This window comes from Polistes fuscatus, unplaced genomic scaffold (genome assembly GCF_010416935.1).
Source record: "Polistes fuscatus isolate 324 unplaced genomic scaffold, CU_Pfus_HIC Scaffold19, whole genome shotgun sequence".
Classification (NCBI taxonomy): domain Eukaryota; kingdom Metazoa; phylum Arthropoda; class Insecta; order Hymenoptera; family Vespidae; genus Polistes; species Polistes fuscatus.
In genome coordinates, this window is record NW_025113095.1 from 2,878,168 (window position 1) to 2,950,256 (window position 72,089).

General features: G+C 34.9%; 6 protein-coding genes and 1 long non-coding RNA gene across 13 annotated transcripts in view; 3 read left to right on the forward strand and 4 right to left on the reverse strand.

Annotated features, from left to right (window-relative positions):
- Positions 1-13,990: 13,990 nt before the first annotated feature.
- Positions 13,991-18,273, reverse strand: LOC122515796 (limbic system-associated membrane protein-like). The gene is made up of 10 exons (XM_043633253.1): positions 18,067-18,273; positions 17,844-17,945; positions 17,314-17,529; positions 16,333-16,454; positions 16,129-16,270; positions 15,268-15,365; positions 14,837-15,136; positions 14,454-14,676; positions 14,287-14,349; positions 13,991-14,179 (listed from the first exon to the last, which is right to left on the reverse strand). The coding sequence occupies exons 1-10, from the start codon at positions 18,104-18,106 to the stop codon at positions 14,049-14,051; spliced, it is 1,437 nt and encodes a 478-aa protein (XP_043489188.1). The 5' UTR covers positions 18,107-18,273; the 3' UTR covers positions 13,991-14,048.
- Positions 18,274-19,393: 1,120 nt separating this feature from the next.
- LOC122515662 lies at positions 19,394-21,402 on the reverse strand. The gene is made up of 7 exons (XM_043633058.1): positions 21,101-21,402; positions 20,679-20,957; positions 20,534-20,590; positions 20,175-20,384; positions 19,979-20,109; positions 19,701-19,908; positions 19,394-19,559 (listed from the first exon to the last, which is right to left on the reverse strand). The coding sequence occupies exons 1-7, from the start codon at positions 21,206-21,208 to the stop codon at positions 19,410-19,412; spliced, it is 1,143 nt and encodes a 380-aa protein (XP_043488993.1). The 5' UTR covers positions 21,209-21,402; the 3' UTR covers positions 19,394-19,409.
- A 454-nt stretch (positions 21,403-21,856) lies between these two features.
- On the forward strand, positions 21,857-23,475 carry LOC122515735 (CCR4-NOT transcription complex subunit 11). The gene has a single exon (XM_043633148.1). The coding sequence runs from the start codon at positions 21,939-21,941 to the stop codon at positions 23,304-23,306; it is 1,368 nt and encodes a 455-aa protein (XP_043489083.1). The 5' UTR covers positions 21,857-21,938; the 3' UTR covers positions 23,307-23,475.
- Positions 23,476-26,344: 2,869 nt separating this feature from the next.
- LOC122515674 (transcription initiation factor TFIID subunit 3) lies at positions 26,345-34,415 on the reverse strand. 4 transcript variants are annotated; one of them, XM_043633083.1, is made up of 11 exons: positions 34,000-34,413; positions 33,584-33,757; positions 33,071-33,313; positions 31,745-32,910; positions 31,067-31,657; positions 30,757-30,936; positions 30,540-30,640; positions 30,348-30,460; positions 27,748-27,842; positions 26,805-26,905; positions 26,345-26,695 (listed from the first exon to the last, which is right to left on the reverse strand). In XM_043633083.1, the coding sequence occupies exons 2-11, from the start codon at positions 33,747-33,749 to the stop codon at positions 26,560-26,562; spliced, it is 2,892 nt and encodes a 963-aa protein (XP_043489018.1). In that variant the 5' UTR covers positions 33,750-33,757; positions 34,000-34,413; the 3' UTR covers positions 26,345-26,559. The 4 variants fall into 4 exon arrangements, with proteins under 4 accessions (XP_043489018.1, XP_043489019.1, XP_043489017.1 ...); XM_043633084.1 differs by lacking the exon at positions 27,748-27,842 and having other exon boundaries at positions 30,121-30,460; positions 31,250-31,657; positions 34,000-34,415; XM_043633082.1 differs by lacking the exon at positions 27,748-27,842 and having other exon boundaries at positions 30,121-30,460; positions 31,082-31,657.
- Positions 34,416-34,862: 447 nt separating this feature from the next.
- LOC122515711 (E3 ubiquitin-protein ligase UBR2) lies at positions 34,863-42,734 on the forward strand. 2 transcript variants are annotated; one of them, XM_043633126.1, is made up of 2 exons: positions 34,863-35,177; positions 36,153-42,734. In XM_043633126.1, the coding sequence occupies exon 2, from the start codon at positions 36,186-36,188 to the stop codon at positions 41,610-41,612; it is 5,427 nt and encodes a 1,808-aa protein (XP_043489061.1). In that variant the 5' UTR covers positions 34,863-35,177; positions 36,153-36,185; the 3' UTR covers positions 41,613-42,734. The 2 variants fall into 2 exon arrangements, with proteins under 2 accessions (XP_043489061.1, XP_043489063.1); XM_043633128.1 differs by lacking the exon at positions 34,863-35,177 and adding an exon at positions 35,199-35,388.
- Positions 42,735-48,387: 5,653 nt separating this feature from the next.
- LOC122515722 lies at positions 48,388-71,373 on the reverse strand. The gene is made up of 2 exons (XR_006303356.1): positions 71,230-71,373; positions 48,388-48,433 (listed from the first exon to the last, which is right to left on the reverse strand). It is a non-coding gene; the product is annotated as an uncharacterized LOC122515722 (long non-coding RNA).
- LOC122515716 (rhombotin-1-like) overlaps positions 68,826-72,089 on the forward strand; it is a 77,339-nt gene continuing 74,075 nt past the window's right edge. The window contains exons 1-2 of one of the 3 annotated variants that reach the window (XM_043633134.1): positions 68,826-69,021; positions 69,268-69,407. The gene's annotated coding sequence lies outside the window, so the exon portion shown is untranslated. Of the gene's footprint in view, positions 69,022-69,054; positions 69,408-72,089 lie in introns of those variants that run through there. The other 2 variants (XM_043633135.1, XM_043633136.1) reach the window with 2 other exon arrangements.

A 72,089-nucleotide genomic window follows, 5' to 3' on the forward strand; every position in this document is an offset into this window, starting at 1 on the left:
TAGCTCGTGGACAATCAACGAACTTAAAAGTTCATCGACTGTGCACATATTACACGAGCACATTTAATCGAATGTCCGAGCAGTTAATTATGCTAATCGATGACCTAATAACACTTCGCACTTTTACTATCGAGTAATATAATCGAATTGAAATAAAAATAATACTAAAAATGCAATGCATTTCTTTGCAATATTTTTATTTAAATTATTCTTTATATTAAATTATATGAAACATTTCAAAGACTAAATCGCGATAGTGCGAAGTGCTAGTTATAATACTTAAAACTAAGTATCAATTCATCAAAGGTTTTGCGGATTTGATTTCGACTCTATCTCGTTCGAGATACAATCGAAATAGAAATGAATTTCTTAAATGGTTGCAAATCCCTTTGAATCATGATACATAATATATTACAGAATTGTCACAAAAAAGATTTACAAGTCAAGCAAGATAGAATAAAAAGATATAATTTTGTGACAATTCCGTATAAAACCCGGAGGTGGGGACTCGCACTGAAAAGTGCAAGTATGCCACGTGCCATTCCGGGGTCCTACCTACTTATAATTAAAGTTTCACATTCGCTCAAAAAAATACACATGCATACCCACCCACACACTCCACGGTTCTCACACATACCACCAGGGTGCAAAAGCCTAAACTAGAGAGCATGCCCCGGGGCACCTCCGACACCCTAGTTCAAACGCGTTTTCTAAATTTATGGGAGTACGTACCAATTGCTGTAATCGTCTGTCAAGGCTAGTGATTATTGCATAAATGACTAATGCAAAAATACAAGTATAAACTAGTATATATGCATACTAGTTTTATACGAGTATATCATAGTTTCCACAAATAAATGCGGTAACTCTACTATGCAAAACGATTGTTAAAAAAGAAAATTTCGTATCGTACGCGTGACTCTACAAGTTATTTTTATTCAATAACTTTAAAAAATAATAAGCGCGGTATTACGTATCGCGAAACGATGTACAATGCACATTCCTAACCGCACACACATGTGCAATGTACACCGTGCAATCACTAGCACAATGACAGACGCCAAATGGGGGGGAAAAACTTAAAACTAAAAACCTATACTAACCGTTTCTCACCCATACGTGTAACACCTGGGCACACGCATAAATGAGAACGCAGAAAGTATAGGGGGGAGAAACGGGGATTAGTATATTAGTTGCTGAAAATCCTAATCTAAATTGATTAATATAAAAAATGTTCTCTATAATCTAAGCGGGCTATGACTCTACAAGTCATTTTAATGACTTTCAAAAGATTTTAAGAATTTAAAAAAATAAAAAAAAATCTCGGACGACTCTTTCGTTAAATGGCTGTTCTAATTAAAGAACTGGGCTTTGAGCCACCACTTAAGCCAGAGTCTATCCGTCGCGAATGGGTTTGTCTTCTTGCTCATTTTTTGATTATATCGAAAAATAAAATCGCGATTAAATAAACTAAGTACGAAGCAATGCATGTAAGACATTTATTACATGCTTTATTGGACGAAATCGAGTAAATTAATACTCGATTTCACCACTACTAAACGCGAACGAAACACGTAATAAAAAAGAAAAGTGCATTAATTAATTGCACTGTTAATTAAATGAATTTAACCGATGAGACAAGAAGACCTATCCTGAACTAATAATATAACATACAATAAAATATACAATTTTCATGAGCAATTTCAAAAAAGGACTAATCCTTTTTTGGAATCACTCATGTGCTCGTCAATAATTTTTTGGAATAATTACAACCAGTAACTCGTGCCGATTGGGACCTTTCATCCTCGGCATGATTGAGCACCGGAGGGACTTTAAATTTTACTCACGACCTGCTAAATGTTATATTACATATATATGGCATTTTAAAATAAAATGACACATGTATGCAATATGAACAATAGCATTAGAAGTTCTGCGGTGGCTCCAAAACACTCCTACTTCGTAGCAAATGGTCCAGCTGCATCCCTCGTCCATCAGACCCATGGGAATTCCTCGATGCACTTTTCCCCGCACTCCCGTGACTCTAATATCGCGGTAAACGAATATAAGAAACTATAAAAGAGTTTCTTATCGCGAAACCGAAATTTTTCTTAAACGGCGAACAACACTGAATCTACATACGCGATACGATTTAATTTAATTTACGCCCGGTCACTGACTCTACTTCGCGATTAAAATGTTACTTTAATTATTCGTACAAACACTGATTCTACAATCTAATTCAAAGACTGCATTGCACGCAGTCAATGCAAACACAAAAATTCACTCCCGATAGGCGGTCACTTCACTGATGCACTTCACTGACTCTACTTCGCGAACAGTCTGTACGACTGTTTTAAAATTAAAAAACTATAATTTTATACGAACAAACTCTAATGCAATTAACTGCATTGCTCGCAGTTAATTTAATATATATCTCAAAAATAACGCGAACGCGAACGCGAACACGAACGCGAAACGCGACCGAATTTATTATTAACGAGCGAACGTGCTTCTAATCCGTGAATTTAATTATATTAAAACGATCAAACACTCCCGTTACATTGCTTCGCGCACGAATTGCAATGACGTTCTGAAACAGAAAATGAAAAAGAACGATTAATATCGTCGTCGTAATTAAAAACTATTAAAAATTTATCATAGAAAATGTTTCATAGAAAAATATACTTACTTCTAATCTTCATTGATGAATGCACGATGGGTCTCCTACCCTTAGGGTGACGATGACCGAATGCACTGACTCTACTCCGCGATCAAAATTTTATTTTAATTATTCGAACAAACATGACTCTACTTCGCGATAAAAATTGTATTTTAATTATCGTACGTACATGACTCTACTTCGCGATAAAAATTGTAATTTTAATTATTCGTACAAACACTGACTCTACTTCGCGATAAAAATTTTATTTTAATTATTCGTACGAACACTGAATCTACTTCGCGATAAAAATTTTATTTTTTAATTATTCGTACAAACACTGACTCTAATTTTTACAACTGCATTGCGCGCAGTTCAAAAATCAAACACCAACACTTGCTTACCTTTCTGAAAAAAAAGAAAAGAACAAAACTATTAGTATCATTGTTACAATTTAAAAATTACAAGTAATTATTAAAGAAATGTTTAATAGAAAAATGAATTTACCTTCTATCTTGATTGATGAATGCCCGATGGGTCTCCTACCCTTAAGATGACGATGTCGTAGACGGTTCCAACGAAAATCAGAAACTTACGTGTTTCTTATCGCGGCCACGACACTGATTCTAATTTTTACAACTGCATTGCACGCAGTTCAAATATCAAACACTAGCACTAACACTTAGCCTTCTGAAAAGAGAGAAAAGAACAAAACGATTAGAATCATTGTTATAGTTTAAAAATTATAAGTAATTATTAAGGAAATATTTAATAGAAAAATTAATTTACCTTTTATCTTCAGTGATGAATGCCAGATGGGTCTCCTACCCTTAGGATGACGATGCACACGTATAAACCGAATAAAAGAAACTTTCGGAGTTTCTTTACCCGAAAAATTTCCGATTTTTGTTTAACGATGCAAACACTCGAGTACCTCATTGCCTACGCGCTCGATTGCAATGATGTTCTGTAACAGAAAATGAAAAAGAACGATTAATATCTTCGTCGTAATCGAAAACTATTGAAAATTTATCATAGAAAATGTTTCATAGAAAAATTATACTTACTTTTAATCTTCAGTGATGAATGCCCGATGGGTCTCCTACCCTTAGGATGACGATGGGTGGACGGTAACGAAAATAAAAAACTATAAAAAGGTTTTTATCGCGAACGCGAACGCGAACACGACCGAGACGTGCTTTACCGACCGCACTGCACATCAAAAACGTCTGAAAGAATGTACAAGATTAGTGTTCCTAGAAAATAAATCGAGTATTTTAATGTGGGATATAATATGAAGGTAGTATTAAAGGGAAAACAATGTAATGAATTGTGATATGATATTAATTAGGAAAATGAAAGAAACTAATTATCATTATAATGTTAATAGTAAGCGGTCTTTAGCTGGGTTTTACTTGCAATGGAATGTATAACATATAAAATATGTTAAACATTATACTGAAAGTAAAACACCATTGCCCGGGTCTAACCACGAGGAGGTAACCGCTTCCGAAGACCCAAATTTCAATAAATATTCAATAAATTTAATTTGCCAGTAATATGAATCGATTTTAACTCGTCGAAGTCTAACAGAAAACTAATTAGAAAACAATAAAAGTAAAGGGAAAAAATTATGTTTACGAAAGAAAGTAAGTAAAGACAGTGATGGAGAAAAATCATAAATTTATAACGTATCAAAATTGTTTTCTATTTGAAGTACTTTAATAGGTATGGAATGTTTAAAACAATGTATATGCGTTGAAACTAATCTTAGATATAAGTAGAGTGTATTAGAATATTAAAATAATTATTAATTAATCGATAGAAATGTATATTGTAATCTAAAAATGGGGATGTATCTTCTTCCGTACCTTCCTTTACGAAATCTGCTGTAAGACTGACACGTTATTATATAAAAAAGTTTTTTTCATTGAATGTTGTTTACATGGCTTTGAGAAAGTTTCTTATGTATGTAACGAGAAAATTAATTATAATAAATAGAAATTAAAATTATAACGTTCTCATTTTAATATTCTTTTAATTTTTATGTAATTGTTTAAACTAATGTACATTTTTTTTAAACGTTTCCGTGCTGTGGTGACTTTGGAGGGGGAAATTTTTATCTAAAAGAATATTAAATTAAAATTGATTAATATTCAAAAATATGTTAATAAGTATGTAATACCTATACTAGTACATATATGTGTCTAAATAATCTAAAATATAAAGAGAGTGTATTAGTGCATTAAAATAATTGTTAATTAATCGATAAAAATGTCTATTGTTGCTTAAAAACTCGGGGTATATGTTCTGTGATCCCTCCTCCTCGAAATCCACCGTTAATCTGAGTAATTACCCTCTGTTAAAGTTCTTTTGGTGAAAGTTGTTTACAGGATCTTCCGAATGTTGAACATGTGTATAAAAAGATTTATAAACCTTTATAATAAAATTTAAGATTAAAACGTTATGATTTTCGTATTTTTATCTATTTCATGTAATTATTTTAGTGCTCCTGCGCAGTGAGGACCTCGAGGGTAAAATTCTGCTGTAACTTAAAGAGAGTGCATTAGTGCATTATAATAATTGTTAATTAATCGATGCAAGCGTCTATTGTTGTGTAAAAGATCGGAATATATGATCTATGTACCGTCCCCTTCGAAATCCACCGTTGAAATGAGACGTTGTCCTCTATGAAAGTACTTTTATTAAATGTTGTTTATAAGACCTTCCAAACGATGAGCATGTGTATAAAGGGTGTCATACTTCTAATACATAATCTTTAAGATTAAAACGTTATGATTTTCGTATTTTTATCTATTTCATGTAATTATTTTAGTGCTCCTGCGCAGTGAGGACCTCGAGGGTAAAATTCTGCTGTAACTTAAAGAGAGTGCATTAGTGCATTATAATAATTGTTAATTAATCGATGCAAGCGTCTATTGTTGTGTAAAAGATCGGAATATATGATCTATGTACCGTCCCCTTCGAAATCCACCGTTGAAATGAGACGTTGTCCTCTATGAAAGTACTTTTATTAAATGTTGTTTATAAGACCTTCCAAACGATGAGCATGTGTATAAAGGGTGTCATACTTCTAATACATAATCTTTAAGATTAAAACGTTATGATTTTCGTATTTTTATCTATTTCATGTAATTATTTTAGTGCTCCTGCGCAGTGAGGACCTCGAGGGTAAAATTCTGCTGTAACTTAAAGAGAGTGCATTAGTGCATTATAATAATTGTTAATTAATCGATGCAAGCGTCTATTGTTGTGTAAAAGATCGGAATATATGATCTATGTACCGTCCCCTTCGAAATCCACCGTTGAAATGAGACGTTGTCCTCTATGAAAGTACTTTTATTAAATGTTGTTTATAAGACCTTTCAAACGATGAGCATGTGTATAAAGGGTGTCATACTTCTAATACATAATCTTTAAGATTAAAACGTTATGATTTTCGTATTTTTATCTATTTTGTGTAATTATTTTAATGCTCCTGCGCAGTAAGGACTTCGAGGGTAAAATTTAGCTGCAATATAAGAAAAGTGCATTAGTGCATTAAAATAATTGTTAATTAATACGTAATGTACACGTATATGTAAATGAAAAAAGAAAAAAAATAATAACAAATAATAATAATAATATTTTTACATTTTAAAATATTGTAAGTTCTTCTCTTATGTATGTACTTGATACATAAAACAATGAGAAATCCTAACTGATGCTGTGGAATTCCAAATCTTCAAATACTTGCACATCTGCAAATCGTAAGATTATATTAGTAAAGTATCAAGCAAACTGAAGGAATCTATATATGTATATTTATGATATTTGTATAAGACGTCATTTTCTCTCTCTTTCCCCTTCTCATACTTTTTATATTACTCTTCTTTATGTTATAAAAGAAAAGAAATAAACTTACCAGAACTGATATCAATATAAAAAAGTAAACACTATTATTATTTAGATAGAAAAGTAAACACAATTAGACTGACAATGATTAGATATATTCATGCTGTATTCTACCAATGTTTGGAAACATAAAAAAAGTATAAAGTAACATAGCATTGGTATAATATAAAGAAAATTATATATATATGAATGTTTTGTATACTTGTAAAACGTTTGTTGTTAATATTTAAAAAATAACGTATAGAATAAAGACAATATACACTAAAAACATTGTCACATTGCACAGAAAAACACAATTGTATAGAAAAGAAACCACGTTGTAGATATTTTTAAAACAATTGACATCACATTGCACAGAAAAACACAATTGTATAGAAAAGAAACCACGTTATAGAAATCTTTAAAACAATTGACATACAGCACTGTAACCACCCTTAAAGAATTTAAATAACAAGAATTTTTCCATATTGATACAGAATATGGGAATTTATACTTTCCTAGTTGGCATGAGAGATGTCAATTGTTTTGTTTCAATTTATTTTAATTCTTTAAGGATGGCTGCAGTGCTGTATGTCAATTGTTTTAAAAATATCTGCAACGAGGTTTCTTTTCTATACGAGTGTGTTTTTCTGTGCGGTTTTTAGTATATACTTTCTTTCTTTTATTCCTTATTTTTTAAATATTATCAAGGAACGTGTACACCTAATAGGAAAATAAAATTGATTTTTGATTTATTAGATAAATAAATTATGTGTGTTTTTTTGTACGGTGTGATAAGGTTTATAGTGCATATTGTCTTTATTCATTTCGTTATTTTTTAAATATTAACAAGATACGTGTACCTTAAATAGTAAAATAGAATAAATTTTTTATTTATTTAATAAATAAATTATCATATCAAGCTTGACTAGAGTGGTCATGAATAAAGGCGAGTTACGTACGTGTGCGTAAAATACATTTCTATATGGTAATTGGGAATTTCTGATTGGTCATCTTTTTCTTTTGCAATAATTATCAGCCAATCAGGGCTCTTTGCTGATCATTTTTCTTTCTTTTCGCGGCGTCGGTGCTGGAGATCGGATGGATTATACGTCGTCCCGTTAATCTCAGGTAATTAAAAAATATTTTCTAACGTAAATAATTTGCCTATATACTAATCGATTATTCTAATAAGTAACTTTCAAATGATATAATCGAAAGATTACGATAATGTCGAGGATAAAAAATATTTTCGTAGAAAAAAATTCCATGTACATTTGTATGCATTTTTCTACGCAATCATATATATATCTTGTTTTACAGCATATCGACATACAGCAGGATATCGACTTATAATGTTCAATTTTTATTGTTTGGATTAATAAAGTATACATTTCAACAATTGTTATGTTCCTATATCCTATTTTTAACTATTCGATATTTTTCTATAATAGATGTAAAAAATGCAAAATCTCAAGTAGCCATTGGTCAACGGATTTCGCTACTTTTTTTTGAAAGTGGACTACAGCGCATACTACCGCGCGCAGCAGATGCGCAGCAGAGGCAACGCAGTGGCATCGCAAGGGGAAACGCAGGGGAAAGGTAGAGGAAACGCCATTTTCTGTCAGCTGTACATGTTCCAGCGTATTGCATCATCCCGTTTAACTCAGGTAATGGAAAAGTATTTTACACCTTTCTATTATATATCAAACGATAGCTATAAGCAAGATTTCCATACGTGAGTATTTTCAAAACGAAATATTGAAAAGTTCGATAGATATCTGTGAGAATATAACATCGATATATCTCGATATCCCGCCAAATCTCACCAATGTTACTTAACAATATTTCTTCTAATTTCCAGTTTTTTTCATGGTATCGATAATTACTACCATCTCTAATGATGCTCTAATTAATTATTTTTCATAATTATGTATTCAAAGATCGTATTTCGTATTAAATTCGATTCCTGTAACATACACACACATACAAGCATATATTCACAAGTATAGGTAGCTCGTACACATACACTCATATTTTTGATTTTCTTTATGTTATACTAATGTAATCTTTTTTTTTCCTTTTTTAGGTACCGAGCATTAGGAGAGAGTCCAGCAGGAATACATATACTCAGTCTAACAATTGTGTTTACTCTTTTTTATCTTCATATTCATCGAGGTAAGCGTTATTCTTTTTTTTAAACCATACAGAAATGTATACAAAGAGTGAGAACGAAAGTGAGAGAGAGAGAGAAAAAGAGAGAGAGAGAGAGAAAATAAGAAAACAAAATATTCTATCTACGGGCAATAACGAATGTGTACGTATATTCCAGGAATTTCTGGAAGTGAGAACAGAAGAAACGAAGACAGCCGAAAACAAAACGAAGACAGCCGAACGTTCGACATGAAGGACGCGGTTACGTGTTCATTCCTGATCAGTCCTTCAACGAGCTAAGATCTAACTAACGTGACGTTTAAACTATTATATATATATAACGTTATCGATTTTTATTAACAATTTTTACTGATATTACATACTTTATATGTAATTTTATACAAGTAGTGAGATAAAGGCAATTAATATTGCTTGAATTTATATTGATTCTTTATGATAAAATATCTTTAAAAGTGTGCAATGCCTTCAGGAATGATTCACAGGATATATTGTTCTATAATCTTTTTAGTATGTTTCAGCTTTTCAGAGTTTTATTTAATTTTATTTTATTCATCGTCATCCTAAGGGTAGGATACCCATCCTGCAGTCATCAATGAAGACTAAAAGTAAGTATATTTTTCTATCAAAAATTTCTATTATAACTTCAATGGTTTTTTATTACGACGATGACATTAATTGTTCTTTTTATTTTTCTGTTTCAGAACATCATTGCAATCGAGCGCGTAGGCAATGAGGTACTCGTGTGTTGCATCGTAAAAATAAAATACAAAAGAATCGGAAAGTAAAGTCAGTGTTGATCGTCGCATGTTAAAGTTTCGTTTGCTCGGTTAAGAAACTCCGTAAGTTTCTTTTATTCGGTTTAAACGTGTGCTCATCGTCATCCTAAGGGTAGGATACCCATCGTGCATTCATCAATGAAGAATAAACGTAAGTCAATTTTTATTTTAAACACTTTCTCAATAATTATAATAATTTTTTTACTTACAACAATGATATTTATAATTTTGTTTTTATTTCTGTTTCAGATCATCATGGGAATATATCAGTGTTGGAAGTGTTTGTGAATTGTGTTTGTGAAGTGTTGCAAGTGTTCGTGCATTGCATCGTGCGCGAAGCAATATACGGGAGTGTTGTATCGTTAAATATAATTAAAATCACGGATTAGAAGCACGTTCGTTCGTTAATTTCAATTCCGTCGCGTTCGCGAACAATTTTTGAAATATATATATTAAATTAACTGCGACCAAGGCAGTAATTGCATTAGAGTTTGTTCGAGTAAAGTTGTATTTTTATCTTTAAACAGTCGCACAGACTGTTCGCGTATTAGAATCAGTGCATCAATGAAGATTTTTCTACTTGCATTGACTGTGTGCAAAGCAGTCTTTGAATTAGTTGTTTAGAATCAGTGATCGGGCGTAAAACAAATTAAAATCAAACGCGAATTAGAATCAGTGTTGTTCGTCGTATAATAAAATTTCGGTTTCGCGATAAGAAACTCATCTATAGTTTCTTATTTTCGTTTATACCGCGTTTTTAGATTCACGCGAGGTGCATCGCCATGGTGCAATTGAATTGCATCCCATTGGAATGCATTGTAAGTATCTATTTTTATTAACATTTTATTCGTTTTTGTTTGCTATAATTTTGGATCATATTACATATAACTTATCGTTTTGTTCTATTTTATTTTACAGATATGACGACGGACTTTCTACCTTATCAAAGATGTGGGATGAATTCTTCGATGGATCATCGATGGATCATCGATGGATCTTCGATGGATCTTCGATGGATCTTCGATGGATCTTCAATCAGCAGACTACAATACTTGCTGTAACGTAGGAGTGTTTTGGAGCCATCGTAGAACTTCTTATGTCGTGAGTTAAAATTTAAAGTCCCTCCGGTGCTCAATCATGTCGAGGATGAAAGGTCCTAATCGGCACGAGTTACTGGTTGTAATTATTCCAATAAATTAGTGACGAGCACATGAGTAATTCCTTTCTAGGAGTTACTCATGAAAATTGTATATTGTATTGTATATTGTATTGTATATTTTATATTAGTTCAGGATAGGTTTTCTTGTCTCACCGGTTAAATTCATTTAATTAATAATGCAATTAATAAATACACTTTCTTTTTTATTACGTGTTTTGTTCGTGGTTAGTAGTGGTGAAATCGAGCATTTATTTACTCGTTTTTGTCCAGAAAAGCATGTAATAAATGTCTTACATGCATTGCTTCGTACTTAGTTTATCTAATCGCGATTAATTTTGATATATCGATACTTTGATATTACAAATAAATGAGCAAGAAAACAAACTCATTCGCGACGGATAGATTCTAGCAGTTAAGTGGTGGCTCAAAGCCCAGTTCTTTTATTAGAACAGCCAACTTAATGAAAGGAGTCGTCCGAGGTTTTGAAATATATTAAAAGATATTAAAAGATATTAAAAGATATTAAAAGTTAATATTTATCAAATAAATTGTAGAGTCCTTAGCCTCGCTTAGATGAATTTATATAAAAATGTATATTTATGTGTTATGTATTTATGTGTATTTAATCATATTTTTTAGATCAGGCTTTTCAGCTTCTAATATACTAATCTCCCGTTTCTCCCCCCCATACTTTCTGCGTTCTCATTTATACGTGTGCCCAGGTGTTACACGTATGGGTGAGAAACAGTTAGTGTGGGTTTAGTTTTAAGTTTTTCCCCTATTGGCGGCTGTTATTGTGTTAGTGGTTGCACGATGTACTTTACACCTGTGTGTGCGTATTAGGTAGTGTGTTCTGTACATCGTTTCGCGATATTTTTTAGATAATACATCATTTAATACTGAGAGCACTACTTCTACATATCACGTGTGATATGAAAAATACACGCGTGTGTGTTTCTTTATTTTTATATTTCTATTAAATATTTCTAATTTTCTTTTTTGATAATCGTTTTGCATAGTAGAGTTACTGCATTTATTTGCAGAAACTTTGATATACTCGTATATTACTGGTATGCATATATACTAGTATGTACCAGTATTTGTGCTTTAGTCATTATTGCAATAACCACTAGCCTTGGCAGTCGATTACAGCATTGGTACGTACTCCCATAAGTTTAGAAAACACGTGTTTGAACTAGGGTGTCGGAGGTGCCCCGGGGCATGCTCTCTAGTTTAGGCTTTTGCACCCTGGTGGTATGTGAGAGAATCGTGGAGTGAGAGGGTGGGTACGCATGTATGTTTGCACTTTTTAAATACGGGTAATTGGCAGGCAGGTAGCATATTTCTTTGAGCGAATGTGAAAACTTTAATTTTAAGTAGGTAGGATCCAGGAAAGGCACGAGGTTTGCTTCCACTCCGGAGTGGAAATTTCGCCTCCTGGTTTATACAGAACTGTTACAAAAATTTTTTTTTTGTATTTATTCTAATATGTTTGCTTTGTAAATTTATTTTGTGACTCTTCTGTAATCTTCATTATGTATCATGATTCAAAGGGATTTGCAACGATTTGTAAGATTCATTTCTATTTCGATTCTATCTCGAACGAGATAGAGTCGAACAAATTCGCAAATTCTTTGATGAATTTGATACTTAGTTTTAAGTTTTGTAACTAACACTTTGCACAATCGCGATTTTCTCTTATAATTAAAAATATTTAATATATAATTCAATGTAAAGAATGAATGAAATGAAAATATTGCAAAAAAATGCCTTACATTTATTGCATTATTTATTTCAATTTCATTTTATTGCTTGACATGAAAAGTGCGACGTGTTTTTAGGTCATCGACTATAATTATCTGCTTGGACATTTAATTAATTGTGCTCGTGTATACGTGTATGGTCAATGAACTCTAAATTCATTGATGGTTTACGAGTTTTAGTATAATTAACGGAAAATGTAAATTAATTTTTTATTAATTGAGAATTTGAGTATTAACGAAATATGAGTTTATTTGCAAAAAAAGAATAAGAGGTCTTATCTTGCTTGTACGTGGAAAATGTCCAATTGCAGTTTTCAGGAGTGAAGAAAGAAGAGGCTAAATGCCGAAGAGGCTAATTGCCGAAGAGGCCCCCACTTAATTGTGGCTGAAGAGGGCAACTACTATTGAGGCTACTGAGTTATTTTCAAAAGTTCAACAGCAAGTTCGAACTTTTCGAAAATAGCTCTTTAGTTATTTTTTATATTTTATTGTATTACTTTCTTGCTCGTCATTAATTTCTAGTTGTAATTGGAGATGATGGACCATTCCATCTCCTTGGCACATCAAATCTGTGTGCCATATCGTCCAAAAGATGCATATGTGTTTATTTAGAGTCAGAAATATTAAGATTTCTGTATTATTAAATTTTGAAGCTTAAATAACGTTTGGTAAATATTATAGTAATTTTTCTTTTCTTGTTTCGTCTTTAAAATTTTTCATTTTGATCGTATTTTATTAAATTTGCAATTTTTTTTTTTCTAATAATAATGCAGTTTAAAAGTATTTCATAATAATTAATAGATATTATTTTTTTTTAGTAATTTAGTATTCTAATTTTTCCTATATTTCTTTATTTTTATTTATTTTATATAAATGTAAAATCACGCGTTTAAATTTAATTTTATTGCAACGGTAATTAGAGATTTGATAAAAAATAAATAAGGAATTCAAATGAAAAGTGCATCTGTGAATTGGACCACTTATATGTTAGGCTATTGTATCACTTGACTGTATGACTAATATAGTTTGCTTTTTGTTACAGGTGATCATCGTTGGATTTAACAACAAACCTTCTGGATTCTTTTTTATTTGAGTGTCTTAAATTGCTTCATTTTAAAATATATATATATAAATGCATTTCTGAAGGCACACACATGTTAATATATTAAAAATTAAATATAATTATTTAAAATTCTATTACAATGTAACTATATTATATATATTATCAAAGAATACTGTATTCTTTTGTGTACCTCTGTATTCTTTCGTGGAACTTATTCCATGATAATTTACCAATATCACACGAGTATGTGGTCGTAACACAGTTTTCTTTATAAATTTGATTTATTATTTAAATAATAAAATCTTTTATTTTTAATTCCAAAGAAATAATAATAATACATTTTTATGTAAGTTTGTAGATATAAAATAATATTAATTTATTTTTATTTATAAAAGTGATTGTTATCTATCCTAATATAGGATGAAGATGGTTATGGTTCTTTTTTTAATTATCGCTTCGTACTATTAGTGTCAACTTTTTTCTTCGTCTCTTTTCTCATTTTTGTAGAAATAATAGGAAGATAAGTCTCAGTAGTTGTCCATCGAAAGAGGACAGCCTATAATAACCTTATAATAGAACAAAACATGGAGAAAGATACGACAAGAGCAATGTTTTTCTTCATCATAGAAGTACATCCATTTTTGTTATCCACGCTGGATTTTTGAGAGATCGAGGCCATTTGTATGACTACGGTGGAACAAAAGAAAGATCAATTATTTTCCAATTTGGTGTGATAAAAAAACGAATAATTTTTAATATCTTTTTTCAAATAATGTTAGTAATAAACGGTATACCAGTGTTGATCTTTTCTTCTGGGACTTCTTTGGTAGTTTTGTAATAGTCTTCAGCATCAGGAGCTGCAGAAAAACAACATACGTAGAAAGGAAAGATCCAAAAGATGAGAATTCTCCATTTTGAGATTTGTATTTCTAAGGAATTATATCATTTCTTTTTAACTTACGAGCACCTTCCGTAGCAAATTTGATGATTTTAGATGCCCTACTCAAACCGTAACGATTTCTTGAAACCACGAAAGCTTCGTAGTGAGTGGCTTCATCCAATCCTGTTAGATTAAAGGATCGAGCATGTACAGGACCAATAGCGTTGCTTCCGCTCGGTATGTAAAGTCTGTGCCACTTGTATGTCGTAATCGTATGAGAATCTTCATCTTCGCGTATGTATTTCTATATATTCATAAAGTGTATATCAATTAGATAAATTGGATAGATAGTGGTTGGTTGCAGACGATTATAGCAAATGATAAAAGCTTCCTATTATCTAATAAAACTACATTTCTCTCTTCAGTGTGTTCGGAGACACACCCTGTATATAAATAATACTTACTCTGTATCGTCGAAATGAGAATCGATACTCAACGATAGGAGTATAACAATCGACTTCCCAAATAAAATTGTATGCAGTTTTTGATATACTCTTAACTTCTTTGAAAACCGCAGGATTCGCGGCTCCCGACAATTGGATAACTGCCTCAGTTATTCCCAAGGAATTCCATGCTCTGCATAAGTAAAATCCGTAATCTTTCGTTATCACGTTCCTTATCACTAAACTGTGATTATGTCCTGTACTATGCTTCAGTATTCTCGTTGAATAGGGTACCGTTGTGTTCGTGAAGAACCATTCAACCTGTAAAATTATTTCAATTGTATATGTTATTGTCATTCTGATTAATTTCACATGTACTTTGATATTTCAACGACAGAAAAAAGAAAAAAGAAAGGATAAATCTTAGGAAGAAAAATGATTTTCCAACTTACTTCAGGATCGGGCCAAGCAATAACATTGCAATCCAATTGGGTACGAATTCCAGGGGACGCATGAACCCATGGCTTCTGTACAATAATTTCAGGCTTATCTGCAAATACGCATACAGTTCTCCATATTGGTTACGTATATAATAATATACGCGCGCCGTATCGTTTGATTAGAATGAAATATTTATGATTAAATAATAAGATTAGGTCGATAAAGTTGGGATCTTCTTTTGATCAGGACATGTAAATAATTATTCACATTTGCATAACGATATTAAATGTTATCCGTCATGAGAGCAATTGGTTTGTACTTAATGTATAAATGTACGTACGCTTGTATATACGATTGGAATACTAAGAAGGATAAACGCGCTCACTCAGCAATTTGCTAATTTAATTATAATCGTTTTACGACGCACTCGTAATCGTCGAATACAATTTGACACGATTGCATCTGAATACGAGTTAGAATATTTCATTATAAAGTAGCCTCGAATCTTCTTAAGGATAAATACCTAAAGGGATATAAAAGGTGGAGTTAGGGAATAGAAATTAGTAAAATTAGATAAAAAACTAGAAAAGGAAATAGATAATAGAGAAATGCATGCACAATATCGCTCCGTACATCTCGTAATATCCTTTATTCTTTCCTCTACCCTACCTACCATACCGTAATTTTTCTTTTTCCCTTTTTTTAAGGACAAAATAGTGCGGCCAGGGGCTTTTGAAATGATTGTAATTTGATTGACTGTATTCTTCTAGAGATCCAAAATGTTTAGTTATAACTTAATTCATTGGGTTTTGCAATTATTTGGATTCTCGTTTGATTGATTATTTGTTTTTAATTTTGTTCGGAAGACTCACATTTTACGCGAAGATCAATCGTTGCCGAGGCTGGATCACCGATACCATTGTTGGCGATGCAGGTGTATTGCCCTGAACGATTACGATGATCCACGTAAAATCTTAATTGTGGTCTGTTGGTTAACAATGGTATCTCACCGTCCTGTAAATAATTGCAAAGTTGTCGAGAAAAGGAATTTTTTCTATTTGTTTTTCTATTATTACCTTGGCCCACCAAGAGATGACTGGCGTGGGGACACCGTTTGGGACACACTCCATGTTGACTTCCTCTTTTAAATTGACTTCCAGTACACCGGATTCCGGTATTGTGCGAATACTCGCTGGATCTGGAAGTATATACGAAAGGAACTGGTTAGGGAATATAAGCAGTGCCAGGCACCCGAAGTTTCTAGAGCGTGACAAAGATACATATGTTATCTATTCTCATATCGTATTTGCCTACTCGTTGAAATCGAAAAATGTATGTATTCATATATGTATATGAATATTTTGTTTAATATAAAAAACGAGGTGTGTAAGACTTAGGATTGTTCCATGTTCTTCTCTAATATTTGATTACGAATATCAAGCATTTATTTGATATATCGACTCATTGTCAGACATAGAAGAAAAAGAATTTCTCTAGAGGATGGACCTTTTTGTTATCTTTCCTTCCTATACGGGATCATTCTTGGAAGTATCAATAAAACGTTTCAAACCGAATCATTGAATTATTTCATATATATTTAATTCATTTCTCAATAGGGGTAGTCTCAAGGGTTTACGAGGTGAGACAATAATTAATTGGTTAAGTAAAATTAAATAAAAAAAAACTAGTGTGTGTACTTATGTACGCACATAAGAAGTTATCAAAAATTCTCCTAATCTAAACGCTGTGGTTTTTATTGTAAAATCAAATTTTCTATAGAAAAAAAAATGTTCTTTTACTTAAATCGATCGTTTCGCCTGCGTTTCTATTACCGAATGATATAAGAAAAAACAAATATTCTAATAAAATGCTGTTTGTTTAAATATATGAATGGAATAAATTTGATTATAAGTAGGTAAATTTAGCAAGTGTATAAATGATGAGAATCAAATTGATATTGAAAATAATTTAGGAGTAAGCTTATATAATGTAAGATTATTTGAAAGGATAGGTAGGAAGGTATATTTATTTATGACAGTATTATGGTTGGTACTCACACATAACTTGGATATCGTAGACGCGCGTAACATATCCCCAAGGAGTTGGTCGAGACGCCTGGCACACGTATTCTCCCATATCTCCTGGTTGAACGTTAGAAATCTCTAAGCTTTTGTTAGACCATAGTCGAATTTTTTCGGGTGTTATCAGATGGGGATCATCGCTGTCAGCCAAGGGAATCCCATTTCCCCACCATTTTACTCTGGTTGGCACCCCTTCAATATTTTTACGTTTGTTTTTATAATTAATATGCTATTGAATTTGCAATTATCTTCTAATATTATTCAAAAATAATATTAACGTATATGGTAATTTAAATATTTATTTTCTAACAAGAGAAGAGAGTATATATCATTTGTTGTTTTTTTAATTATTTCTCTAATTGTAAGTTTAGTATAAATGAACAATTCTTTGGTGTATTTTTGGTATTATTTGCAAGTTTATGAATAAAATCAATTGAGTAGTTTTCTACGCGGATATGCGGGCTTGTGTTAGAATTACAACGAGCAATTTCACGCTTATTACTTACCAAGATCTTGCACATAGCAGGGTAGCAAAACCGTGTGGTTTCTGAAGACCTTTACAACCGTCGGGTGGTTCGCGAGACCTTGATTCATTGCCGCGTTAACTCCTAATAATAAAACACCAGATTAAACGAATGGTATTAATAATGAACAATCATTTATATATATATACATAATAACGCACCCTTATTTTATTAAAAAACAAATAATTTTATCTTTTAAACTCACCTATAGCAAGAAAGCAAATAATCCAAGAAACTGGTATCATTCTCGATCGAAATGATATCGAAAATGAATGAAGAATAATAATAATAATAATAATAATAATAATAATAATAATAATAATAATAATAATAAAAGAAGAACCAAATTGCACTTGTATAATAATCGATGTTATCTTGCATGCGATCTCTTAGACTTTTCAATACAAACTGGATCTTCCTTTCATGATGAAGAGATGAGATCCCTTCTCATTCGTTCTTAATTCACCCGCACCCTCACATGCGTGCACGCACACGTACACGCACAAATAAATACATGAATACATCGAAGAATGCACGCGAGAAGTTGTTAAAGAGACTACGTTGCTCTTGTAATTATGACCACTTGGTCATTGTGCGATTTAGAGACGCCCATATTACACGCCGTTGAGAACATAACATCTTTCTTTCTTTTTTTCTATATTCTTTATTTCTCTCATTACTTATTATCCATTATAATATAAAAATATTAATATACTAGATAAATCGATATTAATTTTAAATATAATCGTATAAAAATATTACATTGTGTAGCGGCAAGTCTATTTGACAAGAATACGATTTTTTTAAATACATACTACACAGTTAACTTACTGTACAATTAAAAACTATAAGCAAGTTTTTTATCGCGACCGTGACTACTTTATCGTGACTAACTGAAAGAATGTTTATCTTTAGAGTTTTCAAAAAAGTATATCGAGTATTATAATATGAAATATAATATGAAGGGAATATTTAGGGAAAAACAATGAAAGGAATGAGAATATGATATTAATTAGGAAAATAAAAGAAACTAATTACCATTATAATATTTATGGTAAGCGGTCTTTAGCTGGATTTTACTTGCAATGGAATGTATAGCATATAAAATATGATAAACATTACATTGAAAGTAAAATACCATTGCCCGGGTCTAATCACGAGGGATGTGCATCCTAAAGATGTCCACATTCGAACAAAATTATACATTACAATATATTTAGCAAAAATTTATTATTATTATTATTATTATTATTATTATTATTATTATTGTTAATAGTAGTAGGAAATACTGTAGAAATGAACTCAGATGTTTGTATATATCGTGATTTTATTTTAAATATTGTAGAGTATATAAATAAATATTCATTATAATTATTATTTTACATAAATAATTTATACATATTTTACATAATCGTTAAATTATTGACAAAATTCTTCTTTCTTTTTATCGCTATTTTTTATACTAATTATTATGTATTTTCGGTAATATTAATTCTTATTCACATGACAGATTTATCTTCATTTGTATCTTCTTTGTTTGCAATTGTTTCATTTAGTCGCAGCAAAGCATGCTCTGATGGTTTCTTGTTGAATTGGCGGTAGAGCAAGTATTTCTTTCTGTATAACAGTTTCGCAGTTTCGTTTAGCATCAGCACATTTTTTTCTTTTTTCTTTAATGATTTGTTTCAGAGTTTCATTCTAAACAATCAATCAGTAGCATATACTCAATGATAGTAAATATTGTTGTAATATTGTAATTCAAACATTAAAGTTATTTAACAAAACGAAATTATTGGATTCACGATAACAGTTAGTTTTATACATTAGAGATAAACGTACCTTATTACTAAGGCGAATACACTTTTTCTTCACAGCATTAAGTTTAAGTTTTAATCTTCTATTATGTTCATCAACATCCATTTTTGGTAGGTATAATTGATTGTGTAATTTGTTTCTCAGTCGTCTACATGCTTTGCATCTATATTTTGCTGCTTGTATTTTATACTTTTCATCAGCTTTCAAAAAAACTGTGCATGTTTCTGAAGACCTATTAAAATATGAGTACTATAATTGAAATATAAAGCGCAACAAGAAAAACTTAATTTTGCAATAAATACTTTGGACAGTCAAATCCACTACCACTACACATTTGAGATCTCTCTAATTCTTTTAGAAATTCCCACAATTTATTCATACTAGAAATAACAAATTCACTTTTTACTGATTTACTAATTTTTACGTTTGTTACCTAAAAAATTATACTGTTAACGTACATCTGTAGAAAATAAAAAAAAAATAGAAGAAAGCACTTACAATTACATTTAGAACCTTATCGATTTTTACACGTAATTTGACATCATATGATTCATAATCCAAATGACACAGAATCACTGCGGGTGCATCGAGGTGATCATCAACCCAACCCCATTTCTTTGGTAATTTATGCGTTTCTAAATTCTTAATGAGGTCATCTATCGAAAAATCTGTATGTGACTCTGATAATTCTGCATTTATGCACTCCACCTATTAAAGATACAAATACAATTTTGATTAAAAGCTTTAGCTGTTATTAGGAGATAACTTATAGAAATAAATATTTTGAAGTGCATAAATAATTTTGTTACAATATCAAATTTACAGAATTGACTAGAAAAGAAAATTTTGAATCATACTTCTTCAATAATATTTGGTTCAATAATGCCATCTTCTCTCATTAAATCAACTGGCTCCTACAGAAAAATATAATTATTAACTTTTATTAATAAAGTTATTAATTTTTTTTTTATCACAGATTATTATTTGGTTTAAAAAACAAACCTCCTTAACTACAAATTCCTCACTTGCAGCAACTACCATACTTTCACATATATTTTCACTCGCTGAAGTTTTTTTATCTAATGTTGGAATAGCATCTCGCTTTAAGATAATTTTTTGTCTTTCAGATACAAAAGGTTGTTCACCAGGTATTGTTATTATATCTTTTCTAATTATGTATTTTTCATCAAAATGTTCATCACAGATAAATTGGCGACATTTTGGATCGAAGTCTAAATTTTGCCTCAATATTTCACTCCATTGCCTTATAATTTGAGTTTCCTGCAATCAAAATGTTTATTTTTTACGATTTAATCCAAAATAAATCTGCAGTAAAAATATTGGTATTAATTGTAAATATGTTAAAATATTATTTAACTGTTTCTTTTTTGTTAAGTAAACTAAAGTTTTGAAGTTACACTTACTTTGGGTACGGTAAAAAAAGAATTTTTCTGTAGTTTCAACTTATTTTTTTTTGTTTTCTTTTCTTTATTGTTGATGCAATCCACCACAACACAATATTTCACCATCATAAACAGAAAATTCAATTAAAATTCACATTTGTAAACAAATTAAGGCTTCGTGATTAAAACAAAAACATCAAAAAGAACTATTTGTTCCATTTGTTTATTTATAAAATCACACGTATTTAAATCTAAATTCCTGAACACCACCGCCGCCCTTGTGGAGAATTATCGTACCCGGTATTTCCTTATTTTCATATATATAGCTTCGTTATTATTTCCATGAAAGTAAATGTTAACGTTGTAACCACGAAGCCTATATATAAGGAGAATGAACGCGATACGCGTTCTCGTAGAATTTGTGTTGTTAAAAATGAGGAAACACGATAATTCTCCACGAGGGCGGCGGTGGTGTTCGGGAGTTCAGATTTTAGTACGTGTATGTGTGTTGTTTTTTGTGTTGGTACAACTATATATATTTGAAAAATCTGACCCATCGAATCGACGCGCTCTCTAGTGGTAATAAAAATCATCTTTTCATACTGCATATACGTAGACACATTTATAACACTGCGTTTGTTCTCCTTGTATATAGTTTCGTGATTGTAACTTTGAATTGAAAAAGTGTGTTTTAAAAATGGAGATTGAGAAATTTATTTTTATAACTGATACGAAAATATAAATATATATATAATTCGATGTATATTTAAAATTTTGGAGAAATCACTGGTCAAATGTATATTATTGAAGAATATTAATCATTATTATTATTATAATTTATCATATAAAAAAGTTCACAATGGCACTGGCACCAAAGGACCTAACCAAACTATTAGATATTCTTGATGAAGATAATATTGACACTAACCTGGAAAATCTTTGCAATCAGCTTCATCAAATATTCTCCAAGGAAGATCGCTTTAAAGTTGGAATGACATTACTTCTTTTACTGCAGCACGTTGATTTGTTATCAAAACATGGTCAACGAATAATGGCCTTAACAATGTTGTTCGATCTGTACAAAGGAGAGCCATTAGCTTCGACACCCTTTGCTACAGTTTTTGTTCAAATGCTGAAATCTCAAGAAGATAGTAATAATGGTGTTTTGTTAAATAACTTCTCAGGACACATACCAGTACTTTCTGAATGCGAGAAAAATTTACTTATTAATTTGCTAGGATATAATCAGAAAGAAGTGATGAAGAAAACACCACGTCAATTAGTTGTTGACGATCTCTATTTTGCATCGACACCTTCTATAGATTTAACCAACTTACAGTTGCAACTTGCTGAATATCATTCTGAACTTCCTTCCATAAGCAAATGTGGCAATCCAATAATATTGCCAGATATGGATCATTCTAAGATAACTGGATCTGATAAAAAAATGTTGAGAAATGTAGCAGAAAATCTTATTGTCGGAGACCCACCATTATGTGCTCAAAGTTATAGTCCTGAATTTTTAAGGTTGGCTCCACCTATATTTCATTCTATTAATGAATTAACATGGTATAATATGACCGATCCTTCTGAATTCACTATTGAATACGATAACAGTATGTGCGTTTCTTATTGTGCTGGAGCAGAGGCACGTAGATTAATGGGCAAAGCTTTTAAAAGCGTCTTGACACTTCAACAACAACAACATTTAGTTAACGAATTAGATAGGGATCCTAAATTGGTTTATCATATAGGTCTTACACCTGGAAAGTTGCCAGATTTAGTTGAAAATAATCCATTAATTGCTATCGAAGTTTTATTAAAACTTATGCAATCTAGCCAAATAACGGAATATTTTAGCGTCTTGGTAAACATGGAAATGTCCCTTCATTCTATGGAAGTTGTAAATAGGTTGACAACCACCGTGGATTTGCCAACCGAATTTGTTCATTTATATATTAGCAATTGTATATCCACCTGCGAGACTATAAAAGATCGTTACATGCAAAATCGCCTAGTACGTTTAGTTTGTGTATTTCTCCAATCTTTAATTAGGAATAAAATCATTAATGTTCAAGAGTTATTCATCGAGGTGCAAGCATTTTGTATTGAATTTAGTCGCATTAGAGAAGCAGCTGCATTATTCCGTCTTTTGAAACAACTTGAATCGGGCGATATCGGTGGATTAAATGCACCTCCTACAAAGAGCAAAATAGATATGTGTTAAGATGATGCCCTTCCATTAATAATATATTTTTGCTCCCTTAGTTAACTTGATATGATTTTTATTTTTTTTTTTTCTTATTTTTATTATATCAAAGAATTATATATAAATCATGTTTTTGAGAGATATGTTTAAAAGTAGCATACTCACAGAATTTTTGAATTTATAGAGAGAGAAAGAGAATTTGTATACTATTAATGCACAAATCTATATAATTATTTATTATACTTCTTCCAAGCGACGAAATATCATTTTTACTTAGATACCTTATCGTATTGTGATTAAATTCTATATATTTAAAAAAAATATTTTTATTTAATCATGTGAAAAAATGTGAATAAGTATGGTACAGTTGATTGTCGTTAAAAAAATTACTTCTAAATATTAAATAAAGAAAAAGGAGGGAATACCTCTCTATTTTATACTGGCAGCATATCAGTTAGATTTTTATTTGATATATTATTCTATCACTCAAAAATGAATAATGTACAAAATACATATGTGCCATTACGTAACAATGATGTTCAATGAGAACAAAGTGTACACTCTTCTTAGAGACAAATAGTAATTATATTACTGTTTGTATATTTAGAATATTTTTAACTCGACTATTACAAGTCTCAGTTGTATATTATTAAATAGATGTCTTTATATATTACTTGCGCGTATGTGTGTGTGTGTATGTGATGTGGTGTGTGTATCTTACAATACAATTTAAATTGTTTGTATATCATAAATTGTTCTTTTAGACAATTTTTTTTAAATACATAAAATGTACAATGATATTTTGAACATACTGAGAAATTTATGCTTTTACACTGAGGATGTACATACTTATGATAATATAAATTTTCAGAAAAACACCTATTATGTTTTTTAAAATTCGAACCATGAAAAGTATACAATTTTAAATGAAAATTACACCATTAGAGGTCTTTTTTTTTTTTAAAAGATCAATTCAATATAAGGTCAATAATTTTATATATATGGAATATAATACAATATTAGAATAGATCTCAACAAAATGGGGAGAATCGCGAATAGAGAAGAAACATTTTGTGCAGAGACGGGAACATTGGTGGGATTTAATATTTGCAACAATAAGCTTCGAGTTCCTAACGCTAGCTAATAATAATAAGATATAATAATATTTATCATGTATATAGATAAATAACTATCATAAACTTATAGGTAATCAGATTGATTATTTTGTTAAAAATGCATATAGTATACAGTTACGTATTATTTCTTACATGTAGGGGAAATAAAAGAGGAATCAAAAAATGAATAACAGTAGCATTAATTCTTTGACTATGGATAGCTTAGAAACAAAACGTGGCAATAGTAATTTGTCCGTTACAGACATTTTGCATTGGGAGTTATAGGTGCTGTTCACAGTCAAATGGTTAAATAAGTGTTACAGAGGTAATTACATTTTGCACCGAGCTCATTTTTATAAATCTTATTTATTTGTATTATATACACATTAGCATAATTGTCTTCTTTTTGTTTCTTTTTTTATCAATGTTCTATTATTTTTCCTCACATTAGACTTATGTTAGTATTATAAAAGTTGACTGAGTGAGTGAAATGGCATTACATTGAATATATGTAATATTTATTTTTCTTTTTTTATTTTGTTTTTTTTTTCATAAATTAATGTGAATTGAAAAAAGCTGCAGATCCATTATTGTAATGTAAGTAAAAAGAGATATATGTGTATACCTTTGTTATTTATCTTCTCAGTCATATAAAATTACAAACAAATATCAACATATACTATTTCTTTTGTATGAAGTGTTAATAACTTGAATATTTAATTAAATACTCCTTCATTAATGATATCAATTCTTTTTTTTTTTCTTTTTTCTTTCAAAATATGTGAAATGTTCATACAAAAAATATCGCTATTCACATCAAATAATTTTATAACTTGCTTCATAATGTTATTTTTTCATTATTTCTCATAAATCATAAAATTAGCTAGAATATCGAAACATTTCACATATTATAATCCCTATATATATATATGTCAATATATATAATTTCTTCAATCGATATTTATACTCTGTTGATTTATTCTATTTATATAACAATTTTTCCTATATCCACTCTTGGACTCTTATTTTACACGTGTTCAAATTTTATGTTACATATGTTACCCCTATATTAATTAACCAGTCTGAAATGGAATTTAATAAATTCCACTCCTTGTAAGTGTCTATTTAAACAATTGTGGTATCATGAAAACTCTTCGTACTTTGTACAAAATATTTGATATATATATATGTATATATGTATATATATATATGTTATCATGAAAGACTGAAATTGGAGAATGTTCACATGGTCGCTTGGTATATGTCTGAAATATTAATGTATAAGAATAAACCCAAATATTCGGTCTTTCATAGACGTATTTGGTATGTGTTGACATTTCACCGTGCAAATTTTGAAATTCTCCAACTTTGGTCTTTCACTGTAACATATATATGTTTGCGTGTAGATTATAACAAAAAGCTAATAATATAAAATAAGTTATCTAAGCTTTATGTTCAGATTTTATATATATGCACACACTTCTTTTCTTATTAGAAATACATTAACAAACAATTTTATAAATGAGAAGTAACAATACAGTATATATTACTTTGCAAAGATTTCTATCCTATAATGTAAATACAATGAAGATAGATAAATCATAAAAAATATTATATGTTACATGATAATCGTAAATTTAATGGAATTTATACAAATATTTAGTTTAATTTTTTTAAACAAACACTACTGTTGGTGTGCGAAAAGTATCTTACATTATAACAACGATTTGAGAAGATTCTCAATTTTAATTTTAATTTTTATCTTTAAAATAAATATATTATAAGAAAAGTACTTACGAAGAGTTATTATGAAAATGAAATTTAAAAGAAAACTATTAAATTTATCTCTAATAAATACATCATTTTTTAACTATTATTTTTGAAAAATTTCAGTTTCATTATTTTCAATTTAATTGAATTGCACCATCTTTTGTTTTTTTATTTTTCTTCTTAACAGCCTTGGCTTTAATTAAAGTTTTAGTTCCTTTTCCTTTAGCCGTTATAGGCTTACCTTTAAGAGATTTCATTTGCATTTTTACATCTGTTTTAGACACTTTTTTACTTTTTAAACCTTTCAGTTTGTTCTCTTTCAATTTAACTTTGGTACTAGTTGCAACAGTCATACCGGACCTCATAGAAGATCCGGTTAGCTTGTACTAGGCTGCCGTTTTTACTTTTTTCTTCCTTTTCTTCTTTTTCTTATCATGATAAAGCTCCTGTTTTTTGGTAATGCAAGATCTACAATACCAATTTTCATTCGCAGCTGGTTCCACTTGTAGTCCCACACATACCCTAAAATTTTTATTATAAATAGTAAATTTATGTTGCGTATAAATATAAATTTATAAAAAAGCGATATTCATTTTTAAATATAAATATGTATATATACGATTATACTTACCAATGATACCATGCATCACAGTCATCACAACCAATCATGGGTGATCCATCATCTTGCTGTTTACAACCAGGACAAATCCATACTTGACGACCTCCTTGATCCTGTAAAACTCATTGCATGACAGTGACGAAACTTGAGATAAACACAAGATAACCCAACCCATCTCTTGGAGATGTAATTATAAATTTTGAATATAAAAATAATGGAAACATTTAATAATCAGTTAAAAGTTTTTAGATATTCATTCTCTTATGGAGTAGAATTTGTGTCGTGTTCATTGTGTACTGTTTTTATTATTCAATATTATCTTTCTATCTAAAGAATCAATTGTTTTTGAATAAAACAATAATCCTATAAGGAATTTTTATGAGTATTAGGTTCTATTTTTTAGAAGTACTTCTAGATTTGTTAGTTAAAATGCTTGAAATACGATAACAGTTGATTTACATAAAGGATGAAATGATAGATGATGATATGTAATAAGGTTTTTCACTTGTCTCTTCTTTTCGATTAATAATAACTAAATAATATGAGAAATCAGAGGTAATATAATTACTTAACAACAGTTAGATTGTTTGCTAACTTCAAATGCACTTTTTATCCTCGTTAGAATTATGGAAAAAAAAAAGAAAAAAAAATAGAAAGTAATTATATTATCAATGACTATTCATTTTGTTCATTTAAATGTAATTTCTCTTCATAAAAAATTCTTTCCCCAAAAATTTTTTTCTCTCTCTCTTTATTCTACTTAAATTATATTATTGTTATAATAATATTTCTTTAATATTATACGTGTTCCTTGTCTTATTTTAAATATATCAGTGTATCATAAAATGTATGATATATATATATATTATTTATATAAAATTATCGAGCACATCATACTTCTAGTGCATAACAAACATTGCAAGAGCTGTTTTAAAATGTGAGTGAATATACTCACCACTGTGGTGGTTGCTATTGTAGCCAACAAGAGACTGCCATTTTCTTTGTCTTCTTTAGCATCATCCTTATTAGAAACTGCATCTGCTTTCGCCTCTGTGTTGTTAAAACCGTCGGTTATATTCCTAACTGTCTTTCATGCTAATTTTTATAATATCGTACAAGCCGCATGCAACAACTGGCTAGCCGTATTTAATTTAAAATCTTTTTAGAGCGATATCCACATTTGTGTGTGCACGTGTATATTGTCATATATTCAAGAAAATATAAATATTTTCTTGTATATCCTATTACATTGTAATATTTTTGCTAGTGTAAATTTGTTCTCATAGTTTTATAAATTTTGTTTTCTTCATACTGTATTAAATCTATATTTAATACATGCTATATATTATTTTTAAATTAAATGTGAAATTTAAAACACTCGTAAGCTTTCAATTTGCTCTTCTTTCTCAAACATAAATAATTTGCTACACGATGCATTAAGGCAGCCCTTTCTTCAGTAAAGAAAGAGAGAGTTATAACAATCATGCACATTGTATTACAAAAGATACTATTATACTGCATATAAAGTATTGTGTGAAAGCATTCAGTGTGATTTGCAGAAACTATTGATCAAACTAAGTTAGAAATTTGAAAGACATACTCATACCATCCCTAAATAGAATATAAAAGGTATGAACAAGTATGTAAAGTGCTAGATTAGAATATAAATAAGTTTGCACCCATATATATAATTGGCTATAAAAGTGCATTTGTATATAAATAAGAAGAATTTAAATTATTATAAAAATGCATTTATACATAGATGCAGAGTGTCCGAGATTTTTCCAGCCACTATACCGTGAAAAAATCTCAGACACCCTGTATACATATATATATAAATACACATAATTTTGTTACAATATAACTATTAATCCTATTAGAAAGAAAGAAAAAACAAGGAATTAGTTTAGTCCAAGTAACAAGTAAACTTACATATTCGTGTGATTGAAAATATGATACAAACGCGATAAAAAAATTGTCAACACTAATAAGACGAAGGAACTGTAAATATCTCTTATTATCTTTTTTTTAATATGAATTATACAATTGCATTAAATATTTTGTCTTTGATTAATAGAAGAAGAGACAAGTATAGACTGCTAAATGTTCGATATCAAATTGCAGATACAATGAAATATATGATGATGTATAGATGGGAGGATATTGAATGTTGAATAATGATTCAAAATAGCTTTGTAAACCTTCCATTTAGGTGAATGTTTGACTTATTTCCTAAAATTCTGTCTATTCTGTTAATAAATAATTGATTCTATTAGATAGAAATGAGTTAAGATGAATAATATAGCAATCAATTGTACACAAGACACACTTAACATTAAATTTACTAGGAAAAAAAAAATAAAATAAAAAAAATAATTAAGAAATACAATTATACTACTTTTGTTGTAATCTACTATAAAAGAAAGAAGATAAGACAAAAAAAGAAAATAGATCAATAGAGAAATTCAAAATCTTTAAAGAAAGTTTTTTCAAAATAAAATTATATGTAGAAGTATAAAAATTTATTGAAATAAGTAAATAAAAAAATAAAAAATAAATTTTAAAGGAAATCACATAAAATAGCAACATACATACAAAATACGTAATGAGAATCTATAGAGAGAAAAGACTATAATATTCTACGTTTATATTTTGAAACAATGTCATAGTGTGACAAAAGCATGACCAAATGAGAAATTATACCTTCACCACAAGTCATAAATGCATAGAAAAGGAGAAAGAGAAAGAGAGTGAGATAGAAAGTAAGAGAGGAATAGGAAATTTGGAATTTATTTTAAGATTGAGATAATACTGATGGGTTGGGTTAATTTTTCCACGTAAATAAAAAATTTCGTAATGATTTAACTTATTATTAGTATGGAGACATGGAATAACTTTTTTTTAATTAATAAAATTATAAAATATTTTTAAAGAAAAAAAAAAATAAAGAAAAATTACTATTAATGTGTATATATTCCTTATAACAGTAATTTAATAATAAGAATATATCAATATAAATTATTTTATACGAAAAATAAAAAATATAAATTAATAAATAATAATAAAATATAAATTAAAATAAAATATAAATTATTTAAAGAAAACATTCTTTTAAATAATATTCAATGTAATTTTTTACAAAAATAATACAAATAAAACTTATTTTTGCATTAGATTTAATCATAATTTTGAAGAAAATCTTAATTTCTGTTTATGTTTAATTAATTAATAAACTCTTTGTTTTTATCATGTCTCCGATACTACATATTGTATATATATATATTCTTTTATATTTTTTTTTATTTTATATCATAATAAGCGTACTTACGTAGTAAAACGGCGGTGATTGTTGTTGCGTAATTAAAGGACTTGGAAGTTTAGGAGTTGGATCAAAGTGAGGCGGAGGTGTTGGCTCTCTTTGGGGTAAGTTTTTAAACAGAGATTTCTTTGCTCGAGGAACTGTTGCAAGTGGCACAGTAGCAAAATTGAGAGAGAAAGAAGAATCTGTAGGAAGAGCAGGACTGCCATCTAATGTTCCCTCCTCTATTTTCTTACTTGCTGACTTTTGCTTCGGTGGTCTTGTTACCAATGCTGATATTTTGGCCAATTCTGGACTAGGTTCTCTTTTCGTATCCTCATCTGGTTTTTTCAATAATGGCTTAATCGTTCTATAATTAAATAATTCAAACATATTACATGTATTATTGTAAATATATGCGTAGAAAATTGAATATTATTTTAACTTACATCTTCTTCATTAGCATACTGTCTGGCGTTGGTGGTCTTGGAGATGCAGGTCCTAACTTTAATGTAATTTTTGGTACAGCTTCTGCATTTTTATCTTCTTTCTGTGTAGAATAATAAAATTTATATTATAATAAGATAATTTTAATGTATTGCATTAATCTATATGAAGTATAATTCTCGGATTTTCTTTTAATAATATTAAATGCATTTCTCTTACTTCCTTCTCTTTTCGCTTCTCTTTTTTCTCCTTCTTTTCTTTGATTTTTTCTACTTTTTCCTTTTTATCAGCTTTATCTTTTTTCTCTTTAACTTTTTCTCCTTTTTCTTTATGTTTTTCTTTTTTATCTTTCTTTTTCTTTAATTTCTCTTTCTTTTCTTTTTTATGCTCTTTTGATTTCTGCAAAATTAATAATATGTATAATTTCGTAAATACGATTATAAGATAAAATAAATTGTTTAAAAAAAAAAATAATTTATAGGAATTGTAGAATTAAATTCTACAATTTCTATACTATTTCAATACACACCAATATAATTGTTACCTTATCAACTTTATCTGCTTTATCAATTTTAGATTTCTTTGAAGGTAACAATGGCACAACAGGTACTGGTGCAATGGATACAATTGGTGCAACAGGTGCAGAAACAATGGGCGGTGCAATTATATTTCCAGAGATATGTGTGATTATTTCTTTATCTTGTTTAACCACCTTAATTTTATCTGCTTTTTCCTTTTCTATCGTATCATATTTCATAATAGGTACGATAGGAGGTATTAATTCCCTAGGTGATTTTTCACATTCCATGGGTTTTATTTTTGATAATGAAAAATCTTCTGGCTTTATAGCTGGATTAAGAAAACGAGGTGGTAAAGGTAAATTCGGCATTGCTGGGTGTGGGCCTGGTCCAGCTCTTCCCAAAGGTAATGGAAACCTTGGAAATATTGGATGTGTTATTGGATGAGGTATTAAACCAGGAGCAGATGGAAATGCTGGGAAAAATGGAAACGGTAATGTTGGCGGAAGAGCTGGTTCTCTATGCACCGGTGGTTCAGGTGCTTGAGGAGTTTTTGGTCTATCCATTACATCTACCTCCACTGTATCATTAGAAATCTTTGTCTGAAATATAATAATGGCACTCATTATTTTTTGAATTATTCTCTTGTACATGCATACAAAAATATTTATAGATATATTTAAAATTACCTTTTTAGGACTAACACAACGCTTAGGACTCCTTATTTTAGATTCTTTCTTTTTATTACTCTTTTCCTTCTTTTTCTTTTTCTGATCGATAGAAGTAGGGACATTGAGTTCTGGAGTTTTAGGTGTACTAGGAGTCCCAGGAGGTGACATATCATCAAACATATATACATCCGAAGATGGACTCTGTATATCAATCAAGTCACCCTCTGGGTGAACATGAACGTCTGGTGTATGTGGCGTTTTCTTCTCTTCTTTTTTAATTTCGCTATCATTTTTATGAGCATGTTTTTCAAGATTTTCATCTATGATTAAACCAGGTGAACTTTCTCGCGAATCAAGCTCTTTATGTTTGTGTTGTTCTGGTATTTCCTTTTCTTTGTCTTCTCTAGGTTTAGATATCTTTTTGAATATATTTAATTTTTGCTTATCGGGTTCCGATGGTAGCTTATCAATGTTATCATCTTTTCTTTCTGGTAATGGTGGACTGCTTGTTAAATCTATTACTTTTTCCGGTTTAGCCTTAACTTGGATAGGTTTAGGCAATTTAGGACTACTAGTAGATTTAGTTGGTACTAATTTTGGAGTAGGCGGTCTACTCGAAGGACCTGCTAAGTTAGTTTGCGATTTACCACCGCCTGGCTTTAACGGCTTTAATTTAGCCAATTCTTTCATACCAGCTAACTTTTTAATTTTAGTGTCATCGATTTTATCTGGCTTAAACAATTCCTTAGCTTTATTTTTCTTTTTATTTTCTTTGTCAAGTTTACGATCCTCCGGTATCTTCTTTATGATCTTCTTTGGCTTTTTATCACATTTCAACTCAGGTGGAACCATAGGATAAGAACTTGGTTGAGGGGAATCTGCGCACGTTTGATGCGGTGTTCTCGCTTCTGGAAGTTTCCCTTCTCGTGCGGGTGATAAAAAACCAGACGTGGTCATCATTACACTGTGTATCTCACGTAATGGTCTACCTTCCTCTAATATCTTAGCACGTTTTACTATAGGACTTTCAAAAGAAACAGGATCTCCTGGTCGTTTAAAAACTACTTGTGGAGACATCCTATGAGGAGAAACATCAACTGAACTCGGTGTTGATGTTCCATTTGAAGATGATACATCCTGTACACCATTTGTTAAACTTTCAGGCTTATCTGTTATGTACTCTTCTGTAATTAGAATTTCTTATTCAAAACACTTTTTGTTATTAATAATCCAGAGAAAAAAATATACATTTCATATATATATATTCATATATACCATGTATATGTATATATTTTTTTAAATACAATATATTAGTTCAAGGCAAATAGAAAGAATTGTAATTACCTTCTGTATCTGGATACATAGCTGGTAAATGTTCATGAATATGTACAGGTCTAGTAACTACTTCACGACTACCTGGCTTTAAGAAATTTAAATGATTCTCACGTTTGACAGGAAATTTTGGTACATTGATAGCGCATGGAACTGAATCTACATTTTTAGCATATTCTGCTAATTCTTGTATATCAATATTCATATGTTTAAAAGCTAATCCTAAATCATCAAGATTAGGTTCCGTTCTTCCCACTGAAAATATGTAAACATTGAAGAGAATGTAAAAACCACAAATAAGAGAATTGTGTAAACTAATTTGAATACCTATAATATTTTATACTTATATGCAACAAATGTCAACCGTTCGAGTCCCAAGCAGTACCATTGCGGTGTTCAAATTTTTTATCGAAAAGTGCCATATTAATGAAATGCATTTTTTTAAAGACTCCTGGGACTCAAACTGTCAAGTTTTAAACTCTAATTCTACTAAAAAGACTTCATTTGAGATTAAAAATTACTTACAAACTTCTGCATACTGGTGTGTAACTTTTGATATACGCAAGATATATTCTTCCATAAGATCTACCATAAATTCTAATGGTGTTGAATTAATTGAATGCCATCCGATGGTTTGGCAAATTTGAGCTACAACCATCCTTAAAACAGATCTACTGTATTCAGTAGACATTTTCACAGCTGAAAATATAAAGAAAAGGAAAGAAAACAAATAAATAAATAATATTTTAACAATACTTTCATTTAAAAGCAAACTATAAAGAGATCAAATTAAGAAATATTGGGAGATTAAAATTGTTATCCGTATATAGGTTATACGAATGGAAAGTAACAAAAAAAAAAAAATTATCTAAGATATTTATCTAGAATATGAAAATTTATTTAAATTACATGTTATCTCGGCTATAATAATGATAACTTACCCTTGTTCGAAACAGAAATACGTTGAAAAATTTGCTTATTCTTGTTGATATTTTAGAACCAATTTGAAATAATCACATTTCTAACGATAGCGTCTTAATCGCAAATAAAACAAATAAGGAGAATGATTTAAATGAAATTAATCATTATTCCTCGTTAAAACGCACACGACACTTCCTAAAAACGTAACACCATAAACAGTACGGAGACTGCAAGGCGTCCTCGCCATTTTTTCCCCCTTCTTCCTTGTCCATGCTCAAGACATTCCACAGCGGGTGAACAGGAACCACTGGTAATGGAAATTCATCAAAGTCAATTTAAAGGAAATCAAAGTACTATTCGTGCGATTAAATTTTGAAAGAATTTCATCTTTCCTTCGTAAATCTATCATATTATTTAACACTAACATTCTTTTCCTCTCGTTTGACGCATTGTGAGGGAATATCAATTGAATTAAAAAAAAGAAAAAGAAGATATAAAAAGAGGAAAAAAAAAAGAGAACAAAATTTCGATTCCTCGTCAGTCACTCGAATATCTCTACGTTCCCATTGGTCGAGAATGAAAAATAATTCCAATCACGTAGGCGGCCATTTTGAATTTCAAGAGAAAACAAAAAAAAGAAATAATTGAAATAAAATATTATTTGTTATTGTTTCTTTTGTAAATATTTATAATTCGAAAAATTAATAAATCTTTTGTAATGGATCTTTCGGTAACGAGTATTAACCTTACTTTTGACGTTACAGGGTATGTATAAGAGTTCATTTTGAAATTGATTTAGAAATTGTCTCTCTTTATAATTCGTAGTTCATGACTTAAGAAAATATAATATATATGTATACATATTAAATAAAAAGAGAGAAAGAAAGATTAGTCGAAAACGTATCTTATATAGAAGTGATCTCAGTCTTTAAAGTTCGCAAGCCATTTTGTACGTTGTTAAAGCCAGCTGTGCAAAAATATATAACTTAATCATATTTCAGTGAAATGTCAAAGCGTGATAATCTATAAATTAGGGCGAAGAGGAAGATGTGCGCCAAATGCGTGTGCGTTAATAAAAAAGGGATCAAATTGTAATGCCATAACATCGAAAGGATTCGCGAAAATCGAAATTATTTCGCGAAACAAAGAACACTACTCTTCGATATCTTTTATTAACCTTGGCCTGGACGTCATAATAGTGAGTATTGTCGAAGAATAAAGTTATAAATAGTTCGGTGTAGCGAAAATCCCGTGATACTACGGACGATGGTGAAATATACTCAGATATATGTTTGCAATGTTTTTCATCTATCTATTGAACAATTCGTAAATGCCTATTTCGATATAGTTTGACATCTTCTAATATCTAACTTAAACAATTACGCTTCTACTTTTAAAGTAACGCGTAGGTATGTATGTATATATGTATGCATATTTCCCTTGAATTATTTTTATTTCCTTTTTTTTTCTCTCTTTCTTTCACTCCATTTTTACCATCTCATTATTTCTCATTTATTATGTGTACGTCAAACTGACCATACCATTGGCCTAATTTATAAATAACCTTTTAATCTAAGAACAAATAGAAAATAAGTGTTACGAGAAATATGTAGTGTCCATTGAAGAAAGAAAAAACAAAGAAAATAATCAATGCACTTGAGATAACTTTCTTTTTACCAGCTGGTAATTACGATTTCGTGTATAGGAAGTTTTTGTTGAAATTTATGAATGTTTCATTGATGTAACTAATTGAATGATTATAGCTATTTATACACGTTGATTGATGTGTGATATATGTATATATATTTTAATTTATTTTCTTTTTTCTTTTTTTTCTTTCGATAATCCTAACAAATATATGTTTACGACGATAGAGAGTATATTTTCTTTTCGTGCCATTTTGATTAATCATAGCGTAATCAATCATTTGATCACACTGATACATATAAGATGTCTTTGTGTTGTAAAATTTATTATTTAGAATATTATTTTTTTGGGGAGTTTCTAATCAATAAGTTTTAATACGCAAAATATTATTCTTCGTCGTTACAATAAAGTATTTGTATTTAAAACGTGCATGCAGAAGATATATATTAGGCGTATTACATAATTTTTAAACTTACGCCAAGATTATATTTGGCTAAATAAAATAATGAATATTTAAATGTTTCAGTATTCTTCCTCTTGGTAACATAAAGTATGCAAGATGAGTGGGGATAATATTCAAAGTCATTCCGATCAGAATATGGAAACGATAGAGTTATCAGAGTTGCCTGTCTTTCCCAAAATGGTTAAATCGTGCGTCAAAGTATGGATGGAGAAAATGAATAAAGGTGTACTTTCACTAACTCACTTTAAAGAACATTGGAGAATTTGGGTTCCTAAGATTTACAGTCCTGAACCTAATGGCAATTGTTTGGATTGGAGTTTTGATGAGGAGAAAGCACAAAAAGTACTTTACAATACATTAGAAGAATTCATTTGCAACGATGATCCGCAAGTTGTATTGAAACAGCTTAGTCAAATGGATAACCCTCCGTCCATATGTGGTAAAGTATTTAAAATAGGTGAACCAACATACAGTTGCAGAGAATGTGGTATGGATTCAACGTGTGTTTTGTGCGTTGACTGTTTCAAGCAGTCTGCTCATCGTAATCATAAATATAAAATGGGAACTTCGAATGGTGGAGGTTGCTGTGATTGTGGTGATACGGAAGCATGGAAAAATGAACCATTTTGTAAGATACACTTAGTGGGAACTCAATCGAAAGAAGCTTGTGGGAATAAACTGCCCGGCGATATCGCAGAAAGAGCAGTCATTACTTTTGAATCCGTACTGAAATATTGCTATGAATTATTGTCGTTAGAACATACACCAGGATTACCATCAGATTTATGCTTTAAAGAAACCGACGAAGATCCTATATTCTTATTAGCCACTACAGATACTTATTGCACAGTCCTTTTCAATGATGAGACACATACTTTTGAACAAGTTATAAATACATTAACACGTGTCTTGAAGTGTTCTCAAAGGGATGCCGTCGAATATGTGACGAATGTCGATAGAGAAGGTAGATCAGTTGTAAAGTGTTCAAGATTTCAACATTGCAAGGAGCTGAAAGTTGAAATAGAAAGATTTACATCAAGAAACAGCACTCGGGCATTAAAAGTTCTTGTTGTTCATGCTCACGTTATTGCTCATCAAACCTTTGCTATGAAATTGTTGAATTGGTTACAACAATTTATAAGTGTATGTGAAGGTTTTAGAATACTTTTTAGCAATGTCGCACTTAACACAAAATTACCAGAGATATCAATTGTCGAAGGTATACTAATGAGAGATTCGCAATTATGGAAATCTGCTAGAACAGCTTGGCACAGATTGTTTATATCTGGAATGCTTATGGAGTATGAAAGTAAAAAATCTTTGGCTATTGTATTCACTTATAATTATGGTTCAGTCATGAAAGATTTTATTAGAGATGATCACGATCATTCGTTTTCAATAGTTTCTTTGTCCGTACAATTATTCACGGTTCCCACTTTAGCTCATCATCTTATAGCGCATAACGATGTATTATTTATTTTGTTGAACACATTTATTTCGGAAAGTTCGCGTAGGTGCAATTCGGCGGGTAAATTAGAATTTGAAAGGAACACACCCAATACAACATTTAAAAGAGCTCAATATATACTTTACGATTTAAGATATTTACTCAGCGCCAAACCGGACGTTTGGACCGACGAATTAAGACGAGGATTTTTGCAAGGAATTTCGTTATTGTTAAAATTATTTTGCAGTATGCAATGTATGGATGCAGTATTAAGACAAGTTGGACAACATATGGAATACGAGCCCGAATGGGAATCTGCATTTAATTTGCATATTAAACTTGCACCAGTTATTAGTTTAGCTCTTGAATGGTGTGGTTCTGATAAAATTGTTTTAATTAAAGCTTTTAGAGCAACATTAAAAAAGCTGTCTGAACAACCAAGAATTGAATCTGCAATAACTCAAGTTAGAGAGCTGGCAGATCACAGTGCTACATGTTTGCAATACGATGTTTCTTCTGAACCAGTATCTATACATCTTCCATTGTCAAGATTTTTAGCAGGATTGTTTCTTTATCTCGAAGAGCACAATTTACATTTTCAATCTCCTGAATTTATAAATGAACCAAGACCAACACCTGAACAAATTATTGAACCTGTATTAACAGCACAAGCTATGATATCACAAGTACATGCTGGAATGTGGAGAAGAAATGGATATTCGTTGTTGAATCAATTGTATTTTTATCACAATGTTAAGTGTCGCAGCGAGATGTTAGATAGAGATATTATTTTACTACAAGCCGGGGCGTCTCTTATCGAGAGCAATGAATTTCTTATTCATATTTTGAACAAATATAATCTTCTCAATTGGGCAGATCCAAATTTTGAAACTAATGCGTTAAAAAATCCAGAAGAAGATAGCATCAGACAAACAATTAATTTGGTTGAGGAATTTCTTAATTTGCTTATAATCATTATAGGAGAGAGATACGTACCTGGAGTCGGACAAGTTACTGCTGACGATCGTTTAAAAAAGGAAATAATACAACAGTTATGTATAAAACCTCTTTCTCATTCTGAATTAAATAAGACTTTACCAGATGATGCCCATCTTGAAACAGGCATGGAAAGAGTTATTCACGATGTAGCAGATTTTAAGAAATCTCCAAATACATCTGCTGGTAAAGGTGTATACGAATTATTGAAACCTCATTTATATTCGGAATACAATGTGTTCTTTTATCACTACACAAAGGAAGAATTTAGTAGATCTGAAGAAGCTCAAAGAAAACGAAGGAAAGCTCTTGGTGAATTAGAATGTTGTCCACCACCAAAACTCCCAAAATTAACGGAGGCGTTCAGTTTAGTTGCAAATTTATTACAATGTGACGTAATGCTTCATATTATGCAGACTGTATTACAACGTGCCCTAACATTTGTAGCTAGAAGTTTTTCCGAACCACAAGTCCACAAAGTACTTCATCTTATAGGATACGCGCTTCAAGAACAAGAATCGGGTTATTATCCTTTTCTTGTGTTCACAGAAAGAGCTACTAAATGGAACATTTATAAATTACTTGAAGATTTACAAAATAGTCCACGTATAGAGGCACATAAAGATTTACTCACTTGGGTTCTTACCAAATACAGAGAAGTAGCTGGTTCCAGTATGGCAGAATCTACCACTGCTTCTACTACAGTAACTAGCACAGAAAATGCCAGTGATGCAGAATCTAATAAAAATGGTAAAGAATGGAGAATGAAGATGGCTGCATTGAAACGTGCGAAAATAATGACGCAAATGGCAGCAATGCAAAAGCTTTTCATGAAAAAGAATGCTAAGCTATTTGAAAATACATCATCAGATGCAAGTAAGAGTGAACAAGGATCGGCTATGGATTTAACAGAATGTTCCGAAAGTTCATCGCCAGTTGCTAGTGGTAATAATCAAGCGAGTAGTAGTTTACCAGAAGAAAAAACCTACACATGCATTTTATGTCAAGAAGAACAAGCTGTAACGGCAACTGGTCCAGCGATGGTACTCGCTGCTTTTGTTCAACAATCAACCGTATTATGTCAACATAGAGGAAATACAGAAGAACCTGATCCACTATATCTGTCAAGTAAATTAGGCGCATCGCCACATACCAGCACATGCGGTCACGTAATGCACGCATATTGTTGGCAAGAATATTTTGACAATGTACTCGCTAAAGAAAATAGACGTCCATATCGATTACGACAACCAGCAAGTTTTGACGTTGAGAAACACGAGTATCTTTGTCCACTTTGCGAAGGTTTGAGTAATACTGTTATGCCATTAATACCACCTTTAGGCGTATTGCAATCTCGTCCTCAAAATCAATCTAACTTGACTTTTGAGATGTGGCTAGAAGCTATGATGCTAACGTTAGATTGTAAACTTTTTGGAAGCTATATGAAAAAAGAGCCTTACCTTCATGAGGAGCTTCATGATCCTGCTTGTTTATATTGCACAAGCTCAAATGGTGAAGAAGTTCCTGTTATTGGAGTATATAATTCTAATAATAATTCTGTAGAACAAACGACACTTTCATGTCCTATTAAAGCATTTCACCAATTACTTGGTACTGTTGGTGCTATATTTGAATCTACTTATTCGCAACCTGGTCCATGTCTCTCGGATTATCTTGTAACAATGATAGATCTATTTGCACAAACTACATATACAAAAGGTCTCGGTGCTGAGCCACATGAATCTGACTCTAGAGTACCTTTGTTGGCTTGGAAATCAACAGCATACACTGTTCATGCTATTGAATTTCTTATTCGTGACACGGATAAACCTTTGTTAGGTGCTTTACCTTCCAGACAAAGAGATTGCTTAGAAGGCCTTGCCAGAATTTCGGCCATTTTAGGAGCTACAATTCAAAAAGGAGCTTGCGGAAGCCCATCATGGCCAGGAAAACAAACTATCCGCAATTATGCACTTCCTCTTTTATCAATACTATTAGAAAATCCTCATGATGGTCCATCTATCTTAGAATGGGATCCTTTAGGTATTTTGATCCCGCTGATTAATTCTCTTCCATCTTTGTTCAAAACAAAAAGCAATAATCCGCCACAGATAATAACAGGAGGTATATTTGAATTGCACGCATTGACACTCGTATTCTTATCCTTGATAGTAAAAATTATATTGACAACTGATTTTAATGAGAGTATGGAAGTAGATAGCGAAGTAACAGAAGAAGATTATAAGAGTTGTGATACCATTGTATCATTAGCTCAAGCTCTTGGAATGAACATCATGAATGAAACTTCTTGTGAATTATGGAGACGTATCAAGGAAGGTTGCTTACCATTTTTAAGATGTTACGCACTGTATTATCACTTTGTCTCAGATGTTCCAGCACCAGAGGAATTAACTAAATTAGGCGGCGATACGTATGAGAATATATGTGCATATCTTGGATTACCAATAACATGCAACGAATTGATAGCTCCCAACATGGGAAATGTCATGCGGTTGGTAAAAGTATGGAAAAGTCATCCAACTGTTGAAGCTCATCTTGCTGGTAGAAGCCCAATCGAGATCATAAAAGAACCATTGAGAGTTAATAAACTGGTAGAACTTCCCGAGGATTATAGTGAATTGATAAATACAATATCATTATTTACTTGTCCTAACAGTGATCGAGAGGACTCGAGGAATCCTACCATGTGCCTGGTTTGCGGAGAAATGTTATGTTCCCAAAGCTATTGTTGTCAGACAGAATTGAATAAAACTATGGTAGGTGCATGTACTTATCATGCGACCAAATGCGGTGCCGGAGTTGGAATGTTCCTACGAGTACGCGAATGTGAGATATTATTTTTGAGAAGTCCAAATCGAGGATCATTCGTTTGTCCACCTTATTTCGATGAATATGGAGAAACAGATCAAGGTTTAAGAAGGGGGAACCCGCTTCGGCTATGCAAAGAAAAATATAAAGATTTAAATCAGATGTGGCTTGGACATGGATTACACGAGGCTGTAACAAGGGGCATTGAATCTTCAAACAATGTTATGACAATGCAATGGCAGCATCTATAACCGTTCTAAGCTTGTCTCATGGAATTTAGTTTGGAACGTTAACAACTGAATAAAAAATACACTAAATTTACACTTAGATATAAGTGAATGTAGCAGTTAGTGTTATCTTTGTTGATCATGTGCTTGATTCACTGCATGACATTGATAAAAAAAAATTATTTATTCTAAGAACATCATATAGATAATTTTGTATATTTAAGAGAATTGGATGTTATCTCCCTTTTGCGGCAGCGTTTCAACTTATTTCAGAGTTTACGGAATTTCTATTACTATTATTATTATTATTATTATTATTATTATTATTATTAATATTATTATTATTATTATTATTATTATTATTATTATTATTACAATGTAAATTAAAATACAACATTATTCATAATAATTAACAAAATATTGTACTGGATTTTGTTGCTTGTAGCAATTAGTTAGTTTTGCTTGTACCATTATACAATTTATCATGACCACCTTCATTATTATATATATATATAAAGTTCTAATAATCTAAGGAAAAAAAAAACATTGTGAAATATGTAAACCAATTTTTCTCATAGATGAAAAAACGATCATATTTGGAAAAAGACTATTGTACGAAATTACTTCCACGGTTTTTTCTTGTATAAATACTGTTTATTGCGTTTACAGATAAACTCGTAATACGGATTGTTACGGTTTTCAGATATTACTCTCATCATTATGTTGCTTAAATTATTGAAGAAAAGAAGCGGATAATTACATCACAATAGATGACTAGATAAAAATAAAGATCGTTAATAATTATAAACATTCAAATATTTGGTAGAGAGTGATGAAATAAATAATGTGGCATAATCCCCGTCTTTTTCATTGTTAGTCGTCTTGGTAATTGAAAGATATACGGTATATCTAGGATTAGAAATACATCTTCTTTATACCTTTAACCAATGTTATTATCATTGTTCTAAGAGATGTTCGTTATTTATTTTAATATTATATTTTGATCATTATATATATTAATAGAACTTCTTGTGCTACACAGTTAAAGTTTGGATATTATGCGTATACATGTGTGTACCAAATGTAACGATAAAAAAAACAACAATCATGTAAATATATGACGTGTTATCCGTCAATTCGAGTGAACAAACATGTAGTTCTTATAAATATAAATATTATAGAAATATTAAATGTTTATTAGAAATGCTTTTCGCGGAAAGAAAGAAAAATAACGAAAAAGAAAAGAAAATGTTGATCCTATTATTTCGTAAATCATTCTTTTAAGTACATTTTGTGGTGTTATAATTTATTTGTAGAATACAGGATAATATATTGATTTACATCTTGTTACCAGTGCTTATGTCTTTCAACTCTTACTATATACAGGGTGTATTAAGCGAGTAGGGGGTGATTTTACATAAAAATGTAAAATACAATTTGTTCATAAAAGACTTCGTTTTTGAGAAAGGCTGAGTTTGCAACCCTAGAAACTAAACAACCTAGAAACTTATTCGACAAGCATACGAGTAAAATTGATACAAGAGATTTCATCATACTAAGAATAATTATAAATATATTAAGAAGCATAAAAATGCTTTTGGAAATATTCGAGAATAAGATAGTGAAATCCATCGAATTGAAATTGAATCGAGTTTACGCATACTTGACAAATTTTCCAATTTATTTTTTTCCCCAAAAAGGCTTATATGAACAAATTTGATTTTATATTTTCGACTTAGTTTTTCACGTAGAGTCATCCTCTGCTCGTTTATATCACCAATTATAGAACACCCTGTATATATATCTCTCTAGTAATCTCATTCTTACATAAAGTATGCATACATAGATAAGACCAACAAAGTCTCCTCGTTATTCCCTCTTCCTACTAATTGACGTTATCGATTCCATTAGGAAAGAGAAATAATTGGAAAAAAATTTATTAATTTTATTTCCCTCTATATTATATTATTATTATTATTATTATTATTATTATTATTATTATCATCATCCATAGATTAATTTTATTATTTACATTTATAATATTCCCTTTGTATCGAAATAACGAACATATTTATCAAGCATATGTATACAGGAATAATTAGATAGTACCGAGAAGGATTCACAGGTTACAGACCAATCTCTCCAGAGGCACCAAAGAGATTTTGCTGAAGCGTTCCCTAGGTGAGTGAGTGAATGAACGAACGAACGAATGAACCAACGAACGAACGAACGAACGAACGACCGACCGTTTCCTCTCTGTATCTCCTCTTTCGCTAGAACCGTAGCTTGAATCGTTCCTACTTCCGAATGAAAATTAATTCCCTTTGAACTCGAGGGGTTCTCACTTGGAAATATCACGGACTAGACCAGACCAGGGTAGAGTAGTAGTATCGCGCTTGGTCGGTGTATCGAGAGGTCAAGGACCGTGTGGGGGCTGAGATAGGGGAAGTCGACGAAGTTTGGTGACCATGTAATTTAAAGGACACGTTAGCGAATCGGTTAGTATTGCTAGTTTGTGGATCAAATAGAATCAACGGGATGCTTATATTTTCCTTCTGGCGCCCAAGGCATCGGATGAATTTCGGTAGGAAGCAAGAAAGAGAGAAAGAGAGAGAGAGAGAGAATTAGGGAAGACGGTTTGCAAGCTTTTGCAAATGGATAAGTATACATAGTCGTAATTTAGCGAGTGGCAGCACGCGAATACTTTAGCGTAGGATCGTTGTGAAGGAGAGAGTGAGAGAGAAATACGAAGGGGTAGTTGGCACTGGACCGACGTTACCCAGCAGCCTGGGGAACGCCGGAATCCCCGACGCGGGCAAACAATCGGCTAATGATATGTAAATATGGCGGAGCTAATCAAGCGGCTGTGCCAACAGGCTATAGGAAGAGATGGCTGCTTCTGCTACCGTTGCTACCACTGCTACTACTGCTACTCCTGCTGCTGCTGTTGCTGCTGCTGCTGTTGCTGCTGTTGCTACTGCAACGCATCGAATGTCCGATCTAGCAATGCATTTATGCCACCCTCCATACATGCACGCCGGCGCAGCAACCCGTTCGCGTACATATTTAACGGTTGCACGTTAATTGCGCCCTGTTTACCCGTTCCACCTCTACCGCTCTCGTCATTCAAAACCACCACCCTACCACCACTACTATCAACCAGCACTATCTCTCACACTCCCTCATCTGTACTTTCCATCCTCCTTCTTCACCTTCTACTCATCGTCGCGTGTCTTTCACTTTGCTTTTCTTCATCTCTAATGCGACCTGGCGTTTGATTTTAATTACTTTAGTTCATAGAAGGCTTGGAACGTATCGCGCTTCTTAATACCATTTACTATCAGACTACTTTTCGAGATTTTTACCATCATCTTTTCTTTAAGTATTATAGCTTCTTTGTAAGCATTTTAAATAAGATTATCGACCATGTTCTCGCGCGTGTACCAATACAACCCATAAGAATCTAAATCATCGTTCGATGAAGAGTTTCCTAGCTTTTATTATTCGCCTTTATGATTTTGTTTAATTCATGATTCTTATCCCCGATGATTATATGGATCCTAATCAGAGTGTATGACCTGGTGTCTGTTGTTGATATCTTCCAGGGAAGTTTTTTCGAGATACATAGTAGAGTTTCTCGCGAGAAAGAACAGACGCCACGGGTGTTAAGACGTCTGACAGTTGTATAAGGATAAAGCTTCGCAAGCTGAGTGCTTTTATTTGTCGCACGGTGCGGTGCGGCTGCTCGCAAGCCGCCCGTCACTGTCCTTTTTCTCCTCCTTCCACTCCATTTCTAACTCTCTCTTGGATCTCTTCTTCTTCTTCTTCTTCCTCCTCCCCTCCCTCTGTCTCATCCTTTTCCTCCTCTCACTCTTTCCTTCGCTTCCCCACTTCACGCCTTATGCCATTCGTCTGCGTGCCATTATTTCAAATCGATTCGCTTTTGTTTGTTGACTCCATTAGAAGACTCTCCTCTACCTTTTCCTCCCACCCTTCTCAAACTTGCCCTCCCACTACTTCCGGTTGCTCCATTCACGAGCGCTTGCGCACGATCATTCTTCTCTGCATCGCGTTTCCGCAAGATCCGTCTTTAGAAATTCTTCGTTCATTCGTTTTTTAATCAGTTAGTTATGATTGACTTGATTGATACTTGTCACATCGAGAAATCACTATAGTTAACTGGTTAAATAGCAAATGGTAACTACTTTTTCCGCATGACAGGGCTAAAAAACACGTTTTCATCTATTTCTCCCGCGTTTCAATGAATTATTTTCTTTTCGATTTCCTCGCCAGTATATGTTTGTCAAAACTTTAAAATGAATGTCATCAATTCTTAATTCATTTATTTTTCTCATTTCAGACAGGACTCGCTGCTGCAATGCGAGAATTGCATCGATCTATAACGGAAGATGACAATTTGTTTGAGGATTCGATTCGTAAAGGATGTCTCTTTCTCTCTCTCTCTCTCTCTCTCTCTATTTCTCTTTCCTTCTTATTCGTGCGCAACGAAAGCGTCCTGGGTCGAACGTAAATTTACCATCAGGGAAACCAGCATAAACAAATTACCGTTTACGTGCAAATATTGGCGTCGTACCGACCCTGGCTTCTCTTTCTCTCTGTCTCTCTCCGTCTCTTTCTCTTTCTATCTCTATCCCACTTATGCTCTCCGACCACTGAATTGGTAGTATTATATTTGTGGCCGGAAATGATGCGCGGTCTCCATGTATTTCCTCGACGGTATACTCCAGCAAAAGGTCATCATCGAAATTTTATGCTCCGCAAATCTCCAGTCGTATCTTCTTGTTTCGATTAAATATTCAATATAGGCAAATGATTAACACATTATTTATCACGCAATTCGGCTTTACTAACTTTATTTATTGATCCTTACAAAGATTACCATTGCGATTAGTTTCTAGGATACGTGAAAATGATTGCTTTCCTGTTGTAAAATAATCTAATATTTCTTTGATATATCAAAAAGATAGATTCAACGCGTGTTTGGACATTTATAATAATTTAGAAATTCCAGCTGTCGAGAGAGAAAAGCATGAAATCCGTTAGATGGATGTAGTAGGTACATAAATTGAATATGCAACATTATCTGAATAGTTGACATTGATTAAAGGCCATCATCGAAATTAGAGAAAGTTGTTAAGTATGGTTGAATGCGTGTATTTGAACTTTGATCGAAGATGGCTGGCTGACTGGCTGGCTGGCTACCTACCTAGCAGCTCAATATGAAAAGCACATTGCTAACGGCCGAAATGAAAATTCCAGCCGTAGGTGCACGTGCAAATACCTAAGGGTCGCGCGAGTTCGTAGATATACGCATTTCCTCCATAGTGCACCTGGGCTGCGTAATGCATGCTAAACATGCCAGGTAATTAACGCGCGTATTACACCTACTTGTATGTTACCCTCCGCGTTTCGAGCACTAATTGCAGTCATCTGCGATACCGTTGATCGATCCAAGTTTCAGTCTCGTGCCTATACCCAACTCAATCTTTCTCTCTCTTGGATCGAAAGCCAATCAAAAGCCCGAATATCGTGCTTGATTATTTATGATGTCTAGACTTATCACAAAAGATCGGTGAATGACCCTCTAGCAGCAGAGGTGCACGATTATATATGGACCATATTGAAGTACGCGAATGGACAATTGATATGTTAATTATTTATGCTATTTTCAAACGTAATTGTATAACCGTGTATGTTAGACATTAATTAGAGTGGAAAGGAGACATGTGGGATCATCATCCTTGCTTGTTCGCTCATGGTTCGATGTTGTTGAAGGTTCCATTAAATTGGCCTAATCGTCGGTGACCCACGAGAGAGCCCGCATCGGTCTTCTTCATCCTAAATGACACGCTCATATAGACAAGTATGGGGGCCAAAGAAATTCTAATCAAAGGTACACGAGAGGAAATGTACGCGCATATGTGTGTGTATGTGTGTGTGTGGTAAGACTCGATTATACGGGTATCTTTCGTTGGCCGTTACTTTGTATCGTTTCTTCTCGCGGTCACTTTGATCATATCCTTCCTTCCCTCTTCATTTACTTTGTGTCAGAGATTTAAGGATTCATTTATTAAGAGATAGTTTCTTCTTATTGGATATCGAGAGGATAGGAGAGAGGAAGATAGAAGATTAATTTAAGCACAAGTTCTCAAAGTAAAGTGACGAGGTAAAGGTCCGCAACCACCTTCAACGTATATCCCTTGCGGTCCTTTAACGATAATACATTACTTTGGAGTTTTCCCAGTGGTCGCGATTTTGTTTACGTTCACTTGTCACTTACCGAACTGATCGAAAGAAAATCTTGCATTTTTTTGGTCAACCATTATGGCCATTTTCCTTCTAAGAGATTGATTGGTACGAAAAGAATAATAAAAGTGAACACACTGAAATAAGTTAGAATCTTCTTATACACGGATCTCTCGATCTTTTCGGATCCAAGCATTATCTTAGGAAATCCTGAAGGCATTCTCGTTTCTACATTAGACGTAAGCTTTCGTTCTCACACACTTCGCGCATCGTCCAACGACGAACGGCTAGTTAAGGAACACGGGAAAGCACTTCTGGATTACTCTCCTCGACGTACGTCCCTAGCGATACTTCGAAATTAGGATAGTGGGTTGACTCTGGACTCTCCTACAGCGTTATCAGGACGCGACCGCGCGTATATCGGTGCGTGTGAGTTAAACTTGATAAATCGAACTTCCTGATGTAATCAAAAGTAGACGAGCCCTGGTCTCGTTCGGATTTATCTCTTTTTATTTTCTTCTTTTCCTTTTTCTTCAAACTTATATCATCGATTTTTGAGAGTCCGGTTTTTTTTTTGTCTGAAATCAAGCAAAACCGCAAATTAATTAACAGAGTCATCATTTAAACGTACGTAATAAAAGTTGGTGGATAGTCTAAGATAAATCTCGGGCGTTTCTCTTCGCTTAATCTTTTTTTTTTCTTTTTTTCCTTTTTTTTTTTTTTATTCACTTTAATATTTTTTCATCCCCGTTCCTCCTTCTTTTGCATAAACCCAAAGTCAAGAGCGATGCATCATAATCAGGCGGTCAACTTACTTAGTCCGGAGTACCCGCGCGCGCTTAAGTTAATTAACTAATTACTAATTTTAATCGGATGACGTATACGCATCTCGGGGGATACAAGCAAACCCTCTTAGCAGGGGGTGGCACACTCCTCCCCTCTTGGATACGTCGTCGTCGTCGTCGTCGTCGTCGTCGTCGTCGTCGTCGTCGTTCAGAGGTGGGCTGAGGGAAGGGTGCTTGGAAAGGGCTACGGAAAGAGGTGGGTAGAGAAGGAGGTGGTAACGATGGTGGATGGGAAGGAAGGAAGGGAGGGAGGAAGAGAAGAAGGAAAGAAGAAGGGGTTTGACCAGAGGCCCGATGTACCACGGACGAAAACTCTCCACTTAATTGCGTTTAATTAAATCGAGTAAAAACTCTGCTGGCTAGTACTTTTTCCTTTACGACTAACGTGTCGCAACTATGACGGTGATTTCGGTCTCTCTCAACTATAGTTATATCTTATTTTTCAAAAATAAGAAAGATGGAAGCGATGGTGGTGGAAAGAGGAAAAAGGGTGGCTGGGAGGGAGGGAGGGAGGGGGGGCTTTTACGATGACTCACGTTTCTCCGATTACTTCATCTATTGGTGTAGCTATTGGTAGTATATAATTCAGTTACCTACCATTGGCTCGCGTAATTCATTTTACACTAGATACGCTTCTGGTGCAGATCTCTCATGTCCAATCGATTAGAGTTAGCGAACCGAACCGTTCGTTCTCGTCGAAGTCGAGCGTTTTTTAATTTGTACAAAGTGCTTATAATGAGATTGGATGTAAAGTATCGATTGCTATCGGGCAAGAGAGATACATCCATTCACCCTCTTCGATGTATACACTGCTTGCTTCTACGTATGTATGTATGTAGGTATGTAGATATGAGCGCGCGTATATATCTGTGTGTATATATAGAGGTGATTTTACATATATTTATGTATACACTGCTTGCTTCTACGTATGTATGTATGTAGGTATGTAGATACGCATATATCTGTGTGTATATATATAGGTGATTTTACATATTTTTAACTACGATTTTAGCACTTCGTTACTACGACACGAAAAATACTTTTTTTCCTTCGTCATCCCTTACTTTTTCTTTTTTCTTTTTTTTTTTTTTTTTTTTTTTTTTTAATTTTTATTTTTCATCGGCCGCGCCATCGCATTTAATACGTCCCGATTTCATTATTTTTCTCATCGCGACTCCTGAACCCTCAAGGTCCTCATTTCCTGCTCGTCACTCGTTATCGCCGTTTCGTTCATTTACGAGACTATTACAAATAGGTCGATGAACCGACCACACCGGTAATTAATAACCGTAGCGCATTTCGTCATATTTTTTTACCGTGGTTAGCCTGAGAAAAAGAGTAAGCGAGAAAGAGAGAGAGAGAGAGAGAGAGAGAGAGGATGAGAGGAAAAAAGAAAAACAATAATATGAAAGAAAGAGGAAGTAAAATAAAACAAAAAAAAATGTAAAGAGAAAAGATATCGTCGGACGACGAGAGATAGTACGATAACGAGTCCGTTCGTTTGCTTCTTATTTCTTTTTCTTTTTAGCTTCTCTTATTTTCTGCCCATGTCTTTTATAAAAAGACTCCCTTAATTAGAATTTATTTTTTCAACTGCGAGTCGTCATCGTCGAGGATGACCGAGAAGGAGTAGGAGGAGGATTAAGATGCCGGTTGAAACTCACGTGAGACGTGACGCGAGAACTTCAACAAGGAGAGATAAAGAAAGAATGAAAAAATATGGAGTTTATTTTTTCTAATTGAAAAGAACTTAAGGCATCAAAGGCTTTGTCATAAACAATAATATCTCCTCTCTGTTCATTTGTTTCGCAAAATTTTCACGAACAGTCGTAAAGGAGACAATGCAGCAATGGCAGGGGGGGGGCACCAGCAGCAGCAGCAGCGGCACCAGCAGCAGAGTCTCGGACTATCATCGAAGTATAAAACGTAAAATGGGGGAGAGATTCCATTCTCTTAGTTTCCATAGAAGAGAGAACGCAGTACGTTTGTGTCGGTTAATGAGGTAGTAATTAATTAACCGAACTAGAGCGAGAAGATCGGGGAGGAAGGAGGGAGGGTGGGAGGGAGGGAGGGAAGTGGAGGTTCTGTAATTAGGGGATCTATAATTGCGTGGAGTCAGCTAGTGCGGTCGAGTCGAGTGGCAGCTTGCAATGTCGCGATGCGAAAACCGAAGAGCCGTCGTCGTCGTGTGTTGCCAACGCAACGTTACGTTGCGACGCGTTTCCTGCCGCCTGGTTGTTCATTACCGTCAACGTAAAAATCAAACCTATTACTCCTATTAATCGATATCCACGATTGTCCAAATAACTAACCACCTTTCCAAAGATATTTTCATATTTATCTTCTACCCTTTTTTATTTGAATGCGGTTCCTTGTCCTACGTATTCGATTCTTCTGTCAAGATATTTGTTCGTTTTAACACATTTACCGGTAACCTATTAATAGGTTTTAGATTGATAGCGTTTATTGGCTAAAAATAGTCTCGTCGAATAAAAATCTTAATTCCGAATATAAAATTACTTGAATACCAATTGTTCAACATTTGATTATTTTTAATATTATCTTTGTAACAGTTAGCTTACGAATTTATCAATGATATATCTTAACAAAAGGGTTAGCGGGTAGACTTTTTTCGTGATCCCAGCGAAAAAAGGGATACTTCAGGAACACGAGCCTGCCCACTTGTAAAAATTAGGAGAGATCATTTCCTAACCTCTAATCCTACCTAGAAATCATCATATCCTATTTACATCATTTCTTATCCAATTCGCTAATACGTCTGTCAAGCTCAGCAGTTTCATTTAAAACCTATTCTAATGAAAAATATTATAGAAGGCTTGTGTGTCCGGTAGTGGATCAGAAAGGCTAGGTGATGATAATGATGATGATGATGATATTTTATCAAAAGTTTCTTTTTGATTCTGGTTGAAAGTTCAAAGATATCGTGGTGATGAGAGCAGCAGTATCATCGATGGTTGTTATAGTAACAACAGATGAATTTATATCGCAATACGCACGTGTTATCAGAACTCTAACACAACAACGTTATTTCCTATCCTATGCACGTTCTTGTCCCTTCTTGTCAGTGTTTGGATAAGCATGAACTAATCAGGCTCATTACCAACAGGAAACGTCAAATGCGTTCATCGTTATACATAATAAATAACTATCGTTAACTCTTTTATAATTAATTAACGATCATCAGACCTATACATCCTTTATTGTATTTCATTTACGATCTTTTAAAGGTATCATTAATAATGTTGCCTTGGTATATAAGTAAACATACAATAAGATATCTAACTGGATAAGAAAAAGTAAGATTGGGCTATTTCGACTGGGATGGATTCTTTCGCATGACTTGAAATCCAAACATTCCTGGTGTTTTACGATTCGCAACGCACTGCGAGCTGTTCTCGTCGTCGGCGTATCTTTTCCATTAGAAACGTAGTCGTCCTCGCGGGACCTTTTCCTACTGTTCCAGATTGTGTCGTAAACGAATAACAAGATTTCAACGTGATATAATATTAAAACGCGACTTTTTCTCCAAGACCGACTACGAGAACCGGTCGAGTGTTTTCGCAGGTTTTTGTGAATTTAACGTTGAATTTTTATCGCGATCAGAAGAACAATTGTCGCGGACATAAAGAATTGGCCAACACGTTTCACGCGCGATTATTTAGTTATTTCGTTTATAACACGAATCGCAAAGGATTATACGTAATCCTTAATCGATGATCCTAGTGTTTGGCAAGTTAGCGAAAGGTAAATACGATTTGTTAGAGAATATCATGCGACTCATGGGACAAGATCTGCATAATCGACTATTGTCGTTACATATCTGGCATAACTACTGGCTATTTACGCGGTGATGCGAACAACAACGATGCGTGCAAGAGAAACGGAGAGAGAGAGAGAGAGAGAGAGAGAGATAGTACGCTCGAGTAATCTTCACTTTCCGGTTCACCACATTTCGAATTAATTAATTTGGCATCAACTTAGCTTTGTAGACAATTCCGTCAGGCCCGTCCATCCTACCGACAAATATTTCGGGGCTAATTTCGCTCGCGGATACGCAAGCCGTATCGAACGAAACGTCGACTGGGAAGCCTGACGAACGTCATGTTCAATTTCAACCGTGTGTTACATTGTTAACGATCGAATTAGATAGAGATAAATGAGAAAAAATAATCAATTAGGCATATCGAAGCAACACAATCAACGAGACAGAGAGATCAATTGTATATTAATATTATAAGTAAATGTAGATAGTTTATTCAATAGGGTGTCCTTGTTATTAGCTCACAAAGAGATAGTTAGAAGTTTCTTCAAATCGTAGCACCGTATGATTCATCTGTAATGATCGTATATCGACGTATGTACGAGCATTGACATACCTGCAGGATGCAGGCATAGAATCTGGTATACAAACGAACGACGTATACTCTCTCATTCTCATTCTCTCTCTTTCTCTCTCTCTCTCTCTTGTGTTATACCGCGTGCACGAACTCAACGGGCACGCAGAACGTAATTGACGTGTCTCGTGAATGCGCTCGTTCTGCCGGATACGATCCGCATTAAGCACGCCCGTCCGTCACTTCGTAACTCACGTGTCGCTGTTTCTCTCTTTCTCTCGTCTCCCCCTGCCAGTATCTTCTCTCTATTCTCTATCTCCGTCCGTCTGTCCCGACGGCCATCGTTTGCGCTTAGCCGTTATTATTAAAATCGATAACAACAAAAGGGAGGAAACACGAACGGCAAGGGGAAGGGAAATGATGAAGAAAAAGAAGAAGAAGACGATGGGCTGACTTCAATCGACTTTATCCCTTTACTCTTTTGCGGATATATATCTTCGAAAGATTCGAAATAACTAAAGGAAGTTTTTAATAGGATTAGTAATTAAATCGTAATTTAGCGGATTATCGAACGTTTCCTACCTCGTCGATTGACGTCGATGTCGTTGACGTCGATAAACCAGAGGAAATATTTATGTGACTTGTGGTTGCTTGCTTCCTAGCTTGCTTGCTTGCTTGCTTGCTTGCTTGCTTATTCGCGGGTCAATACGTTAGAGTGCGCCGTGGTAAGACTTTCCATGCAAATAAAAGCAATTACATTATCTAGCGAGGTCGGAGCTGGATGGTAAGGAGCTGAAAAGAGCAAGATCAACCGGGGCCGAGGGTGCGTCCTTTTCGGAGGAAAGGCGAAACGGAGTAAGATGGAAATGGATCGGTGGAAATAGATAGATAGCTAGGTAGGTAGGTAGGTAGATAGATAGGTAGAAGAGGATCTGTAACTCGGGGTGGTAAGACGGTAAGTTAGCCGAGGTAAAAGTATATAAAGACTCGAGACGGAAGGACCCTGCCCTTGTGCGGCACTTTCTTCAGGTTGGCAATCCTTCACAGTTAACGCCCCTAATCGTATTCATTAAAGTGCTCTCAATGCTTTTACACGGCTTTCAAGCTCCGCTGCTGCGCCTCCGCTGCCACCCTCCGAGGCTCTCGGTCCCATTCCTGTCTCTCTGGCACGCTGGAGTTCTCGCACCCGTCACCTCCGCCTTCTTCTCTACTACCACCACCACCACCACCACTACCTTTTCCTCATCCTCTCCACTTTCGTTCGCCTTCTTCTCCTACTACTTCGAGCGCTGTACAGCTCAGCGCCTGCCTGCCAACGTCGTCGCTGTCATCGTCCAGAACCTTTGCTAAGCCCTCTTTCATTCTCTCTTTCTTTCTTTCTTTCCTTCCTTCCTTCCTTCCTTCCTTCCTTCTATCATTCTCTCTCTTTTACTTACCGCTAGATCGCAAGAGCTTTTAAGTTGGCAACAATGCACGGATTTATAAACCAGACCCGTGGCATTGTTATCGGCGAGTGATTGAGGCCACCATTTCGACAGTGGCCGAACACCAACCATCGGTTACTGCCCATTGTTGACCCCTTTATCTTGGAAATTCGTGTTCGCCTACCATACACCCCAACCCACCCTCTCCTTCTTTTCTCTTTCTCTCTCTCTTTCTCCGACACCGGAGACTTGCTAAATCACTTGGTTTTATTGATGGAGCCGCGCGGCGAAAAGGCGCGTCCAACGCGTTGGTATCACGACTTCTGATAAACCGTATTGCCCCATTGTGCCGCTCCCTTTTATTTTCCTTTCCTTTCCTTTCCTTTCCATTCCATTCCATTTCTTCTTTTCGTTTCCACCATTTCCTTATTTTCTAAAACGTTAAACGTAACGTTACTTTCTTAACTGATTTCTCATTTCACCTTTAGAAATCCAATTGGAAATAAGTTCGATTAATCGACTTTGAATAATAAAGGAATATTATAATGGGAATAGAAGAACAAGTATACAACGTATGTATCCCTTTTTTAACATATCTACGTTCGTCAACGACACCAAAAGGACAATGGCATACGAGCAGCAACCGATCCCCCCCATTTTCTACCCTCGGCTTTGAGAAGTCTGACTTTCCCATGATGCTTTCGTAATCAGATCATCTCTCTTACCCCAATATTCGGTCCAAAGCGTTAGCGTTGTTACCAAACGCTTGCTCTTTATTGTGCTCTCTGTTAAAACGACACGGTGAGGCTTAAGCGTGGGATCCGAATATTTTTGCATTGGTTTCGCTTACTTTAACCATTCGACGATATCTACTATGGTTAATTTTGTTAACAACCGTGACAATTAACATCATGGGAATATTGTTTGCATTTGTTTCAGACATCGTACGATTGTTTCATTCGTTCGAATATTTTGTAATCGATCAAAAATGCGTTGTAAAATTCTCAACGAATTATTGATCGCTAAAAAATCTCGCGACGAACAAATTTTCCATTTAATCTCGAACGCAACGTAACTGTCCCCGATAGACAATGAAATAAGGGGAGAGAAGAACTCTGAACGTCACGCAAGGTTAAACATCGGTAATTATTAGATCCTTTCAAATAGATACGCGTCACCCCGATGAGAAACATTAGGGGAAGAAAAGAGCTTTCGAAAGCCGCTCGCAGCGAGCCTGCTGACAAAAATGTAGGCTTAGATAAACCATAAATTAGTTTCTATGCACGAAGAGAGAGAGAAGAACGTCGTACTATTCGATATAAGCCGCACCACGTTTTTCCGAGGAGGGGTGAATACATTTTCTCCGTTGGTACGGGTTTATTCCTTGGCAAATGACATTGCGGAACTCGCGGCCCGTTCTTTTTAACGTCGAGACCAATAACAACGCGGAAGAAACATTTGCCCAAATGTATTATTCTTTTTTTTTCTTTTTCTTTTCTTTCTCGTCTGATTTCTTTTCCCCTTTTGAACACTTCAATCGCGTCGAATTTTTTGTCTTTTTTCTTTTTTTTTTCTGTACAGATCGTCGATCGTTCTATTCGAAAACTTTATCTTAACGTCATCGAACTATATTGCACGCGTACGCGCACTCTTCCCGATCCCTGACCATTTAGATCTCAATCGACCATCCAAAAATTCCCCCTTCGTTTCTCTTCATCGAATAAGCGATATTCCGCTTTTTTCCTACAAACTACTATTATTTATTATTCTCTCGGTTAGATATATGGAACATCGGGGTAACTACGGATTATATTTATTCCTTCGTTATATTGTAGGAGAATATGGCCACGCATACATTCATACTATGGTGGGTAGAGGTAAGGAGAATCATCTCTTATGGGAGAAAATTTGAAAAAGTGTCCGGCTTTTGCTGAAAATAATAGTTCGAAAACTTTCCAGAATGGCGCTGGTGCAGACAAAGGGTATGGCATGAATGTAGCAATTGTAGACGAATTGAAGTATGCGGTAGTTTTTCTTTCTTTGTTTATTTCTCAATCCTACTCTAATAATATTTGGCGCTTCTTTTAAAATTTACCCTGATGCTAATGTGGCGCCACCCTAATTTCATACATTTCGACGGAAAATTTTTCATATACAGAGATGATTCTCCTTACCACTAACCTCCATAATTCATACGTATATGCATGCATGCATGCGTTCATACATGCATAAATATATTTATATAGGGTGGGCAAACAAATTTCTTCGTATTTTTCTGTTAAATGGCTTCAAGGTAACATAACTCTGGTAATACTTATCGGATCTGGTTATACTCTTGTGTGCGTTTAAAAACTGACATATCGTAGAGTAATTAAAAAAAAAAAATAAAAAGAGAACTCCCGATATTAATTCATTCGTTCTTAATCTAACTTTTTATTTTTAAACCTTTCACGAAGGCATAAATATTAGCATTAATTTAGCTTGGCGATACCCTAATTAGATATCACGCATTTGACAAGGTAAAATTCTTGACACGATTAAAGTGTATTCGTTTTACAAGGACGTATTGGGAGTTTCAAAAATGCGAGACACTTTTAATGTATACGGTGTGCAATAATTACGTTACTGGCGAAAGAATGAAACAAAAAGTTATCGCGTTTTGAAAGATAATGAATAAATTCGATACATTTGGAAAATTAATTGCCAAAAAAAGAAAAAAGAAAAGAATGTATTCCCGACCCCGAATGGTCCAAGAAACGTCTTCGCGTTCGTTTGCACAGTCGTGTATATACATTCTAGGCATGAAATTGGAAGCATTTGAGTACGATTATGACCTTTTTCTCGATGTAAGAGTATCAGAGTTGGGTGTGCGCGCGCGTTCACCCATTCATCCCCTTGGAGCAGTAGACGGCAACAATGGGTTCTCAGTGACACCCTCCGTATGCGATAAAAGCAGCTTTCCATTCACCTAATCCATAATTACGTCGCTGACATAGGAGTCACGGATTCTCCTCACAGGCGCACGATATCGCTGTGATTTAATGCTCTTTTCTCTTTCTTTTTTCTTTCTTTCATTTTTCCACTCTTTCTCTATTTTCCATCTTCGTTGGCCTTTTGAACTCTTAACGAACAATCGCCAATCGCTCTCAACGGCTTAAATTTTGTATGCTAAACATCTCGGCGTGTCGTCGAATTTTCAATTTATTCGATATACGATTCGTTTATTAACGAAATCTCGAATTTGTAAGGACTTGCAGGTTTGGGACAGAGGGATTGGTTGTTTGGATGATAGAGGAAGGTAAGAAAAAGGTACACGAGAGGAGTTGCAGAAGTTTCAAAGGGAATATCAGGGATAAGCGTAATTTGCTCTTCCCCATCTCTCCTACGTTATTTTGTTGTTGTTGTTGTCGTTGTTGTTGTTGTTGTTGTTGCGTGTAATATAAGTTGTTGTTGGCCTAAAGTTTTCCTTCGTTCTTATTCCTCGCAATGTGGGTAAGATCCGCGTGCGTGTGTCCGTTCATCTATATCTTAACGTATATATGTTTTATCTCTGGCAGAAGAGTTTCTTCCTTCTACCACTCTCATCTTCCTCCATTTCCGTCTCGCTCTTAGCCTCGCGTAAATAAGCGAGCGAGCTTTTTTTGCACAATATGTTGCGGGACCATTACTTAGCGTTGGATAGAGGAGGAGCAGCTTCCGTGTGCAGGGGAGGGTGGCTCTTACCTAAATAACCACTCAGTCACTTGCAGACCTAGACCGTAGGAGAGAAGGGGCCGTCGCGGGGAGTGGGTGGCAACGCCACTGCCGTTGCCACTGTGTGTTGGTGTCGACGTTGTTGCTAGTGTTGGTTTACCTAGTGCTGGATAGCCCCGTTACGTGATGTAAGAGCAACCAAGCATCCAGAAACCACCCCCGCCGCCAGATTAACGAGACCATTCTCGGATTGATTTCTCGAGAAACGCTAGCCCGTTAACTTCGATAAACTCCCACCCCTTCCCTCCTCCCACACCCCTATGGCCAAAGAGACTTCCGTTGGGCGATCGATTAGAGAAAGAGAGAAATAGATAAAACGTTGTTTGTTTCTCTTCCTTTCACGTTCTTGCGTAGAAAATCGTAAGCAAGGATATTCTTTGGCGAAAGATATGCCGATCACGCGACTCGGTTTGCCAGCAGGGGTAAGAGGAGGAGGCAGCGTTGCTTTTCGATGAAAGAGAATAAGGAGACCGAGCCTTTTCCATTTCTTCCCCGTTTGTTTTATTTGTTTTCTCTCTCTCTCTGTTCCTTTATTCTTTTATATTTTATTTTATTTAGTACTTTTTGCTTCGTTTTTCTTGACTTTTATTCTTCTTATTTCTTGATCTCTTTCCTCCGCTTCGAAGGTGATCGATTAATATCCTCTTTAGTATTTTTTATTTTTTTTTTTATTTATACCTCTGGCAGAGTGGTATACCGTAATCGAATGCATCAATAATGGAGAGTACTACTCCGGATGTAAGAGTCTTAGCTGGACTTAATCGTAAGCGGCACTTGGCGTTCCGAATGTATTCGATTAAATGTTAATGAGACCGAAGAGAAAAAGGTAGAGACATCGCTCTCTTTTTCTGTAATAGTAGTAGTAGTAGTAGTAGTAGTAGTAGTAGAAGTTGTAGCAACAGCAGTAGTAGTTGTGTAGTGAATATACAAGAAAAACCGCGTTCTATACATTCGCAAATGTGGCTCTGCTTTATTTTTTCTTTTTCCTCTGTATGTGCGTGCACGTTTATATGTGTGTGTGTTTTTCTTGTTCTCCTCTCTCTCTCTCTCTCTCTTTCTCTCTCTTTCTCACTTTTTTCCCCTGTTTTTCTTTTCTTTTCTTTTCTTTTCTTTTCTTTTAGCGGACTAGTACCGAGTAACGTGCGTCCTACGTTGAAACTTAATTGCAATTAAAACAGAAAGGTTCGAGGAACGTTCATTATGCTCGCCCTTTTCCGGCGATTCATAAAAACGTTGTTCTTCGACGTCGAGCACGTACTTTCGCACTAATTTTCTTCCATCTTTTTTCCGTTGTTGTTATTGTTGTTGTTGTTGTTGTTGTTGTTTTTCTACTAGTTTTTTGTTACACTCGTTCTTCTTTCCCCTTCTCTGCTGTTTTTTATTTTTTTTTTTATAAACTTTTCCCATCCGACGAAGAAAATTTGTGAACAGAACGGCGAACTCATTTTTACGAGTGTATCATCGTTGAGTATGTTCTTTTTTGAGGAATCGTACAGGTTCAGAGAAGAAGAAGAAGAAGAAGAAGATATCGAGCTCGAATCCCATTAATAAGAAACATTCGTTCACCGTGCGAAATGTTGGTAGGTATGGCAACAGGAAAGGGGTGTCTATTCGCGATTCGTGTTTGTGCGGTTAGGTTTGCGATGGAGCGTAGAGCGAAACTCGGAAATCTCGATGCAGACTCCCAGTTCTCGGTGGCGTAAATAGAGAAAGCGAGAGAGAGAGAGATAGAAACAGACGGAGGTGGCAGCCGAGGCACGTAATGGCGTGTCGGAGTTAACCGGTTGATAACCATCGGTTATAATTAACTCTGGGCCAACCAGGGTACAAGCCGAGCCCGGTAACTGCCAGCTAGCACGTTGCCGCACCCCTCACTTTAACCACCCTCCTTTCTACGTTACGTTCTCCTTCCTACCCTACGCAGAACATCGTTGTCCCTTTAGCGTTTGTACGAGCCCTTTACTCCGTCCAATATCGTTGTTAGTAGAAATACTTTCGTTTAAGACGTTTGCTCAGGTCCTTGTCCTTGTTTGCTCAAACCAAAAATACCGATCTGTTTAGATTGGAAGCATTTTTTTGATTTCTTTTTTCTTTTTTTTATTCCCTTCATCCACTTTATTTCTCTTTCTTTTTAAGATTCGAGATGTTCGGTTCGAGAGTGAATGTACTTTGACTTTTCAACATTGAGAAACTTGGAAAGGCATTGAAGAGATCTCTTGGAGTATCCCTTTCTTTCTTTCTTTCTTCCTCTCTCTCTCTGTCTCTCTTTGCCTTTTCCTCTTTACGAACGTTCTTGCCAGGATTTACTCTTAGCGTCGGTAAAACTGCTTGCCTTGGAAGAAGAATACATGTGCATCGATGAAAAGTAAAATGGTGTAGGAATGGAAATCAAAAGGGGAAGAATAAGGTAGAAGTTAACGCAAGAAGGTTTTAACCCTTTGCGGATTACCACCGCATATATGCGTCTCGCGCAAACACTTACGTGCCTATATATATGTTAACAATTTATATATTTCAAATATGTTAATAAAATAATGAAAAATGTATTTATACAAGTTTGTTTATTAAGTGGAAAAATATATTTTGTACAGTTTAATTGGAGAAATAGAAAAATTATAGAAAAATACATGAGTCGGATTCAGCCTTCCACGTGATAAAATTTAAACTTTTCAGTTCATCTCTCGCGTTTGGATGAACATTTTTTTCAGTCTTCTTCGTGGTAGGTTCAAAAATAAATATACACACTATATTATAATATAGTCTCAGTTTAATTGATATAAATTGCACCGTTTGCAGCACGTCTTCCAACTTGGTGTACCGGTCTTTTATTTTTTTTCGTCTCTCACAATCGGTGAGTGAGAAGAATGGAAGGAAGGAAGGAAGGAAGGAAGGAAGAGAAAGTAAGAGAGAAATGCTTCTTAGGAAGAAGTAAAGAGATCGTTCAAACCCTACCACGGGTTCACGAAGTATCCACTCGTAGCGTAGCTCGAGCAAGAGCTCATAATCCCAGTCCTTTCTTGGTCTCCCTGACCAAACGATTCGATTCCATTCTCGATCCTCGATCAAACGTTTACTTTCATTTTCTCTTTTTTTTTTCTTTCTTTTTTTTCTCTCTCTTGATTTTCTATCCGTCCGTTTCAGCTGGCTACTTTAACGAAGCGAAACGGGCTAACCCCTCGCTAAATAGGACCAATCCCAATCACTTTTCTCGGCCGGTTTCGTAATTTGCGCTAACGGGAAATAGAACATACGGAAGGTTTGAGGAATTGCGTTCCTCTCTTTTTCTTACCACTAAGACCAGGGTAGCAGGAGAATAAGAAGAAGAAGAAGAAGAGGAGGAGGAGAATGAGGAGGATGAAGAGGATGAAGAGAGAAAAGGGGTAAAAGGGTGCCGAAAGCCAAACTCGAACGCGGAACTTAGGCCGTGCGCAATCATCGCCTAGTCTTTTAATTTCCTATATCGTTAAGTATGTGTGTACCTGTGTGTTGTCGGTTTGTGTGTACGACAGCACGTAGAACGTGCGAGAAAGCATAAGAGAGAGAGAGAGAGAGATAGAGAGAAGGAGGGCTTTACTCGGGAGAACGAAAGATCGAGTAACTGTGCGTTCGTGTATGTTCAGAGAAAGAGAGAGAAGGATGGAAAGAGACGAAGGGGTGTCCGAGGGACTAAGGGAGAGAGAGTTCGCTCGTGCGCGAGGGTCGGTACGGAGTGGTAATTGGCTGTCAGGGCTTCCCAGTCCTGCCAACCACCCAACAACCTCGAGAGATTGGTATCGCTTATAATTAACTTCTCCGTGCCACGAAGCCACCGATTCCGTTGGCGTCGACGAACGAGAGTGTGTATGTTCCTCGTGCATGTATATGTGTAGGAGAGAAAGAGAGAAAGATATAAAAGGAGAGAAGAAAAGATCGTGAAAGGCGAAGGATAGGAAGGGAAGGGTAGAAAGAAAGAACGGTAACTCTGAGAAAGTACTATGTTAGAGAGAGAGAGAGAGAGAGAGAAAGAGATAGTAGTGGTAATACATAAGGGGTGTTTGGCGAAGAGAGAAGAGAGACGAAGAGCACGAACGTTTGGCTTTCGGTAAAAATCGTAAAGGCTGCCGCAGAGTGATATACGAGAGAGGAGATTACTCCAGCGATGTATACGCTCAATAAGGAAATGCTGTTTCCACCGATGTAGTACGTAGTAACTACAGACATAGTGAAATCCTCCACTCCCTAGAGAGTTAGCGTGCTTTTCGTTAAGTGCCTTAGATTCTAGTCGCCGATGAGTCATCATTAGAATGTAACACGTACCTCTTAAAGTAATTTCATAGAGTGTAGAGGTAGTTTCCAAAGAACTGATGTCCACGCGATTACATTCGATGACATCAGGAATTGGATCCTACGTACACATGGAAAATTCTTTTATTAGTGTAGTTTATTTCTTCTTTTTGTTCTTCTTCTTCTTGTTCTTGTTCTTATTCTTCTTCTTGTTCGGTGTAAAGGATAGGGAGGTAGAGGTTGGCTGATGATTTGAGGCCCAGGATTCTCGGGAAGTTGTCGGCGGTAACTAGTTTTCGAGCAGGTCACCTCAATTAACGTTTCCACGTACCTACAGGACGGCGCCTCGTACACCTCTCTTTACTCCGTTGCTCTTCCTCGAGCTTCAGTTCGCTCGCGTTGTCTCCCTCTTACTCGAGTCACGTCCGTTACACGGGCTCGCGCCACGTAACGCGCCAGCCAGGTTTCTCCACTAGTGCACCACTCCGACACCATCACCACCACCACCACCACCAGCAGCACCACTACGAACTCTCCCTTACCGGCGAACGCCAAGTCTTGCAGAAACTTATAATTGCGAAAGGAGCCGGCAATTATAATTGCCTCCGGCCGTCTCCGACGGCTGTAATTATCCAAAAAGCTGTGGTAGCCTTGCGCACCCGCCTACGCGAACCTGCAGGACGTAGAGGACACGGAGGAGTAGTAAAAGAAGAAGAAGAAGAAGAAGAAAAAGAAGAAAAAGAAGAAGAAGACAGCACGTTTTTCCCGAGGGATACTGTCAGGGAAATAAATAGGCTTTGTTCTTTTTAATGGCGAGTTGCTGGAAGTGAGGACCTTCCTGAAAAAAAAAAAAAAAAAAAAAAAAAAAAGCAACGAAAAAAAAAAGCAACGAAAATCTTCGTATGAAAACTTTATGGAGGCAAACGTCTAGATGAGTACTTTCTTTCTAACATCGGCTCTCCGAGCTGCTCCTCTTCTTCTCCTCTCCCTCTTCTCTCGTGATAGATAGATAGAAAGAAACTTAAGAACTCGAAAAGGTACTACTACCACTGCTACTGCTATTACTACTACTACTATTACATTTGGCAATGTGTGATAAGTCCGAAGAGAAATATAAATCACTTTATCAAGGTGTCCACATCAATGGATAACAACACACCAAGTCCATTATTCCAGATTTCTATGAACTTAATGTATTTTTGATGTTGCCGGATTCAACGTAACAGCATTGCATTGTTTGTGTCAGTCCATACTCGTCGATAATTCGAAGGATCGCGTATAGTATCGAGAAATGTTTTCTTTTTTTTCCTCTCTTTACGCTATATCCTTTAAGTTTTCTCTTTCATCGTTGCTAAGAATGAAATAACGTAAGGCGTCAGACCAACTAATGTTTTGCGTTGGGTAATGGCAAATCGTAGGATCGTATCGATGCACGCTTTCTCCAGCTTTCGTAAGTACGGGCAAGTACAAAGAGTCCGATAGTGGGGTTTACCCTTTCTAGCGCATCCAACCCTTCTTACGAGTGTAAGAGGTTTTAAGGGTGGTGGAGTTTAAGGTAAGAGGATAGGAAGGTATGGGGGAAGGGGCAAGTAGGGGGGAATCCAACCGAAGGAGGGAATCGAGACTTCGGTCAATTAAGCTCAGGAAATTAGAGTTTTAATTACGCAGTCATTCAGAAAATTACATCGGGGCCGCGCAGGAGCTAGTTTTAGAATCGCTTGCTTGCTTGCTTGCTTGCTTTTCGAGCTACGCGAGGAACTACGACTTCGTGTACGGATTTTCTAAAGGAGGAGGAGGAGGGTCTTGCTTTGTTCTCTCTCTCTCTTTTTTTTTCTTTTTCCTTTTTTACTTTCTCTCTCTCTTTCAAACAAAATCTTGCACGAGATGGACTAATCGTTGGTTAGCAGGTACTACGCATGCTCCCCGTTTAATCGGGCAAAAGATCAAACGACGTCTTTCGTCGTTTCCGACATTACAAGATAAAAGTAAGAATGCTTTAGGAGAATAAAAAGAAATGTAGTGGTTGAGAGGATAAGTGAATGAGAGAGAGTCGTTTAAGAAACACTTGAGAAAAGTAAGAAGATGCAACGAGTAGTGGGTTGTTCCTGTTGTTGGAGGAAGAGGATCGCGTCGTTTTTGAAGATATTAGATCTTTATAGTAATTGATGGTTTTTATCTTTAGTACAGTTTCATTGAGAGAGTGCTGGATGTCATTTGAATCTTGAACCAAACGCAGACCGGTTCCTGGCTATTATTATTATTGCTATTATTGTTATTAGGGATGGCTAAGTATCAACGTTGAAAGGCAGTGGTTGTAATTGATGCCCAACTCTGCTCTATAGTCTAGGCAAAGATGAGTGCTAGAAAGAGAGGGAGAGAGAGAGAGAGAGAGAGAGAAAAGCAAAGGAGGAACTTGTAGAGAAGTGGAATTGAGTAGAGTGGAGTGTGAATTGGAATAGAATAGGATTGAAAGCCGTAGAAGGTGCGGGCGAGAAGGTGCGTCTGTTGAACGTAGAGTTGCGGGGGTTAAATCTAGTTACATGTTCGGTGACGGCTACTCGATAGGCCATACCACCACTCGGTGGTGGCAAACCAGCTAGTCGTTCTCTGCAGTTCATTCGAGGGTTTGCCGAACTGATATTGCCGTTTCCAGGATCACCACTCGATATTCGATTCGAGGAGGACGTTTCCTCTTCTGTTCGCTCGGAGACTTCCTACCTCTTAGGGAATACATAGTTCTGTGTCATTCAGTACACTTGTCTTCTATCTCTCTCTCACTCTCACTCTTTGGTACGTAATTAGTCTCTCCTCGTAAGCTTCATTTTCTTCTTTTTCTTTTTTATTGTTCAACTCTGAAGGAGAAGCGATCGTTGATCGATCACGCGAGTGAAGGAGTCTCTGGAATTTCAAGAGGAACGGATCGTTAGCGAACTGTTAGACAAGAAGGAAGGAAGTCCATGGTGGGTGGCTCTTTGAAGATGGGAACATTAGGAGTCGAGATGATACAAGAGGGATGCCGAGAGAAACCTGGCGAGACCGAAAAGAAAAGGAAAGAAAATGATCGTCCGAGAAAGAAAACGTTGGATAATGGAGAGCGTTAATTTTCCAAATGAAAACGAGGCATCCATCTTTGGCGAAATGCTTGCTTTCCGACATTTCAGCGACTTAGCCGTTCTCCCGCGTAACGCATTACAGTAATGAATTAATTTTCATCCAAGCACTTTTTCTTTTTTATCCTCCACTCATAGTTCCTCCCTACATTTCTTGATTCTCACTTCTTCTTCTTCTTTTGCTGCCGCTGGTTATTTCACGATTTATTTCTCCGAGTGTTTTCGCTACCATTAGAGATGATCGTCTTTAATAGAAATCGAGGGTGTATATACCAGATGATCCTTTTAAATTGACGGTTCTCTTTGACTTATCAAAACATTATACGCCGGGATTCGCTTTAACATGCATTCAACGAACGTTGAAATATTTCAAATGGAGCCGACGTCGTCGTTGTCATCGTCGTCGTCGTCGTGCATGCTTGCGAAACTAATGCATAATGCATTTCACATGTCCGCGCAATTACATTTATAATTACATCATTATTAAACGCGCGCGTGAACTGGAATCTATTATGCGGGGGAGGAAATTTCTATATGCGTGTTTCGTGTAGGTGTTCGCGTAGTGCGGATCGACAGGGCGAAAGATCGGTGTTTCGAATCGACATCTTCTCCTTCCCCGCATTGTCATTCTTTCTCATTCTCCTTTGGCACTTGGTTGGTTGTTTGCTTGCTTGCTCGCTTGCTTCCTTCCTTCCTTCCTCCGTCCGTTCTTGTTCTTTTCTCAAGTCTGCCAGAAGGCTAAGCACGGCGAGCTCGTTAACGTATTCATGGGTTTATGGGACAATTAACCCTTTGAGGGACAGTTTAATTACACAGAAGCGATTAAACATCTTAACGTATAAACACGTCGGACTCGCGGCTGGTATGTGTGTGCGAAACGCGCCGTGGCAGCCAGGGTGCGGCTGTTACCAATTAACATACTAATGACACGAGGTGCTTTTCAAGGGCCACTGTAACCGCCTGCTGCCTGTAAAGCTTCTGAACCAAGCAACGTATACATAAATGTATGGTGTATATACATGAATAACGTCGTCGAATATACTCTAAGGTAAGTGCGACGTCTACGTCTATATACGCCAAAGGATTTTTCGGTAAAACTGTACGAGCTGTCGAAAATAGTCGACGAACTCTACTCCTCGGTCTCAAGTAAGAATTTTTAATTGTACACGTCAAACATTTTCTACGATTCGCAAAAGAACACGCATATGTTTATCCATATATATTTGTAGTTGTAGCAGTAATAGTAGTAATAGTAGTAGTAGTAGTAGTAGGTACATATCTCTGAGTATGCAATTCGATGCCGCGTTATTAAACCGGACGTTAGCGTAATTACTCATCAACCATTAATCAACATTGTTTTAGCAATTAGGAATTGCCGGGGGATTTAATTATTACAGCAATTAGCGCATAGTTCCATCGTTAATAACTTTCGCCGTTTCATCTAAACGTGATTTATTGCGATCAGGAAGCTCGAGTGAGAGATAGAGAGAAAGAGAGAGAGAAAGAAATCGAGAGAGAGGGAGAGAGAGAGGAAGAAGGCGAAAGAATAGTATTGCTGTGAGGTATAACGGTGAATAAATAGGCGACACGTCGATGAAAATGCACCGGTTAACTTCGATTCGAGCGTTGAAGGTATTCGATTAATTAGAAGCTCGAAATATTGCTGTTCTCTATTTCTATTAAATATGGTATCGCGCATCTATAGGGTTGCTGGCGATGCACACGTTGACGTTTGAAATTCGATATATCGACAGGAAAACGATACATTTCAACGAAGTCTCGATACGCGGCCGTAGCAATGTTTTTGATACATCCGAACGATCCCAAGTACTATTGAATATCGCTGATTGCCTGCTATGTAAACCGATTGCTACTTCGATTTCAATTTTCAATTTAATATTTAGTTTTCGATCGTCCTTTGGTCAGTAGTATTAACTAAAAGGGAAAGGGAAGGGAAAAAAATCATTTGATCTTATAGTTAATATAACTACGGGCAAAACTAAAATCATTAGTTCAACTTTGTGCTCCATTTTACGTGTATACGTTTACACGTATACACGGGTAAATGTATTCGGTCGTGCAGGTACGGTTACATATGCACAATGTTACAAGTATGGGTATTCAAATACGCGCGGGAGAGCACAGAACAGCAAGCTTCTGAAAAGTTGGATCAAATTTTAGCAACGTTTTTTCAACTCCGCTCTCTCTCTCGGTCGTTGGGTGCGAAATTAAAAAGCAGCTCTATATTTTTTTCGGTACGTGGCAAAGCATTTCATTCGAGTCTTTCTTTCTTTCTTTCCTTCTTTCTTGCTTTCTTTCTCTCTCGCTTAGAAGCGATAGCCGCCGAGCTCAAGCGGATCGCGCTAAACGAATTTTAACTCGCCCGGTTTTCACTAGTAAGGCCACGGGCTCCGGCCCGTTTTAGATTTAATTAGCTAATTATATTGTTCATTTAATTAATATAATTGGAACGACTGGTGGTCGCATGCGCGCACGAGCTTCGTCCTTCCAACTATTACTCCCTCTTCCCTCCCCCAACGAGCCCCCATCCATACTTGCCCCCCCGCGCACGGCCCGTTGCCCTGCAGTGCCGTATTTAATGACATCCATTAACGAACGTTTACATTAACCGTAATTATCGCTGTCTCTATGGATGCAAGACCTAGCGGGACGCAGCATGCCACGAATTTCCAATGGCTAGACGGTAAAGAGTTTTTTTGCGTAGTCGATTATTGTGACGGGCGTATCTTTGATGCCATCGACTTTTTGGGAGAGCAACGTTCGTTTTAAAAAACACCAACTGAAAAAAGCTTATACGTGCCAACGGAAATTTACCATTCTTTTTTATTTTTCTTTCCACGGGACATCAAAATTTAGATACTCGTTAATCTCAGGTCCGAGATTAAATACCTGTCCCCGTTCATCTATCCTATAGATATGAATTTAAATCGATACGTTTCTGTTAACATCGATCCGATTCCGATCGAAAACAACAACAACAGAAAAACAACGAAAAGATCCTGCGATCATTCCGAAAGTATATATACTCGTATATATACTTGTATATATACTTTTATTTACTTACACTTTCGAAAGCGTAGAACGAGCGCGCGCGGTATTCGTTTATTCGAGTCGAAATGTTACGGAGAAAGCCGAGGTAAGATGAGTTGCGCGCGCAACCATTAGACCGGGGGCACTCGGTGGGTCTCGTGACGCGCTCGTGTCATTCCTTCTTATTCTGGTCTAGACCTTCCTCGTGGAAGGACGCTTTTTTAAAACCGCATTGAGGCGCGTCGCGACGATAACGCCATCGTTGACATTGTGCGACAAGAGAGAGAGTGGGAGAGAGAGAGAGGGAGGAAAGGAGAGAGAGAGCGCGGTTACGAATACGTCCAATAGAAATTAGGATAAAAAAGGTTTTATTTATTTGTTTGTATTTTTTTCCCCCCTCTCTCTCTCTCTTTCTTTTTTTATCTCTCTCTCTCTCTCTCTCCCCGTCTCTATCGTGTTTATTATTTAAAAATATAACCCGCGCGTGCTGAAGTATCGAAGATTATACCGCAATAAGTGTCGGTACGATATCGAAAATTTCTTTTTTTTTCTCTCTCTTCTCCCCACCTCTTCCCATCTCTTCCTGTCGCCGCTTGTGTTTCCCTCGAAAGAGCATAGTTACTGGCTTATCTCGAGTGTCGGATAAGTGTCCTCGTCTGAATTCCTGGAATCGTTTTCATCAGCTGCCACAGGTGGACTCATTGAGGATTTTTGATATAGTGGATACACTTTCCTCGTCTGCGACTGATGTGTAAGTCATTTTAATTACATATTATATCTTATTATCTGTGCCGTAATCATAACAATGTAATTAATATCATTGACAATTCGATTTTGAATTTAGTCGTTAAACTGACACGTCGAATATGTATCCCGTATATTTATATATATATTTGATAAGTCATAAGTTTAATTGTTTTACGAAATAGTATCTATTGTCGCGTGTATATTTTTTTGTTGTTTTTTAATAGCCGTAATCCCAGATGGCGGTAGAAGCATCGAAGAGTATTTTTCGAAAAAATCATTCCGAACGCGTATTATTTTTCCTCGAAAGAGATTCAAATTTAGATTTGTTAATCGTTAATAAGAAGACGATTGGTTCGTCTGATCGAGAGCGCCTTAAGGAAGTATCGACCTATGAAATTACGGGTCAAGATCATCATGGAGTATCGTAACCGTATATAGATCGCATCGAGGATCTCCGAGGAAGACTTTGCACGCGCGCAATTACGCTTGATTTAACGAAAGCACGAAGAGAGAGAGAGAGGGAGAGGGAAGATATATTGCATTCTCGATAATATGCACTCCAGTCCTGTGTAATTTATTTTCGAGTGGCAATTACGTCTTTAGCGTACAGGCTTGTATTTTACAATGAAACGAACTTTCATGTATGAAGTACCTACCTTCGTAAAGAAAGAAAGAAAGAAAGAAAGAAAAGAACGGGAAAAAAAAGGATACAATCAATGGTCAATTAATCGTGCACCGCTCGTAGAATTTCTTGCAACGTTAATAATATAATAAAAGACTTACTCAAAGTAATTGTTGTATGTTATACTACTACTTTAGTTAGCTTTTGCTTTTTAATCATAAACGCAACAATGATTATACTTTAATTTTCCTCTTTATACACGCAATCGATTTATCTCCGATCCATTATTATTATTATTATTATTATTCTGATTTTCGAAATGGTTCCTACGTTTATATTCGTGTTAGCATATTTCGTCGTTAAACTCGAAGAATTTCGAGACTCCGAGGAGAGTCTTCGACCGGTCTTAGGCGACGTGGGGAAGGCGTTGTTTGTGCAAGGATCGTTCGCCTTAATGTTCACCACGGCGAGAGCTGGCGAGGCATTAATTGGGGAGCGCCTTAATTGCCTGGGCGCATGCGATGACCGTTGTAATTGCCTGGACTAAGGTGCCGAGCGATGGCAGAAGGTGGGCAAGCGAGAACACAAGCCAGCATCTCTCTTCGACGTAATACATGCATAAACGTATTACTACTACCTTTCTATGTATTTGCATGCATGTATGTATGCATGTGTTTGTAATACGCGCGCATGTGCAGGTTTGCGTGTATATATATGTGTGTGTGTGTGTGTGTGTTGGAACGGGGCTCGTATTTTGCGGGTTCTTCTAATGGAATCCAAGGTCATTCCGTAATTAACGCGCTTTAATTTATCGTCGAAACGTTAATTGCGCCGATTGCCGTTCGCTTTTCTAGAGGTGGGCGGAGAGAAAGAGAGAAAAAGAGAGAGAGAGTGAGTGAGAGAGAGAGAAAATGGTTTGCGTTAGACGAGAATCGCATCTCTATGTGAAACTTCCCGTCACATGATTTATCGTATTCGACTATTTCGTATATAATAAACTCGAGAATCGTTTTAGAAACGATTTCTTCTTTTCCGATAAAAATCTTTCGAGTACTATTACAGTCATGTGCTTCTCTCTCTCTCTCTCTCTCTCTCTCTTTTCCTCTCTCTCGCATTTTCTATTTCTCTTCGCGAAGAAGTACGAGGAATTTTCAACATTCGAGTTTTCACGTAGTCCCGACATTATCTCAGTTGATATACCTACATATAGGTTTATGCGTGTAGGTGTCTCCTCGAGAGATCGTCTCGAGGGAAGCAAAAGGGGGGTTGGCGGGTCGAATTCGTGCGCTCGAAGGGGCGCGTCTTCCGATTGGTTTTTCGCTTCGGTGGTGTACCGACTAGACTCAGTCAAGGTGGGAGTCGGAAGTCAATCTTCGCGGCCGGAAGTGGTCGCCATCCTCCTGGATCTTCCATTTCTCTCCCTCCACCCCTCCACTCATCCCACTCACTCTCTCTCTCTCTCTTTCTTTCTTGCACACACTCTTCCTTTCCTTACGAAACAGTTTCTATCGTTGGATTGCGTTTCCAACGCAAGTCGACGCTATCTTTTCCTACGGGAGTTGCTCGTCTTCTACACCCCCCCACCCACCCTCTCATCCTATTTCTACTACTACTACTACTACTACTACTACTACTTTTCCATCTCCTCAGAGTGATTTTACCGGTTTGCGTTCGTCCTTTCTCTCTGGACAAAGAACCAGAGAGAGAGAGAGAGAATGAGAGTGAGTGAGAGTGAGTGAGAGAGAAAGTGTGTGCCGCCAACCCCTAAATGAAATCCTGAAATTAAAGCCATATATTAACCTCACGGCGTCTCTTAAATTAAAAAACAACATTTTTACGAGCTAAGCTTAGGTACACTCTTGTCTGTAGAAAGAGAGTGAGAGAGAGTGTGAGAGAGAGAGAGAGAGAATGAGTAAGCGAAAGATAAGTAACGGGGTAAGGGGGTACACTTACACTTCGATATCTGCTCCCACCCTCTGTTCCCCTCTCACTTCTCCTCGTTCGTTCCTCGTGGACCGTGGAGCGACGTTCTATCGTTCGTAAATTGCGTTTTTAAATTCGTCG

Coding starts and splice junctions, on each gene's coding strand:
- LOC122515735 (XM_043633148.1), top strand. CDS start 21,939: ATGGCACTGGCACCAAAGGACCTAACCAAACTATTAGATATTCTTGAT.
- LOC122515674 (XM_043633080.1), bottom strand. CDS start 33,749: ATGTCTACTGAATACAGTAGATCTGTTTTAAGGATGGTTGTAGCTCAA. Junction 33,314..33,583: donor ACACCAGTATGCAGAAGTTT/GTAAGTAATTTT, acceptor ACATATTTTCAG/TGGGAAGAACGGAACCTAAT. Junction 32,911..33,070: donor TATGTATCCAGATACAGAAG/GTAATTACAATT, acceptor TTCTAATTACAG/AAGAGTACATAACAGATAAG.
- LOC122515662 (XM_043633058.1), bottom strand. CDS start 21,208: ATGATGGTGAAATATTGTGTTGTGGTGGATTGCATCAACAATAAAGAA. Junction 19,909..19,978: donor AGTGGATTTGACTGTCCAAA/GTATTTATTGCA, acceptor ATATTTTAATAG/GTCTTCAGAAACATGCACAG. Junction 19,560..19,700: donor GTATTCGCCTTAGTAATAAG/GTACGTTTATCT, acceptor TTGATTGTTTAG/AATGAAACTCTGAAACAAAT.
- LOC122515711 (XM_043633126.1), top strand. CDS start 36,186: ATGAGTGGGGATAATATTCAAAGTCATTCCGATCAGAATATGGAAACG.
- LOC122515796 (XM_043633253.1), bottom strand. CDS start 18,106: ATGATACCAGTTTCTTGGATTATTTGCTTTCTTGCTATAG. Junction 15,366..16,128: donor GATTGATCTTCGCGTAAAAT/GTGAGTCTTCCG, acceptor GCGTATTTGCAG/ATAAGCCTGAAATTATTGTA. Junction 14,180..14,286: donor AGAAGAAAAGATCAACACTG/GTATACCGTTTA, acceptor GTTCCACCGTAG/TCATACAAATGGCCTCGATC.